General features: G+C 33.1%; 3 protein-coding genes and 1 non-coding gene across 4 annotated transcripts; all 4 read right to left on the minus strand.

The window, feature by feature from the left end:
• Window positions 1-26,852: 26,852 nt before the first annotated feature.
• Window positions 26,853-27,848, minus strand: LOC124931499 (glycine-rich cell wall structural protein 1-like). The gene has a single exon (XM_047471981.1). It carries the CDS (start codon window positions 27,846-27,848, stop codon window positions 26,853-26,855), a length of 996 nt encoding a protein of 331 aa, XP_047327937.1.
• A 1,647-nt stretch (window positions 27,849-29,495) lies between these two features.
• On the minus strand, window positions 29,496-32,100 carry LOC124921505 (protein FMP32, mitochondrial-like). Its single transcript, XM_047462176.1, has 7 exons — window positions 31,715-32,100; window positions 31,517-31,648; window positions 31,368-31,427; window positions 30,044-30,120; window positions 29,907-29,963; window positions 29,762-29,828; window positions 29,496-29,677 (listed from the first exon to the last, which is right to left on the minus strand). The coding sequence occupies exons 1-7, from the start codon at window positions 31,886-31,888 to the stop codon at window positions 29,558-29,560; spliced, it is 687 nt and encodes a 228-aa protein (XP_047318132.1). The 5' UTR covers window positions 31,889-32,100; the 3' UTR covers window positions 29,496-29,557.
• Window positions 32,101-32,177: 77 nt separating this feature from the next.
• On the minus strand, window positions 32,178-32,250 carry TRNAK-CUU. The gene has a single exon. It is a non-coding gene; the product is annotated as a tRNA-Lys (tRNA).
• A 1,387-nt stretch (window positions 32,251-33,637) lies between these two features.
• LOC124918840 (zinc finger CCCH domain-containing protein 44-like) lies at window positions 33,638-41,162 on the minus strand. The gene is made up of 11 exons (XM_047458899.1): window positions 40,356-41,162; window positions 40,162-40,241; window positions 39,426-39,607; window positions 36,792-37,686; window positions 36,561-36,694; window positions 35,731-35,790; window positions 35,603-35,653; window positions 35,429-35,499; window positions 35,167-35,321; window positions 33,947-35,104; window positions 33,638-33,849 (listed from the first exon to the last, which is right to left on the minus strand). The coding sequence occupies exons 1-10, from the start codon at window positions 40,718-40,720 to the stop codon at window positions 33,948-33,950; spliced, it is 3,150 nt and encodes a 1,049-aa protein (XP_047314855.1). The 5' UTR covers window positions 40,721-41,162; the 3' UTR covers window positions 33,638-33,849; window position 33,947.
• Between the last annotated feature and the right edge of the window lie 11,961 nt (window positions 41,163-53,123).

The raw sequence follows: 53,123 nt of genomic DNA on the forward strand, positions 1-53,123 counted from the left end.
GTTCATGTTCCGAAAGAAATGAGAAACAAACTTTAAGATAAATGTGAAAAATATGTGTCTATAGAACCAAGTCGAAGGGATATTAGTTTTTTATCTTAAAGAAAAACAAGGTGATTGAGAGTCAGGACGTGATCTTCAATGAAAAAGACAAATGTGATTGGAAAGGGAAAAGTGTTGAGAATGTGCATATACCGGTTTTTGAAGAAGATCATAAGGAGAAATCGAGACGAGTTAATGAAAGTGGATATGAAGAAAGTGAGCATCAATAATCTCCGACAACACAACCCAAGGCAAGTTCATCCTCTCCGAACTCTACTCTAGTAAAAATGAGACATATATGCTAAATGTAATTTTTGTGTTGTAGAACCCTAGAGGTTTAAACAAGCTATTCAAGAGGAGGTTTGGGTGAACGCGATGAAAGAAGAAATAAAAAATGATCGAAAAAATGAAACTTGGGAGTTAGTTGAGAAGCTAGAAGAAAAAGTTGTGATTAAGTTGAAGTGTACAAGACTAAAATGAGTCCCAATAGTTTGGTTAAAAAATGCAAGGCAAGATTGGTTGTAAAAGGGTATTCTCGACAACTCTTAGTCGACTATCATGAGACATTTGCACCAGTTGCGAGACACGAAACGATAGAGATGTTGATAGAATTAGCCGCTCACAAAGGTTGGAAGCTTTACCAACTTGATGTGAAATCTGCTTTCTTGAATGGAGTGTTGAAAGAAAGGTGTATGTGGTACAATATCAAAGATTCAATGCTGAAGGTGAAGAAGAAAAAGTATACAAGTTGAAGAAAGCATTGTACGGATTGAAGCAAACACCTCGCGCATGGTATGGAAATATCAACGAGTACTTCACCGAGAGAGGATTTTTATGAGTCCTAGCAAGCCGACACTCTACATCAAGCACATTGAATCCGATATGCTCATTGTCTCTCTTTATGCTGATTACTTGATTTTTACCGAAAATGATGAAAAATGATTAATGAATTCAAAACTAATATGATGAAAAAATATGAGATGAATGATTTTAACTTGTTACATTACTTTTTGGGTATTGAGATTGATCAAAATGATGAAGATGTTTTTATTGTCCAAAGAAGTATGCCCAAAGTATTCATTCAAAATAGAAAATTGTAATCTCGTGATGACTCCATTGGTAGTAAATGAGAAGTTGGTGAAAGATGATGGTAGTGGCGATGTCGATAAAGTGCAATATAGAAGTTTGGTTGGAAGTTTGTTATACCTTACCACTACGAGACCCGATATCATGTATGCTACGAGATTATTATCTCAGTTTATGCACTGACCAAGCAAAATTCATTTTAGAGTTGCAAAGAGATTGTTGTGATACATAAAAAGGACCATGGAGTATGTTCTCATGTTTGAAAGAAATGATAGTGAGGATGTCGAGTTGTTTGGATTTTGTGATAGCGATTGGGCTGGAAGCATGGATGACATGAAGAGTACGTCTGAGTATTATTTTTCACCTAGTTCGGGTATTTTTTCATAGGCGTCGAAGAAGAAAGAGAGAGTTGCTCATTCCTCCGCCGAAGCCGAATACGTATCGGTAAACGAAGCGACCAAACATGTGGTTTGGTTACGGAAGATTTTAGAATACATGGGGGAGAAACAAAACATGGAAACGGTTCTCTTTTGTGACAACAAATCGACAATTGCTATGTCAAAAAATTCGGTATTTCATAGCCGAACAAAGCACATCAACCTCAAGAATCACTACATTCGTGAAGCGGTGGATGATGAAGAAGTGATGATCAAACACGTAAAGACCGGAGATTAACTTATAAATATCTTTACTAAAGCACTTCATTGAAACAAATTTATCTACTTACGAAATTTTTTAGGCATGACCAACAAAAACATTAAGGGGGAGTGTTGAAATTAATATTTCTTTAATTAATAGTAGTATTGATGAAGATCATATGAAAGATTATGCTACTTAATCATAAGGTATGTGAAGAGTTTATCTTGTTTATATAAATACTTAAGGATGGTATGAATGCCAAATAATAAATAAAATAAAACATTTATTTTCGTATATTCTCTTCCCTATTTTTCTCTTTAAACCCAACAAATGAACAGAGATGCTCGCAAACTATTCGAATCTTGGCTCGACAAAAAGCTCGTTCGTTAGTCTTAACGAGCCGAGCTCAGTCTCGTTTAAAAGCTCGAAAATTTAAATAAACTGAGCTTCTCGATATTTGACTCGTAAGCTTGCGAACATATTCGTTTATAGGCTCACGAACACGTTCGTTTATAATATCGTTTAAATATAATTTATAAATCATTAAAAAAATATTTAAGTAATTTATAAATATATATTTTAAAATAATTAATATAATTACATGATTATATATTTATATATTAATACAATAATAACCTATAATAAAAATTAAAGTTAATAAATAGATAATTTATGAAGTTCTTTTTTGTTCTACAAGAGTAAAATGATCTGATTAGCCAAGCTCTCATATCTCTCTCTTTCGTCTAGCTAAGGTCGTGGGTCTCTAAGGTTGCGGCTCACCAAAATTCTGATGCAAATGATAACTGATCGAAGGGCTAAAAAAGCGACACGTGGATGTTGAAGATGAAACCATGAGAAATAGTTTTTCTGTTTTTAAAATTTGCTAATTCTGTCATTGAACTTTTGTTTAATTTCTATTTGAACACATGTTTTTATTTTGTGCGTAATATGGCCTAGCGTCAAATAACAATTACTGTTGAAGGAATTTTAGGGTATATCCCGAAATTTCCTTTTAGTTAGGAAGGATATGAAATGAATGAGCTAGGCTCAATTTCTAATTTCTAATCTCTCATCTCTTTCTTTGGTATAACTTTTCTTGTCTAAAAATCTTATCTCCTCTCTTTTTACTGTGAATCACATCATTGGTATCAAAGCTAACGATCTACGATGATTGACACTCGCCATCAGTCGAATAACGAAATGTTGCGCGCTACCATGAAAACTTTGAATCAAACCCTATGTGAGATGCAAAACAACTTCAATCAGCGAGTGGATTCACTAGAAGGTAAGTTTAGGAACTTTGAAGAATGCATTGAATCACTCTCTTCCAAACTCAATTGAGACCCTACCTTTGACTCAGAAGTATCAGTGAGAGGACCTCTACTAAGGGAAAGACAATATATCCCTCCAACTCGTCTAACGAATGTGGGCTTTTCAAAATTCGATGAATCAGACGTGGAAGGTTGGCTAATTTCCGCCTAGTAGTTCTTCCGAGTCGATCGCACCTCAGATACTACTAAGGTGGACATAACTTCAATCCACTTTAGTGGTGTTGCAAGAACCTGGTATGGTTCTTACCTACTAACATGGTCATTGACAGTTGCCATTACATGGGACAGGTTCAGGAGTGATTTATTACAGCAATTTGGACCATCAGTTCATGAGATGCCAATGAATCAACTTAAGAACCTGAAACAAACAACTTCTATGCAAGAATATAATTTTAGCTATATGTCTATCTCTTAGAAGTTAATATAAATGCCTAAAGAGTATGTTATTGAATGTTACCTTAGTGGCATGAGAGAAGAAATTGCTAATGCTATAAGACTAATAGTTTCCCAATCCCTGAATGAATCCATGTAAATAGCTAACGTGCAGGAGTTTACGTACCGATCGCTAATGGAATGGTCACCTATACAACCCTAAACCTCCCTTATTTCCTAAACCACTCTACTCTACATCAGCCTGGCCGAGCCCTTCTAAATCAACCTATCCGAGCCAAAAAGTAATCACACCTTATACTCCTATAACCAAAACATTCCCACCAGATCAAATGAAACCATTGGACCACTTGAGTATGGATGAGAAGAGAAGAAGGGGCTTATGTTATACTTGCGGCGAAAAATGGGATAGGACGCATCAATGTAAGGCCAAATTGTTCATTGTCTTGACTAGCGATCTAGAGGCTTAGAATTTAGCCATACTTAAAAACCATGAAACTGGTTCCATTGCCTACCCATCTCAACCAGCTTCAATCGATGAACCATTCATTTTTTTACATGCTTTGACAGGTTCCAAGCATTATCAAACTTTGCAAATTTCAGACCTAGTGGGTCTTATTCCTGTGATCATTCTCATAGACACTAGAAGTACGCACAATGTTATAAATAGCCAAATCTTAAAAAACATTAACCACCCCACACAACCTACTCGAGCCCTTTCCGTGAAGGTTACTGATGGTTCTAACATACTTAGTACATGCTATTGTCACAATCTACAATGGACCATGAATGGAGAAGAATACATTGCAGACATGAAAGTATTGGCTATGACTGATTATGATATTGTTTTGGGAATAAAGTGGTTGATCACTCTAGGTAATCTTGCTGGGATTTTGATAAAGTAACGCTATCCTTCATTAGGAATGACACTTCTACTCTTTTGTAGGGTGTCAGTCATGTTCAGATTGAGGTGATGTAGGGAACACACCTATCTAAATTGTTGAAAAAGGGGAACAATACCGCACTGGTAAAAATGAGGGATTGTAAGTGGTGAAGGGCAATTTTTTTCATTGATGGCAACAACTATAGGAAAATTAAACACTAAACTCCAAAGGATGCTGCAGGATTTTGGAGATCTATTTCTAAATCCAGTGGAACTTCCTCTAGTAAGGGAACAAGATCATCATATTCCTCTTAAGGAGGGTACTGAGCCTATTTGTCTCAGGCCTTACAGATATCCAGCCCTACAAAAGACCAAGATTGAATAGATGGTCGACGAAATATTGTAGAAGGGAATCATCCGCTACAGTCATAGCGCGTTTGCGGCTCCAATTGTCTTAGTCAGAAAAAAGAACTTATCGTGGAGGCTGTGTATTGATTACAGAAAGTTAAATGCAGTCACAATCAATGATAAGTTTCCTATACCCATCAATGAGGAATTATTGGAAGAGTTACATGGCTCGAAGTTTTTTTCGAAGTTGGATTTGAGGTTTGGCTACCATCAAATTCGAATGCATCCCCCAGATTATCATAAAACACTTTTTAGAACTCACGAAGGATTATATGAATTTCTAGTGATGCCTTTTGGACTCACTAACCCCCTTATACCTTTCAGAGCCTTATGAACTCTATTCTCAAACCATTTAAAAGGAAATATGTCATAGTTTTTTGATGTTATCTTGATGTACAACTCAACATTGAGAGACCATCTGACTCATATGAAACAAGTTTTGGAGACATTAAGGAAACACAATCTATTCTTGAATAAGGAAAAGTGTGATTTTGGTTGTGTACAGATTTCATATCTAGGCCACATTATAAACAAGTAAGGAGTTGTAGCAGACCCAGATAAGTTTAAAGCTATGGACACCTGGCCGGTTCCACAATCCATTAAGCAACTGAGGAGATTTTTGGGTCTCACAGGATATTACCGTAGGTTCATCAAGAGGTACAGAATTATGGCTAAGCCTCTAACCAATATGTTAGAAAAATGTAATTTCAGGTGGAATAGTGAATCTGCAGAAGTCTTTCAACAGTTGAAACAGTTAATGATGTCACCACTAGTCTTAGCATTACCTAATTTTAACACACCTTTGTGGTGGAGACTAGGGGTGGCCAAAAAATCCAATCCAAAAGACCCGATCCGATGACCCGGCCGATCCGATCTGATATTTTTACCAGATTTGTGGATCGGATATGGATCGGACAAAAAAATTCGTATACCCGAAGTCGATCTGATGAGTTTTAAAATTTAAAAATATAATAACATATTTATAAAAATTACAAACCCTAAGGGCCTAAACAATAGTTAATCTATTTTTATTATTGGTCTGAAATAGTATTTTGGTAATTTTTAACAAACAACATTCGTCAATTAAAATAATTCTCTATTTACCCAAATAAAAATATTATTAAATAAATAATTATCAAATATGACCTAACTAATCTCCTTTCCCTTTTGATATGCATTGCATTTATGAGTTGAATTCATAACTAAGATACTTAATAGAATAGCTTCTATTTTCTAGCATATGAAAAAAAATTAGAAATATGAAAAAAAATCGGATCATCAGGTATCCGACTAGTAAATCCGATCTGGTGTTTTTGAATCGGATAGTGGTCGGATACCGGGTCGAATATAGATCGTAATTTTTTTAAAAATAGAGACGGATATCCAATCCAAAATACCGGATCGGTAGGTTTGTCCACCCTAGTGGAGACAGACGCTAGTGGTCAAAGAATTGGAGTTGTACTTATGTAGAAAGGGAAACCAATTTCTTTTATCAACAGAACAATTGGTATCGAAAATACTTCATTCTCTATGTATGAAAAAGAATGATGGCTCTCACCTTTGCTGTAGAAAAGTGGAGACCTTACTTACGCTATAAGTTGTTCACTGTAAAGACTGTTCACTATAAAGACTGACCATGAAGCACTTAAGTACTTGTTAGAGCAAAAAGTGCAGACTCCTGCACAAGAGAAATTGTTGTACAATGCTATGACTTCACTATGCAATATAAATGAGGAAATGAAAATGTTGTTGTTAATGTATTGTCTAGAAGAAATGCTGAGGTCCAATGTGTTGGAATTTCTGTATATCATTTTCTAGTTTTGAAACACATTAAGACAACTTGGGAACATGATATCAATATAAAGAAACTGACCAATAAGATCCGAACTGACCCTAAGGCTCATCCTGATTTCACGTTTATTGATGGTGTTCTTCGAAAAAAGGGCAAAATGGTGGTGGTTATGGACCCTGAATTGAGAATCATTCTCATTGAAGCCATGCATTACAGCACAACAGGAGCTCATTCGGGCGTCTTGGTGACTCTTAAGAAAATCCAACAGGTTTATGCGTGGTCTGGAATGACAAGAGAAGTTAGGGAGTTTGTTAGAACGTGTGAAATTTGTCAAAAGAACTAGGGGGTAACTTGGCTTACAAAGGTCTCTTGCAGCCGTTACCCATTCCTAATGGACTTTGGGAATCAATCTCCATGAATTTCATTGAAAGTTTACTTAATTCTAAAGGGAAGACAATTAATTTTGTAGTCGTAGAAAAATTGTCAAAGATAGACTCATTTTATGGGACTGAAACACCCATTCACGACCAAAATAGTGGTTGAGATCTTTATGGCCAACGTCTTCAAGTTCCATGGCATGCCTTTATCCATTATCAATGACAGGGACAAGATCTTCTTAAGTTCTTTTTGGTGAGAGTTTTTAAGGAATCAAGGGGTGCAACAATCACTTTCAACCGCTTACCACCTACAAACAGATGGTCAAACGGAGGTGGTGAACACATGTTTGGGCACTTACTTGAGTTGTATGGCAGGCCAACCTCCACACGGATGGGTCCAATGGCTTCCTTTAGACGAGTGGTGGTCCAATGTCTATGGGCGTAAACCACCGATCTATGTTTCGTACTTAGTAGTGGATTCGAAGGTAGAAGATGTGGACCACCTAATATCGCGAGAAATCACACTATAGTTTCTTAAGTTCCACTTGCAATGAGCTCAAAATCGAATGAAATAATTGCGCAAGACAAGCACAATATGGATGCTACATTGGCCATTATGGACTGGGCCCTAGTGAAACTACAACCTTATCGCCAATTGTCTATGCGTAAACGTTTTCACAAACTTTCACCAAAGTACTTTGGTCCCTTTCAAGTCACAGAACAAGTGAGTATAGTGACTTACCGTTTAGCATTGGGAGAAGGAGCTAAAATACATAATGTTTTTCATATCTCTCAATTGAAACTCTACCAAGGCACACCCAAAGCTATTAAAACTATTCCTCTCATAGACAAGTAGAATCATATACCATCGGCGATACAAGATGAAAGATAATGTGGTGGTTGATGGGTGGCGCCGACACCAGATACTGGTTCAGTGGGCTGACATGACATTGGAGGACAGTTCGTGGAAAGAAGTTGATGCTCTTCAAATCCATTACCCAAAAGTTCTTTCCAATTGGGGCTTACAAAGAAAATGCTCCATTCGAAGAGGACGTCGAATGTTTAAAAGGGGGAATATTGATGCAAATGATAACTGATCGAAGGGCTAGAAAAGCGACACGTGGATGTTGAAGATGAAACCATGAGAAATAGTTTTTTATTTTTAAAATTTTCTAATTCTGTCCTTGAACTTTTTTTCAAATTCTATTTGAACACTTATTTTTCTTTTGTGTGTAATATGCCTAGCGCCAAATAACAATTACTCTTGAAGGAATTTTAGGGTATATCCTGAGATTTCCTTTCAGTTAAGAAAGATATGGAATGAATGAGTTAGGCTCGATTTCTAATCTCTCATCTCTTTCTTTGTTATAAATTTTCTTGTATAAAAATCTTCTCCCCTCTCTTCTTACTGTGAATCACATCAGATTCCAACGCTATTTTTTCTCTCTTTCGCCAAGCTCTCTCGTCTAAGCATCAGTGGAAAGTGAAAATTAGTTGTTACGAATAATCTTAGAGGTGAGATTTCATATTTTATAAAACCAGTTAGGTTTTATGAAAATCAAAAGCTTTAAATATTATTTTAGGTTTTATTTCATAATTAGTATATTTGTTAGGGTTAGCCGGTGAGGTCTCGAAGTGTTTTAGATGCAAGGAGTAATACACAACATCAAAGTTCAAGTAGTGGTTCAATTTTCACTTGAAAAGAACAAGGCAAAATAGGGCACAATTTCTAAATTATATTAAGAATGTTGATAGTGTGGAACATTTAAGGTCTAAACTTGATATTTATTTCAATGGAGTCATTTTATGTGAAAATGATGCTGAATTTGATGCATTATCATGGTGGAAGACAAACAAATTAAAGTTTAAGATTCAAAGATGACATGTGACATATTATCAATTCCAATAACTATTGTCGCTTCTGAATCAACTTTTAGTGCAGGGTAAAGTTATTGATCCACATCTTGTCAATTTAGGAGCAGAGACAATTCAAGTTTTACTTTGTGCAGAAGTTACCAAGTAAAAAACAAAAAAAGTAAGTAAATCAATATCTTATTCTTTATTTATTTAAGTCTTAGTTACTAGATCTAAAATATAATTTTATATGCGAAGAATAGTTCAGGGATAAACGAGATTCATTTGACTTAAAGTCTTTCAGTCAATGGTTGCGACTTCTCTCGCATAATTATAAAAATTGTAAGTTTATATAATATAATTATTGGTTGAATGTTAAATATTTGTTTGCTCGGTAATCATATTATGAAATGAAATAAGTAATGATGATAATGTGATATATATGATGTAGGTATGTTGATTTTGTGATAATAAATGGTAAGATGTGGCTAGATGAGAATTGATAACCCAATATTTTTATCCTTTTCAAAATTTTAAAAAAACGATCGAGGCAAGAGGAGAGAACAAAACTAGCGAGCCAATATTTTTGATAATATGTGAGTGTTATGGCATTTTTCAAAGTATACTACAACTAATGCAAAATGCTTTATAACCAAATCATTTATTTTATTGTCAAGTGTTAAATATTTATTTATTTGGTAATCATATTATGAAATGAAAATAAGGAATGTTGATGATGTGAACAATATACAATGATAAGATGTTTCTAGAGGAGAGCAAAATGTTTTTGATAATATGCAAGTGTTTTTGACCTTTTTTGAAGTATATTGCAACTAAAGAAAAATGCTTTATGTTATTGGATGACAACAAAATACTTTTGATAATATTTGTGTGTTTGACCTTTTTAGAAGTATTCTTAAAATAAAACAAAATGTTTTATGTTATTTTCTAGTGTTGTCGTTTTGAAGGTTTTTACTTCCACTAATTTGTTAATGGGAAGAATGTCAATTTTTTCTACAAAGTTGAACAAATGTGTCAAATTTATTATTAAAGTCATAAAATTTTATCTATGTATATAAACTTGACAAAAAATGTCAAATTTATTTTTCTTAACAAAATTATTTAAGGACGTTAAATTTTTGTTGACATGGCATTGCCATGTCATATTCACATATTATATATATATATATTATAATCTAATTTTATCATTTCAAACATACTTTTACATACAAATAAAATAAAATAAAACTAAATTAAAATGTTAAACCTCTTACAGCTCTGGTCTTTCTGAAACCAAACGACAACTTGACGCCCCTCTGTAAGTGACGCTCCTCTACAAGTTTCACATCGCTTATAGGATTTAGGGTTTCAACTTTTTTTCTCCACTTCGAAACTCTTCTCTAATGCCTTAACTTGTTACTTTTCTATTTCCTTCCTGCCTAATTCCAACATCGACTGAAACTACAATTACCGTCGCCGCCTTATCTTCTACATCATCACTCAGATTGACATTAAGGCATCAATGGTTTACAATGTCATCAAACATTAAGGCATCAATGGTTTACAATGCCATCAAATTAATTAACTTAATTTGATCTGAATAATATAACTAATTCATGTTTAATTAGTTATTGTTTTTATCTGATCTTTAGCTTAATTGGTTCAATTTTATAATCACAAGTAGTAGTAGTGAGGAATGAGAGTATTGTTCAGATCTTTTGCCCAATGAGAGTATTTTGAATCTAAGATCTTCCAATCCACCTCAACTTTCAGAGTCACCATGCCTGACAAGGATACCAAAAGATCTACACATCAATGGCCAAGGATGAGGAGATGTTGGATTATTTCAACGACACAAAATTCAAATGGATCTCGCATGAGGTGAAATCATCGAGTCGAATAGAGGAAGATTCTCAAGATTTTTACTCTCGGCAATCACAAGACTAGAAGATTCTCGAGCGATGGTAGTCCATGACCAACTTTAATCTGGTGCATCCTGCAACTTTTGATACATTGGCGATGGATAAAGATATGAAGAAGATGATAATCGAACATCTGGATATGTTCATCAGGAGGAAGGAGTTTTACAGGATGGTAGAAGAGAGGATACTTGCTATATGGTCCTCCGGGCACCCAAAAATCGAGCTTGATCCCTGCAATTGTGAATTACCTGAATTTTGGTATCTATATATGATCTGGAGCTGACCTCTATTCATGGTAACTCGGATCTGAGGAGACTGTTGATTTCGACGACGAACAAGTCGATTCTAGTTGTGGAAGATATCGATTGCAGCCTTGATCTAGAGGATAGATATTCGAGTAGGACGGTTGATTACGTTGGCGGCTGAGGAAGAGAAAGTCCGGCAGAATAATTGAGAGGATCGAAGGTATGAGTTAGAGATAGAGGATTGTGAGGAGGATCTGGTGACGAGATCGGCGGCAACGGGACAACGATTATTGAAGTCGGAAAGTTGTGAAATTTGGAAGACATGAATATAAGGATAACATCAGTGAATTCATGTTTGAATGATTAAATTGGGTTATAATATATATATATATATATATATATATATATAATATGTGAATATGACATGGCACAACAAAATTTTAAGGTGGTTAAATAATTATGTTAAGAAGAATAAATTTGACATTTTTTTGTCAAGATTATATATATAAATAGAATTTTACGATTTTAATAATAAATTTGACACCTTCATCCAACTTTGTAGATAAAATTGTTATTCTTCCCATTTGTTAATCTTATTATTTGAAAAATATATTTATAATTGTAATGTTTTATTCATTTCACTATTGAATTTATAAATTTAACTTTTATACAACCAGGTAAATAATCTTTCACTAGACGAGTTCTAGAGGAGTTCGAGCTTTCTAAACAAGCTTTCTAAACGAGCTGAGCACGAACAGCTCATGTAGGGATGGCAATGGGTACCCGTATACTCGATACCCATGGGTACCCGATGATCGGGTTCGGGTATTTTAAATCTGGTTCGGGGTCGAGGTCGGGGATGGGGAATGAAAAATGATACCCGATCGGGTTTAGGGTCGGGGATGGGGAGTGTTGGAAACCCAGACCCGATACCCGATACCCGAATATATTAAATATTAATATATATTAATAAAATTTAAGTGACTTATCAAATTCCAACTACTAACTAATTAACTATCATTAAATAAATATATTAATTATTTTATCATTACTCTTGACATCATTTCCTACATACATCATGCACACGCTTAACATAATTTCATTAATTTGTAATAAATGTTTCCTTCTCATATATCTCCATTCAATCTTATTTCAAGAGTTCAAGTCTTCAACTTCTATCTTCTTCAACTTCTTCAACTTCTTCTTCAACATAAGTTACATAGCTACGCAAGTAAGTAATATTTTCAGTCTGTTCTTTAATTTTTATAATCTTATATTTATTTATTTACTTAATCTTCAATATTTATTTTTTAGCTTCTTCTTCCGTTTCAACAGCAACAAAGTTAATTTTTTCTATAAGATCTACATGACTACAAGTCTACAACACAAGTAGGTAAGTAATACTTTCATTATTTATAGACTTTTTATTTAATATGTGGAATCTCTTCAATACTAGACATAACTGATATATACGATAAGAGATTTATGCATACTTTCATTATATATAATATGTCTATCAGTTATTTGACTCAGATTAAATAAACCGCATCAAACATTATATAAATTTATCTTAAGTGTTAGATGGATTTTCACAATTAATAAACTAGGGTTCTAAATTACAATAGAATATTAATATTATTAAATATGTTTTATGAAATAATTTATAATTTAATAAAGTAATACAATAAATAAATTTATTTTTTATAAAGGCAAAAATAAAGGATCAAAAGAGTTTTTTTTTTAAGAAATATTAAAAGTTCTTTATATTTAGTTCAATATATTAGTTTAAAAATAAAAGAGTTTTTTATTTTTAAAATATTATGTTTAACTATATTTAGAGAATAATAGTTTAACATATTAGTTATTTATTTTTATAAATATTTTTGGAAAAATATTAATATATAAGACCAGGTAAAAGAAAATTCGTATTTTTTAAGTAATTAATTGTTTGTCATTTGAGGTATGTTATTACTCTATTTTGTATTTGTTAATGTTGATTGTTTTTTATTGATTTTGTAGGTTGTAATTAAAGGTGTTGAAGAAGTGTATTCAAGAAGGATGTTTTTTTTTTGTGAGAACTAATTTAATGATTTTTGAAGTTTTTGTGTTTAATTAAGAATTATGTTCTATCACTTTTAAGTTTATTTGTATTTTTGTAGTATGGATGAATTTATATTATGTAGTATTAATGAATTTATATTTTATAATGTGAATGATTTTCTGTTTAAGGATATAATATTTATTAATAGTTGTAGGTTAATTATATTTTGTAGTAACATATTATATTTAATTTATATAATTTTAGTTAATTAAAATATAATTTTTTAATATTTAATATCGGGTAATGGGGTACCCGTCGGGGATCGGGTACCCGGTGAATCGGGGATGGGGATATAAATAGAGATATCCGTCGGGTTCGGGGTTGGGGTCGGGTAGTAATTTGAAAATCGGGTTCGGGGATGGGTACTTCACTACCCGGCGGGTAGGGTACCCGTTGCCATCCCTAAGCTCATGAGATCAACTAAATTCATACAATCCGAGCTCGACTATAAAAGCTCGAAACGTGCTCGAGCCGACCTCTAGCCCGAATATATACTAGATGAGCTGAGCTCGAGCCTAACATTGTTTAACTCGGCTTGGCTCAATTACATCCCTAACGGTAGTCGACGAATAACGGTTGTTAAAGAAACATGTTGAAATTGAAATTTCAGCCTAAAACAACTATGGTAAATCAACATTAAAGAGCATAGAACACACCTTATTCATCAAAGTCTCATTCATTCTCTATATACCACACCATTATGTTATGGATTTTTATGCACTGTGTGATATCTCCCGATTTCTTCTGTCATCTATAGAGTATTAATTTTTTTATAGAAAACTCCAAATTATTATGAGTACTGCAAACGTTTTATTAACTTCCTAGTCTGATTTTCAATCATAACCTTCTATTCCTTAAACTTAGAGAACATGTCACTCTTCTACTTATGAAAGAAAAAACTCAAACTTTTCTGGAGAAATTATCGACAATCATCAACATATAATAGACATCTCCCATAGAAGGTACTCTAGACGCCCCTTACAGGTCAGAGTGAATATAACCAAGTCTTCCTTGAGTGTTATGGATGACTTTAGAAAACATAACTCTTTTATGTTCGTCAATGATGCAATACTCACAAAACTTTAATTTTCTAATACTATGCCCATTAAAAATCCATGTTTGTTCAACTTGGTCACGTTATTCTCACTCATATGATCAAATTGCACGTGAAATAACATTATAATATCATAATTAAATAACGAGGATGTGACAACATAGACATCGCCTATAAATTTGAAATTTAAAAAAATATAACATGTCATATTTTCTTTCACCTTCTATCACGACAAAACATATCTACTAACCTTCATCTACAATAGTTAAATGTACCCTTTTGAATCAAGGGTATTAAGAGAAATAAGATTGCTCTTCAAATTAGAAACATGTCTCGCATTATCAAGTAACCGAATAGCTTCATCAAACATATTGATTTTTATTGTCTCTATACCAACGACTTTATATGATGAGTTGTTTCTTATTAATACAACACCTTTGAAAGTTGTATCATATTTTGAAAACCAAACCCAATTGAAACACCAAAATCGAGTATCCATTGATCGATTTAGTGATCTTGCGTCATAAACAAAAGCCATGAGGAGTTCATTGTATTCGAATTTAGCAATTCTTGTTTCGCCGAATTTTTTTTGTTTGTTTTTTAGTTAGAATACTATTCACTTTCTTAAATTTATTTTGTAAATTCCAATACTTAGATTTTATGTGGTCTTCTCTTCGTAATAATTGTATGTCTTCTAAAACTTTCTTGTCTTTGATGTATCTCTTTTATCACTTTATGATCATATTTCTTTGATTCTCCCTCGAACAATAAAGCCCTCTACCAGATTATCATAATGATTAACATGATGTTTCATTTATATTTAGAGAACAATGTATCATAAACGTCATTAGTTGTGAGAGTATCACGACTAAATAAAATAGTATCATGAAACATGATATATGATGAGGGCAACAAACACAATCAAATCAAGACTAAATTTGTATCATTATACTTGACTTTCAAAACCTCCAAATGAGCGATAATTTTTTAAATTTTGATAAATGCTATTGTAAAGACGTACCTTTGGAATACGATGGGAATATAATCGTTGCTTCAGATGCAACTTGTTAGTAAGACTTTTTGTCATACATAAATGTTCTAGCTTTAATCATAACCCAACATCACACATCTCCTTCAGAACATCCTATAGAATATTATTCGACGAATAAAGATGTATATGAGACATAGTCTTACGATCCTCCTCTTTTTCTAATCTACTTTTCATTAACTGGTCATCTTATCAAACAAAGTCGGATCACCTACCTATTTTAGAATAGGTATCAAATGTTGTAACGTTAATAAAACGATGCCATTCTATAAAAAAATATATGTCTAAAAAAATAGGCTTTCTCGATTTGACTCTCTCTCTTTGTACTGTTATAAATTTTACAGTCTTCCATAACAAATTGGAACCAGACATAAACCTAAAAGGTAAGAAATCTACATTTACACGTCTTCATTCCAGGTAAGAAATTAAAGTGACTACTAGGAATTTCTTAGTCTTCGTTCCTACTAGTTTTTTTTTTTTACATTTTTCAATATTAGTAAAATAGTGATTTATTAAATGAATATGGAATAAATAACAACTTATTTTTCACTAATTGCATCTTTCAATAATAATAATTAGGGTATAACATCTTTAATATTTATATTTGATGTGTCTTGAAATATATTTGTCAAAATTATTAAACAAAGATCTCATTAATTTCTTAAATTAAACTATTTTTTTTAACTTACCATAATTAATTACTTCATTAAACTTAACCTGACGAATTATTTGACACTTTTTATCACTGAAACTTTAATATTTAGATCAATTGTTTAATCATATTAGACAGTTTATGTAAGAATATTTTGACAATTTTTTCTTCACAATCTTGTTTAGAAATTATGGAATAGTTGGATATAACATAAATAAAAAAATCAAGATGTCCTTTTAGTAAATCATGTGAAATATTGGATTGGGTGTTATGTTATTAAAAAATGTGAACATAAGGAGGTTAAACACATAGCCTGCAAACACACTTAACCATTTTACTAGGCGCAAAACTTGCCGCCTGACAGGCTCGAAACAAGACCTCTCAAGGAGACTAGAGATATCCACTTCTTGTTAACGCTAGGCTAAAATTGGGGATTGAGTATTATGTTATAGTGCACAAGGTAAAAGTACAATAGATAAACGTCACGATATTTATGTGAAAAACAAGTGTGCTGAAAGCTGAAACAAAATTTAGTTGTGAGGCTAAACTGATGATTAGTCATCGAATTGAGGGCAAATTATGCGTGATCTAATTTGTGAGAGAACATAATCATTATCTCTCAAGTCACAACAAAACACATTTTCTTAGATCCCATATGGCCAATGAAGTTGTAATTCCTCCGAAAGAATTTCATAATTTTATGGTGAGACAAGTGGATGGGAAAGAGTTTTTAGGTTTTATTTATGAAGATTACCAAAATTATTTGTGTTCTACAAGAACTAAAAACATGATGATTGGGGATATATGAAGTGTATTAAAATATTTGCAAAAATAATAGTTGTAAGATCCTAATTTTTTCTATGTTATTCAAGTAGATGAAGATGACCTAATAACTAATAATTTTGGTATAATACCAAGATTAGAGTTGATCGATTATGGTAATTTTGGAGATATTTCTTTTTTTTGACGCAACCTACAGGAAGAACAATGAATGTTGTTCAATTGAATTGTTTGTAGGTGTTAATCATTTTAAGAAAACAATAATTTTTGGTGTAGCTTTATGTATGATGAAACATCTGTGTTATTCAAGTGGTTGTTTGATACATTTAGTAAGCTATGAGTGAGAAAAAATTAACAACTAATCTCACAGATCAAGAAGCAATGACAAATGTTTTAGCTTTGAGATGACCTCAAACATATAATTGTTTGTACATTTGGCACATTTATTAAAATGTTGCCATACATTTCAAAAAGTTTGTTAATATTTTGCATTTTGTATATATAATTTTGATAAAGAGGAATATTTTATTGTAGCCAAAATCCAGATGTTGACTCAATATTCATTACAAGAAAATGATTGGCTGCGGCATACGTTTCAAATAAGGGGAAAATGGGTTTTGGTGTATGGCCGACACATTCTTTTTTTTTTGCGCGGACATGACTACGACCCAAAGAATTGAGAACATAAACGACATTATGAAAAAGATATGCCACGTACAAACATAAGTTTTTAGACTTCTGTAATCATTTCGTAAGACTACTCGAGGATCGTCGATACGAGGAGTTAAGAGCTGAAACACTGTCTAAACTAAGTGCTCCAGTTTTGGAAATTCCAATTGAAATTTTGAAACAATCAAATAGTACTCATACCCCGAGACATATAAATGTTTTCAAATTGAGTGGTGTAAATCTCATGATACTGTCAGAATAATCGAGGATGATGAAATTCTTAAATATGAAGTTATTCATTTTCGAAAGAGTTACCATCATAGGGTTATAGTTGATTCTTCATGTGGAAAATTTGACTACAATTGTAAAAATTGAATTTCCTGGAATCTTATGTTCTCATATTTTGAAAATATTTACGATAAAAGCATCGTAGAGATTCCAAGTAAGTTAATACGGAAAAAATGTGGGCATGAGAAGCTAATGTTGAATATTTTAGAGTTAACGATTCAAGTGGTGACCAAACTAGTTTTCCTGCCAAAGTATTGCAAAGTAAGAAATATCAAGAACGGTGTGAATTGTATTGTATGTTCAGTTGGTTACCAAGGCAGCAGAGAGAGATGTTACTTATAAGATTGTTAAAAATGATATTTTGTGTAGGTTGAAAGTGGTGGATGAGATGTTTACAAGTTGGTGAGTCAGATGGCACAATTATTTTAAATGAGCAGGTATAAATTGGTGTAGGAGACTCTCATGAAATTAAAGAGATTAAAAGGAAGAAGAAAATAACATGAGTAAAATGTTGAAAGGAGTCCTATAGAGGATTCACGAAAAACAAAATTGAGTAAAATCAAACAAACATAACACTTGAGAAGGTTCAATCCACACTCTAGTTAAAATGTTGTGTATTGAAATTTATTTATATTGTTAAATTTGAAAGATATACATGTAAGTCATTCTATTCTATTTCCAAAACAAGGTGTGTAGGGATCATTATAAGATCATTCCAAGTGTACGTGGTAGGTATGAAACTCAATTTCCGCAATCTCAGTCAACACAACATTCACATGTATAACTATATTTTTAATTACCATTTTTTTAACACCACATTTAAGTAATGTGTAAATAATGTGTTCTAATTATTGTGAAAATTGTAGTATGTTTTTACAAGTTCATGGATGGAAGTTCGCAGTCTTCAATATGGTATTTTTTTTTTTGTTGTTAATCTTCAATTTCCTCTAATAAAATTATAGCAGTTTCAACTATTTATATTATTATTGAGTATTTAGTGGATATTTACAAAGTATTATTGTTTATTTGATAAGTGCAAGATACTGTTTATCATCATGCACAAAACTTGCAACTTGCAAGGATGCTGTAATATACAGAATTATCCAACCAATATCTAATCATAGTTGTAATGATAAATCTGATTGTTGACATTGTAAAAATAATTTGAATGAATGATAAATGTATGTTTTGTATATTTAAAAGTTAATGTGGGTGAAAATACAATACTGGTTTTCTTTAAGGCTTATGACATTGGTAGGAGGTATTTTTTTGGATCGTGATTTGGCCAATCTATTTGGATGATGGATGAATATTTGTTTTTTTTTGTGTTATGCTAAGATTACTTCATAAGTAGTTTTGTTTTGGTTGTCTTCTAGAGTTGATATTTTAGTTGGGATGATGGACATTTTGAAATAAAAGTTCGCCTTTAGTTATAACAGTATTTTAATTTATTATTACTTTCACTGTTTTGGAGCGAGTTATGATCTCTTTATCTCTGTTTATCTATTAATAAATCTGTAACAAATAGTACACATTTTAAAGGGTTGTAGCCATTTTGAAGAGAATATCTACAAACACTTTATTTTAAAGGATATTGGAAAGTAAAAATAGTTAGAATTAAACTAATTCTATTAATTAAATAGAAATGATATTTAAGTAAATGAAATTTACACCAAATTCAAATATGAATTAATGGTGAAATTTAATCCAAATGAAATTTACATCAAATTTAAAATGAATTAATTATGAAATTTAACCCAAATGAATTTTACATCAAATTCAAATGTGAATTAAAGTGAAAATAATTCAGATCAAATTCATTGTGAATTAAATTTGTTAATTGTTACAATTAAATTTGTTAATTATTACAATTAACGGTAATGCCTTGAATGAGGCAGTTAACAAATGATTTTAATTGATATTATAACTACAAAATATTTGTTGTTGGATTTAACTTGCAAAGATGATGAAAAAGCAAACAAAAATAATCGTTGCATGAAATGGTTGATGGATTAGTGGCCGTTGAATTAAAGAATTGATTATGAGTTTAATTTTCAACTATAAATATTCATCAACCTGTATTCTTCTCCACACATTATCTTATCACTTCTCACTCTAGAATTCTAGAAGTCTTTCCTTGTTATTGTGAGTGTTCTATGCGAAACTCTCTAGCACAAACGAGAGACGATAAAACTGTTTTAAGAGAACTGTGATTTCACAGGTCTCATTAAATAATCTATTGTATATGTTCTATTTGTTGGTGTTCCTTGCCATTGCGGGCGGGTTTTAAATTTCGGGTAAACGGGTCAGGGTTTTCTTTTATGAAAACGGGTTAGAGTATAAATACTTTTTTTTGGTATTTTTCTCATAACAGAGCAAATAGAGAGAGAGTGAATTACAGATCTAGGGTTTTCTGGTTTTCCTTCTTCTTCTTGTTCTTTGGCTGATCCAGAGTGAGAGATTGGGGGAGCTTTTAATTGTGGAGTAGTCCAATCATTCCTAGTGTAATCACTTCTTTCATTTGAGAGCAGAGCATGTAAGTTTCTACAATTGACATTTGTTTGATTTAGTGAAACTTATCCCTCCCGTGGACGTAGGTCGATTTTGACTGAACCACGTATATTGTGTTGTCGTTTATTGCTTTGTGCTATTTCAATTCTTGGTAATCTGTTTATCGTCATAGACGATTTGGAATCTGATTTGCTACAGGTTTTGATTTCTAAGAAGATCCATAGTTTTGCTGTTGCAAAACCCAACAGTGGTATCAGAGCAGTATTAATTGGTTATCTGTTTTAACATTGAAGCAGAGTGCTCTACTGGTTATTTGGCGAAATTCATAGAAGAGATCAATTGGTTTCTTTGCTGGTGTTTTTGTCAGTTGTTAAGGCGGTAATAATGGGGAAATCTAGACCTGATATGGTGAGTCTGAATGGTACAAACTACAGGCAATGGAAACTGATGATCAGTGATCTGTTAGTTTCAGATGATTTGAATGAAGCAATTGAAAATGAGGGTGTTAGACCTGAGACTACAAAAGAGGCTGATTGGAAAAAGATAGATAGAAAGGCCTGCAGCTTTATTCGTTCCTGGGTTGGTGTAAATGTTGTGCACCATGTTGAGAATGAGACTACAGCGTATGGTGTGTGGAGCAAACTTGAAGCTCTCTATGCTGGGAGGTCAGCAGGGAATAAAGCAGCACTGGTACGAAGGCTGGTGAATCTGAAGTACATTGATAATAAATCAATTGCTGAGCACTTGAATGAATTTCAAAATATTTTGAATCAGCTGAGTAGTATGAAGATAAACTTTGATGATGAGGTGCAAGCACTTTTAGTCCTTGGATCTTTTCCTGCAAGTTGGGAGACACTTATTATCACTCTCAGCAACTCAGCACCAAATGGTAAAGTCAACATTGCATTTGTCACCAGTTCCTTACTTGATGAGGAGAATCGAAAGGGGGATAAACCCTTTAAGTCTGATATGTTGGTGGCTGATAGAGGAAGATCAAAAGATAATAGAAGTGGTTCGAGCAGGGGAAAGTCTAGAAGCAAGTCTAGAGCTCCAAAGAAGGATGGTGCTTGTCATTACTAAGGCAAAATGGGTCACTAGAAAAATGAGTGCTGGAAATTTAAAAATGATAAAGCGAAGGGTACAGTGAAGCCCAGAGAAAAGAAAGAACAGAGTGCAGATACATCTGCTTATGCTTCAGATGGTGAACTGACATATGCTTCTAACTGTCAAGACTCCTGTCTTAGCACATCTTCAAATGAAACAGCATGGATTGTTGACACAGGTGCCTCATTCCATATAACTCCACACAAAGATTACTTTCAGTCCTACAAAGCTGGTGATTATGGTGAGGTTCGCATGGGTAACAGTGGTGTATCCAAGATAGTTGGTCTTGGTGATGTTAAAATCGAGACAAACATGGGTTGTTTCCTGACATTGAGAGATGTAAGACATGTTCCTGATTTAAGAATGAATTTGATTTCAGCAGGTATGCTTGATGATGGAGGCTACCATAATGTTTTCAGTGGTGGAGCATGGAAGCTAAGCAAGGGTTCATTGGTTATTGCACGAGGTAAGAAATGGTGTTCCTTATACAAGACAAATTTGAAAATTGTCTATGATGCGGCATATTCTGTTTTAATGGAGTCATCCTCTGAGTTGTGGCACAAAAGATTATGTCACATTAGTGAAAAAGGGCTGAATGTTTTGATCAAGAGGAATGAGTTGCTGAATCTCAAGGATGCTCATCTTGAAAATTGTGAGCATTGCTTGAAGGGTAAGCAGAACAGAGTCTCCTTCAGTAAGTCAAAAGTTGAACTGAAAAAGAATGTCCTTGAATTGGTCCATACAGATGTTTGTGGTCCTATGAAGATTAAATCCATAGGCGGTGCTTCCTATTTTGTAACTTTCATAGACGATGCATCTAGGAAGGTTTGGGCTTATGCTATAAAGTCCAAGGATGAGGTTGCAGCAAGGTTTGAAGTCTTTCACAAGCTGGTTGAAAGAGAGACAGGAAGAAAACTGATGAGGGTGCGGTCAGATAATAGGGGAGAGTACATAGGCTCATTTGATGATTATTGCAAAGAGCAGGGTATTCGACATGAACAGACTGTGCCCAAGACTCCACAACAAAATGGTGTGGCAGAGAGGATGAACAGAACAATGTTGGAACGGATGAGGAGTATGCTCTCCCATGCCAGGTTGGCTAAGCATTTCTGGGCTGAAGCCATGAGCACTGCAGTGTATGTGATCAACCGTTCTCCCTCCAAGCCATTGAATAATAAGTGTGCAGAAAGCGTCTGGTCAGGTAAAGATGTTAATTATGACTATTTACGTGTTTTTGGTTGCAGAGCTTTTGTGCATGTTCCAAAAGATGAGAGGTCTAAGCTAGATGCAAAAACCAGACAATGCATATTTTTGGGATATGGTGATGAAAAGTGGGGATACAGGTGTTATGACCCAGTTGATAAGAAGGTTTTGAGAAGCCGAGATGTGGTATTTCTTGAAGATCAGACTATTGAGAATTTTGAAGATGGTGAAAAGCTTGATGCATACATACGTGACCTTTCTGGTCTTGAGTTGTATCATGATGTTGAGGAGACAAGGCCACATGTAGCTTCAAACTCAGATAGTGATGATGATGTTCCTCAGGGTCAAGCTGTAGGCCATGGAAATGATACTAATACTGAAACTGATCTTGGTGATAATGTTGAGGTTGATTTTGAAGTTCAACAAGAAGATGGAAATCAACAGAATCAACAAACAGAGGTACTTCGGAGGTCTACTAGGGAGAAAAGACCAAGTTCTAAGTATCCTACTACAGAGTATGTTCTTCTAACTGATTGTGGGGAGCCTATATGCTATAAGGAGGCTCTTTAGGATGCTCATAAGAAAGAATGGCTAGCTGCCATGGATGAAGAGATGAAGTCATTGCTGAAAAATGGCACATATGATCTAGTTGAAAGACCAGAGAACAGAAAAGTATTACAAAATAAATGGGTATACAAGATCAAGCAAGAAGGTGATAATAGCAAGACAAGATACAAGGCTAGGCTGGTTGTCAAAGGTTTTGGCCAGAGGCATGGAATCGATTATGATGAGATTTTTTCACCGGTAGTGAAGATGACTTCTATCCGGGTGGTGTTAAGTCTAGCTGCTTGTATGGATCTTGAGGTTGAACAACTTGATGTCAAGACTGCATTTCTCCATGGTGATTTGGATGAAGATGTTTATATGGAGCAACCTGAAGGTTATAATAAGAAAGGTGAGGAAAGCAAGGTGTGCAAACTTGTCAAAAGTCTGTACAGTTTGAAGCAAGCACCAAGGCAATGGTATCTTAAGTTTGAGTCGTTCATGACCAACCATGGGTACATGAAGACGTCTACAGATCACTGTGTCTTTGTGCAAAAGTTTGCTTCTAATGATTTTATTATACTTCTCCTATATGTTGATGACATGCTGATTGTTGGGAGAGACAAGCTCAAGATTGCCAAGTTGAAAAAGGATTTGGCTAAGTCTTTTGAGATGAAAGACTTGGGTCAAGCAAGACAAATTCTTGGAATGCAGGTCATTCGTGATCGGGTGAAGAAAAAGCTATGGTTATCTCAAGAGAGATATATTGAGAAGATTCTAAAACGATTCTGTATGGACAAGGCAAAGCCAGTTGTTTGTCCATTGGCTACACACTTGAAAATAAACAAGACAATGTCTCCCAAGGATGAAGAAGAAAGACAAGAAATGTGCAGTGTTCCATATGCTTCAGCAATAGGCAGTCTGATGTATGCAATGGTCTGTACAAGACCGGATATAGCTCATGCGGTTGGAGTACTTATTCGTTTTCTTTCAAATCCTGGTAAGACACACTGGGAAGCGGTTAAGTGGCTAATGAGATATCTTCGAGGGACCTCCAAATACGCTTTGTGTTATGGTACTGGAAAGTCACATGTTGAAGGGTTTTCTGATTCAGATATGAGTGGTGATATTAACACAATGAGATCAACTTCAGGGTATTTGTTTACTTTTGGAGGAGGAGCTGTATCATGGCAGTCTCGTCTACAGAAATGTGTTGCTTTGTCTACTATAGAAGCTGAATATATTGTCATTACTGAATGTTGTAAAGAAATGAGATGGATGAAAGAATTGTTGAAAGAAATTGGCATTGCACAAGACAGGTTTGTGGTGTTTAGTGACTCACAGAGTGCTATACATGTGAGCAAGAATCCAAGTTTCCATTCACGTTCAAAACACATCCAAAGAAGGTACCATTGGATCCGTGAAGTGCTCGAGAAGAAGGAGTTATACTTGGAGAAAGTGCACACAGATGAGAACGGGTCAGATATGATGACAAAGGGCTTGCCAAGAGGAAAGCATGAGATATGTTGTGCCAAAGCCGGAATGGTTCTGGCAGAAGCGTCACGATGATGATGAATGTTTATAGCAACATTCTCCCATGGCTCGGAAGGGGGAGAATTGTTGGTGTTCCTTGCCATTGCGGGCGGGTTTTAAATTCCGGGTAAACGGGTCAGGGTTTTCTTTTATGAAAACGGGTTAGAGTATAAATACTTTTTTTTTGGGTATTTTTCTCATAACAGAGCAAATAGAGAGAGATAGTGAATTACAGATCTAGGGTTTTCTGGTTTTCCTTCTTCTTGTTGTTCTTTGGCTGATCCAGAGTGAGAGATTGGGGGAGCTTTTGATTGTGGAGTAGTCCAATCATTCCTAGTGTAATCACTTCTTTCATTTGAGAGCAGGGCATGTAAGTTTCTACTATTGACATTTGTTTGATTTAGTGAAACTTATCCCTCCCGTGGACGTAGGTCGATTTTGACCGAACCACGTATATTGTGTTGTCGTTTATTGCTTTGTACTATTTCAGTTCTTGGTAATCTGTTTATCGTCATAGACGATTTGGAATCTGATTTGCTACAGGTTTTGATTTCTAAGAAGATCCATAGTTTTGCTGTTGCAAAACCCAACACTATTATCATTGTATTTTATTCATATATTATTTACGTGTAATTGTTACGAGAAAAGATTATCAAAAAAAAATTGTTCAAATTATTTGGAGAATAAAACAACATTACTATCAGCATACAATACCAACACAAACTACACACTATTAACACAAATAATTATTTTTCGAAAAAAATAAATAAAAATAAAACATAAATCACCATCACAAAACCTTTGAAGCTTTTTTTCATTATCAAAATCCAACAAACACATTATTGATCAGCCACAAATACAAATTTTCTTCATAATCTTTCACGCTGGGTAACAACACTATTATCTTCACCTTTTTTAAACTAAATTTGTCTGTAGACTAAATTAGGTGGTCGTTAACAATTTTTTGTTCTAATGGAATAACAATTTATTTGTTACGTAATAAAACGAAGACGAATAAATCTTAAGTAACGAAGAGAGAGTCAAATCGGGAGAGTCTAATTTTTTTAGGACATATAATTTTTATAAAACGTCTTTTTATTAACGGTACACCATTTGGTACATATTATGAAACAACTGTCCGAACTCGTTATCAAACCCTAACAATATTTCGTCCAAATCAATATGAACGAGCACAACTTGTATATTTATTTTTTATAGAGAAAATCTAGTGGTGCGAACTTACGATTCAACAACGAAATATCGTATTTCATACTCGACATCTTCGCAATCAAATATAGTCTTAGATTAAAAAAACTCAATCGCTATGATACCATTTGTTAAATGTAAGATATGAATTTGAGACTAATCGATATAAAGTAAAGATGCAAATAATAATGAAAAAAATACGTAACTAACACAAAATATATGTGAAAATCTAAAACAGAAAAACCACGGTAGAGAATGAAACTTTTCAGTAAAATTATCAATAATATATTATAATTTAAAGAGATGGAAGAATAACGCATAATTTTTTGTGTAATAAACTCTAACTGTATTAATATATATTTATAAGTTACAAGTATATCATTACAAATCTCAAATAGTTAATCATAACTAATCAAATACATTAAGTTATTTTGATTAATTTTAATGTTAAAATATTATATATTTTTATATTGTTTTTAATAAATGTTATAAATAAATAAAATTTAATACATAAACTCCCAATAAAGATTGGACGTGCGACCGTAAATAACAACATTTGTTTACATTTATAGGAGATCTATAAAAAAAAAATTTGCTTTGCTTCATTTTCTTTATATTATTATTCTCGCTTCATGTTAAGATTTGAGTTTGTGTTTTTGAAGAAGTACAATTACTACAAAATAGAAATTAAGTGGAGAACTTAAAATTAGAACTAAATATTACATTAATCTTACTATACATATGTCTCTTCCATTCAGTATACATAACATAGTTTAATCCTCTTAAAAATTATTGTGTTATCAATTAGTTTTTCTCAAGGTTGCATTTACTTTATCAATGGGAAGATGATGCTTGTGCCCATGCATGTCTCACACGGTGAAGCTCAAGGAGCATGACATTCAATATTAATGCATGCCAGTTATAATCTATATAGAAACAAACATACATTTTGTAAATATATTTTTGAATTACAAACAACCCTTTGGAGTATACCAAAACATATCTTGTAAGTAAAAACAATAAAAGACATTAAGATAACAAAGGATATAGATAAGTATTGGGTATTAATTGCTAATTAAACAATTAGCCATGCTGAATCATGCAAAAAGGAATTTTTAGTGAGTTACATTTCATGAACTCATACAAAACCATGTAATTTATTTTATAAGTATTAATGAATTATTATTATTCACCTTAATACTTTGGACCCTTGGTCTTACATCCCCATGCCCAACAACTACCACCTCCACCCCAACTTCCTCCTCCTCCGCCTCCTCCTCCACCGCCACCGCCACCGCCACCACCACCCCCTCCTCCTCCTTTACCACCACCACCGCCCCCTCCTCCTCCTTTACCACCACCGCCGCCGCCGCCACCTCCTTTACCACCGCCGCCGCCACCACCACCACCACCTCCTCCATTTCCTCCTCCACCGCCACCTCCACCATTTCCGCCACCACCCCCACCTCCACTCATTCCTCCATCACGCTTCTTCTTGTGTCCATTGTTTCTTCTTTTCTTGTTACCATTGTCACTGCCACCATCACCTCTCGAGCCACCGCCACTGCCTCCTCCACCACCCGAGCCACTGCCTCCTCCTCCACCTCCTGAGCCACTGCCACCTCCTCCTCCACCACCCGAGCCACTGCCTCCTCCTCCACCTCCTGAGCCACTGCCACCTCCTCCTCCACCACCCGAGCCATTGCCACCTCCTCCTCCACCACCCGAGCCACTGCTACCTCCTCCTCCACCTCCTGAGCCACTGCCACCTCCTCCTCCACCACCCGAGCCACTGCCACCTCCTCCTCCACCACCCGAGCCACTGCCACCTCCTCCTCCTCCACCTGAACCACTGTCACCACCTCCTCCACCACCACCTGAACCACTGCCACCACCTCCTCCACCACCTGAGCCACTGCCACCACCTCCTCCACCACCTGAGCCACTGCCACCGCCTGATCCTCCTCGTCCACCGCCACTTGAACCACCACCTTTGGCTGATCCACTCTTAGTATTATGATCAGGAGTACCAACTACTGCCACATGATCATGAGCCTTTGAAGAAATGGTGGTGTTTTTCAAAGAGGTGCCTTCTTGAATTAGGGTTTTACGAGAAAGTCCATCAACCAAAGAAAGGCCAAAAAATAAAGCCACAACAAAGAAACATAGTCCTCCAGAACTTATCTTCATTGATCTCTGTCTGGTTATTGGCAACAATTAACACCCACAAATTAATATGTCGACTCTTTCTTCTATTATACTTTCCTTATATATGTATGGAAACAATGGCCGATTGATCGATGTCAGCTGTAAGGAACCATATATCGAGATGGGTCCACAATTCCCACTATATCTTCCAACTAATTATAAGTTGGTCCAATATATATGAGCCCCACCACCAATCCAATTCCCAAAATGCAAGAAGAACAATGGCCCCACCTAGCTAGCAATTAATATCATGATCCTCACCAAGAAAAGAAATGCATATTTTTCAAGCATCCCGATCCAATCCAACAAACGTTAATTAGCTAATAAACCTTGGATTTTGATATAAAAAGTAAGTTATGAACAAATTTGTCATAAATTATCCAGTATTAAATCATAAGATGATGTGATTAACTATATATGGACCATTGATCTAAGATAATATACATAGGTTAATGACAATACCATCATTTCTTTGAATTTTGATGTTGCTATAACATTATAACAATATATTTTGTTTAATTATGTTGAATTGGATTTGAACTAGTATAAACTTATTGACAATGAGCTAATTTATTTTTTAAATCGAGCAAAAAATACCTCTATGCAAAAAAATAAATAAATTAATAATCAAGAGTCATCCTTACTCAAGTCAAATGATGAGCAGCCAAATGATCGATTTGCCCACACTCATTAGTAAGTGGAGATTGGGCTGGCTCTAGGCATTCAATCAGTAGTAGCAACCATGTGATGTGATGATCATATCCCATGGATTTCTTCCTGCCTTTCAAGCTACTACTGTTTACTCATTCTACATTATCTTTCCACATATTTTCTACATTAATTAATATCCAATTTATTTATTGGAAATTGCAATGATAACAGACAGACAGAACGTGATTTTCAATCCATTCATGAAACATATGATGTCTTATGAAGAAGAGCTTCGTAATTGTCGTTGATATGAGCCTCGTCATTGCAAAAGGTTTCCATAAGCTTTTCAACGAAATAAAATATCATTCTGAACTTGTCATCACCAAGAAAATTACAATGTCGGTTTAACATGAGGAATGAGTGAACAACATGAAGAATGAAGGGCTCATTGCAAGATCGCTTCAATATTACAAATGAAGATGAACTCAGTCGTGCTATTTGAGATAAACTATCCAAAGAAACGAAAAATATCAAAAAATGAGTTGCTAAATCTAAGCTTAAAAATGAGACATAATATAGTTCATACAACTCCTTTATCTTTGTTCTTCTAATCAAGAGTAATAAGAGCCATATTTATTTATGTTTGTTTTTCTTCTTAGTCTTTTTGAATAACTTGTAACAAATGATGACTAAGTTTCATATTATCGTGATCTAAACGACGTAGTGATAATTCACTTCTTAAAAGTCTTTCTACTCGACTTGTTCCTTGTCATCTTGTCAATAGGGGGCCGATTATGCTCCATCCAAACATGGACCCAATTGAGTTTCCTCCATGTGAAACCGATGGGGATGAAGGTGTGGTCTCATCAAACACTTAATTAAGATGATTCAACAATGGGGGAAACATTAAAGATATAAGATGATTCCGGAATAGGTTTTCGTCGCAACCTTACTTTTCCTTTTCAACAATCAATAACGGAGACAAAGCTTTGCTTTTCCATATAACTAGAGCAATCAACATTTAACGCAACACATTCGTATTACATACAAATACGAAGAAAAGCGATGCCAACAGCAGATATCGATACAAGGCTACCTATACAGTACTTTATCACTTCATACTTTCCAGCTTCTAATTGAGCCCTTAGAGCATGAATTTCCTGAAAAATAACAACAAAAATTTGAAGAAAAATAAAAAAAAAAGTTTCATAACTTGAAATAGAAAAATAAATGCATGCTCTCACTCTATCAAGTTTGTTGGTTAGGTTACTAGTTTCATGATTTTGGCTTGTAAGTTCGTCCTTTATTCTCCTGAGAGTTACATAAATTGTCAATTAAACGCAACTTTTAACAATAATGATAATAATACCGAAAGTTGATCAAACTCACCCTCTTTCCAGGTTTAGATCCAGACGTTGTCCTGCTGTTACTTTATCTACCTCGTACCTGTTTTTTGTTTCCAAAGCTCAAGGAAGAGGCGTACTCAAATGTTCATATCGAAAAGAAACAAAATCAAACCATCAGACCTTAGTTCACTTCGGACCTTTTCTATGTCACCCCGAAGGGTCTCAGTTTCATGTTGCAACAGAGAAAAATGATGCTCCTGTGTAGAAGAAGAAAAGACATTAGTAAGCCAACAAAAATTAAAATTGAAACATTTATTAGGTTGGTTATAGGAACCAAGTTAGACCCTTTGTGTTAAAAATTTGGGGTCTTATCTGGAACTCTATGGGTCTATCTTATAATGGGTAATTGTAAAAGGGCTACAGTTGATAAAAATGGATCAATGTCCTGTCATTGTTGGGTGGAACATATGACTTGAGAAGAACGGTGTATTTGAGAACAAGGCAAGACGAGTTAGAATGATTCTGATGAGCTAATCTATATCATGGTAGCTCAAGAGATAAAAAAAGCTCTTGTTCAATTCTCACTAAAACGTTCTAATTAAAGTTAGAGGGTGTGCTAACTTCATCTAGAGAATAAACATTAATACCAGAAGAAAAAAAATTGATTTTGATGAGCTTCATTCTCATCACTCGTAAACGTGTGATCACAAAACCTAGTCTCGTCTGTATTTTAGACGTTTGTGATCCTTCTTTTGACAAAGTCTTGTTAAAACCTCAATCAGTGGGGTTGTTTATTTTTGTCATTTTACTCAAACGAGATTTTATTGAATGGTCTTGGTTCAAAAGAAATATGACAATTCTACAAGAAGAGGCGTATAAAGTTGATATAGAAGATCCCACCAGGATAGTTCAAGTGGATGTCTTGTTGAAAAGATCAATAGTCTCATGTCTGTTGGAGTCCAACTAAGAAGGCATTGAATTAAATGGGAGGTCTAGAAAAGTAGGGGTAGTGTTAACTTCCACTAGGAAATAAATTTTGGTGGCAAAATAAAAAAAAAGATGCATCATTCCACCGTCATTACCCTCCACTTCAATAAATATCCTTTTAGTGGTAATCGAACTTCAGGCATCAAACTCCAAATAAAAATTAAACTTCTTTTCAATTAACCACTGCCCTTGAAAATCACAAGTACTGTGAGTCAACACCGCAAAAATCAATACAATTCAAGTCGTGTTATGAGCTATCACAAGTTCAACAAAATGAAACTGCGGGTAAAAAACCGATGTTGATCCTAGCTATTTTGATGTTCTTGATCAAGGAAAAGTGTTTGTCAATGAAACAGATTTTATTGACATGACAATTGAAGATGAATTATAGAAGAAGAAGAAGAAGAAGAAGGTTATATATCCTAACTTCATACATTGAAGAAGCTATAACAATGGCTAATCAAATCCAAAGTGAAAACTCATTAACTAAATAAGATAGTTAGATGTGTATAAAAACCTGAGAACTTTTGACTTCGAATTTGAATTTGGACAAAGAACCCTCCTGGGTCATTTCTGTCTGTAAAGAATCACACAAAAAAATGGGCAAGAATCAGGCAAATTATTGTCGAAAACCAAAGTGAATTTCCTAATTCCTATACCACCCACCTTCATCATTTCAGTCTTTGAAACAAATGCATGAGCCACATTTTCAAAGCTATCACTAAGCACTTGGGTAATGGCTGCAGTTATTGCCTCTGCTTGATTCAAGGGAATTCCTTGTGCCTCAAATTTCTTAACCTAAAAGAAACAAATTAAAACCCAACAATATCATAATATAGAGAGAGGGAAAGAGAGATTAATTACAAGAGCTAAAGTGTCAACGAGGAATAAGCGATTTCCATTTCCTTTGATAAAATGGGAAATGCCTCTGCAGTTAGAAGGGACAGTAGTAATCTTGGATTTGAAAAGGGTCCTCAGAATGGCGCCATTGATGTTCCTGATCTGTCGTACCCGATTCGATGCCGCATAAGCGGCCATTAAATTCCGTTTCAAATCTGGGTTTTCTCTATACAAATCGACCTTGATTTCGAAAACAGAGGGAAAATGAAAAGATTAAGGAATGAATTGGAGTTTACTTGTTTTTATAATTAGTTGCTCTCTTGGACTTGTTGATCTTCTTGAGATTGTTTCCATTGAAATCTCGTGAATATCTCGTTACCACCAAACAAAAAAGAAGAGATTTGGAGGGCGAAGAAATATGGGTAAAGACGGCAAATTCCTTCAAACGGTCGAAACTGAAATTTTTAAAAAAAAAAAAAAAAGTCAACGCCCACCGAGGGGCTCGAACCCTCGACCACAAGGTTAAGAGCCTTGCGCTCTACCAACTGAGCTAGACGGGCTAACTGTTGATGGATTATAACTCAATAATAGTAATATTAAATTGATGTATTAGGAATTTAAGATGTTTTAAACAATTATATATATATAAAAATGTCTTAAAGTTTTTTTCAATAATAATGTAATCATAAGTATTCTTTTCATATCATCTTATATAATTTTAGAAGAAAAAAATGTGATCTAAACTATTTGAAGCCAAAATACCCATTAAAAATAAATAAGATTAAAATATGTTGATTGAAAATGTAACAAATAAAATCATTGACATTATAAAAGTTTGACTGAGATTAAACAAACATTGTGTGGTTGTGAGTTTTTTTTCTATTTGAATAAGTTAGACATATCATTATTTTTACTATTTCTTTTTTTTTGAATGATTTTCTCATTACTTGCTATCTTCACCACAAAATAAATAAATTAAATAAATTTTAGTCTTTAATAATAACATTTATCAAAATTATATTTTAAGGATGAAAATGATGATAAATCTTATAATGTATATTTTGTGTTTGAATATAAGAACAGACAAGTTGAAAAACCCAATTGAAAGTACATAAAATGGGATTTATAAAATGGAAAACAAAAAAAATATATGCCCATGAGATGAGCATTATAGGTCAAGATCAACCATGGACATAATAGAATTGAAGGTCAATATCAACCATGCACATAATAGAATTAAAAGTATATTCAATCCTAACCTTAGCTCAATTCATGAAGATGGAACTCGAGACTAAAAGAGCATTCTTTTATTCATCTCAAATTTTCTCTAATATATCCGAGCTTCCCAGCACCCAAAGATGACCCAATAAGATAATAGATTTTATTTCATATTTAGTTAGCAAATTAATCAACCAACACCATTCATATTGTCATAATCCCAATGGTACAACATCACAATTTAGACTTATTGATAGTGTATAAAATCTTTACAAATATCACAACTTTAACTTTGCAATCTATCATTTAATAGGTAGAATAATTAATGACAATATAGCCTAAAAGAAAAATGATGCATCATTTGAGGAAAATGAGAACTTGTTGTATGGATGACACTTAAAAGTAGACATTAAATGAACCCATTTAGAAACACTTTCTAAAGAGGTTGAATCTAGGTCTGAATTTAAAGAAGAAACATAACACAAAGTTATAAATATATGTGAACATTATCTCGTCAACAAACAGATGAGATACTTTTCAGGTAAGAAACATGTTCATTTGAAATAGTGGGTTTTTGTCTCCGAGAAAGAAAAAACATCAAGAGACGGGATTAAATTTAAATATCTAAGTTAGTAAACATTGAAAGGCTTAAATATTGAAAAATCATAACCAATTGAATAAAGAAACAGATGCTTGCATCTATATATGTAAAAAAAAAGTCATATGGTATACCAAAAAAACTGTAATATCTAAAAGAAAAAATGATCTAATCCAGAATTGTATCAATAGTTTGGTCAGTAGACAGATTGATTACAGGGCCAAAAGTTGTTCTTCTATTATAAACATCAGGTAGGTATCATCCTTTCCAACTTATGAAAGGCTCTGGGTAAATCTACTCTATGCTAGCTGCCCTTATTAATAGCTAATAACTCTTTTATCTTCTGTTTCATTCAAACAAAAAATGGAAACAGATTAGCTTTTTTGGAAATTCATGATTCTAAATTAACAGATTAAAAATAATAATGCAATCAATCTAACCTCATTGATGAAGGTATTCACAGAAAGCTCCCTTCATGCATTTCCCACTCGCATAAAATTCACAAACTTTCACCACCACCGACGAGGATGATCTCTGATCATGTCCAACCGATTGAATCCATGGAGGAGGATTCATAAATCCCTCTGCCTTGTTGTTTCTCGATAATTCTGGATCACCTTTCCCAGAATCGGGTTGAGAGCTCAAATCCTCGAACAAGTAATCCACGTTGTTGTTCATGGATGCCGATGGAAAATCCATACCACCCCGAGACTCCATAGCGTCGACTTGATCCAGTAGGTCCGAAACCGACTCTTCGTCCAAAGTGTTGAACTCGATAGGCTCGGTTAACATTTCCAGCCAACTGTTAACGTCGGATGTAGGAACCATGAGTGTATTGTTATCTAGTTCTTCGATATCTGGTTGGTTTCCTGGCGGATTTTGGAATTCAAATTCTTCGATTTGGACTTTGTTTTCAGAATTCGTCGTCGGACTGAATGAAGAGTTCAGGTCTAGTTCACCCGAGAAAACTTCCATGGCTGGAATGATAGTTGCAGTTAATGTTGGGTCGGAATGGATATTAGGTGAACTCGTCTTGTTTATATCAACGCACTTATAAGTGGGCGACTTATCTAACACAGCTGAGGTCAAAGTCAGACCACTATTTTCGGATACACCTTGAGAGGGTAAAGAGATGCTCGACTGTCGAGATGATAGTTTCCGGGATTGTTGTCCTTTTAGGACATCTGTTAGTAGTAACGAGTCGTGTTCATCGTCGTATATACTCCAGGTTTTCATATCTGAAGGGAGTAATCCGCTTGTGTACCATTTACGAAGCTGAGATAAACAGAATGGTCCTTGTAGTTTTCCCTTTGAATCGCGATAACGCCAGAAGTTTTCATTTTCGTTTGTGTTCGAGAGTGGTGGGCTTCCGGTGGAATTCTCTGATGCGACGCCTGAAAAAGATGCTGAACTGATGACAGCTGGACTGTTGCAACCGCCAACTGCTGAACCGGAAGAGTCAACCACCCTTGTAGCATTATCCAATCCTTGAGTGACACTTGTAGGAGTAGACTTGCTTGACCCTTCAGCAATCACTGATGGAATTGTTTCATTCTCATTCTTGTTCGGTACTGAATGCTCTATTTTCAGGTGTTTAACTGCATAAAAAAATGTTTATATTCATGACGAAAGTTCATATTTTTATAAAGTATAAATATACCTTCTCTCTTTTCATCAATTTCTTCAGCATTTTTGAAAGATTTATTGCTCTGATTCAGACTCGGATCAATGTGCACTTCAGGAGCCACTTTTAGTCTGCGTTCGATTTCTTCAGGTGACTTCAGGAGCTCTAGCCTCTCCACATATTCCCTAAGCGTGAGAGACAGTTAAGGTAAACACCACACAACATGTTTGACCTAAGAATTATTCAATACTGAAACAACAATCTAAGAATCATTTTTTCTTCATCAAAAAAAGGATATATATTTTCATGCCCATTCTCATTGGCAACATCCCGGAGACGATTAAGTTGTAGTACTTCTGCTTCCAGACACTATACACATGAAAATGAATATATAAATAAGTTAATTTGTTGGAAAATAGATTAGAACATAAAAGTCTCATTTAATAGCCCGAAATGATAATTTAAAACTTACATCATTCACTATAACTTCTCTAAGTGCTTTCGCTTTCTCCTGGATAAAACCCTACAATAAAATTCAATAAAATTTAGGAATTATTTCAGGAAGATCTTGTGCCTGGTTAAGAAAAAGTTTATACTTACTACAGTCAAGTGCTTGACAAGCCCACATTTTATACTTTCCTTTAAACTTCTGCATTCCTCCTAGAATAAGAAAATATGTTACAGCATATAAATCATGGTTACACGGAAACATTTAATATACATGCAAATAATATTAAAATTCAAAGACTCATAAGTAATGCATAAAAGCACATTAGATTATAGTCAATGCTAGGGGAGAGTATAATCAATGCTATATGCAGGTGTGACCCTAGGATGATGGAAAATATGCATGACTATAGTCACCTATTTTTTTTTTAACAATATACTTTTTTTAAGATTTGAATTCATTCACTTAGGTCACTAAACTTATAAAAAAATAACTAATCAAGTAGGCTAAATAATTTGTGTTAATTTTAATGTTAAAATATTATATATCACTTATTTTCTTTTAAAAGTTAGAAATAATTAAAAAAAAAAAATAATGTTTACCCTTTTGAAAAAAAAAATTATAAACTGCCACAAAATTAAATAAAAAAATCACATTAGTAAAACAATCAGGGTGAAGAACATGAAGAACCAATTATCAGAATGTGCAACCTAAATGATGAAGAACATAATAGCAACATGAATAGAGTATAAATGCAATAAAACCAATTAATAAAGGTAATATCACCCCCATTTAGAGCAAGACAAGGTATGTCAAGTATTCACCACAACCACCTAATACAACTCAAACTTTCCGTTATAGTAATTATAGGCAACAAAATATTGAAAAACAAAGATTAAAATAGAATGTCACCTTGTTAGTTTCAAGAAACATATAGAAAAATGAGGAAATAGAGAAATAGTAGACAGATATGCCCACTTACCTCAGAGAATTTTTCATTTGAAACAGTATCTATTGAAATAGTTTCCTTTTTATCCATATTAAATATCTCAAGGACAACATCTACTGTTTTCTCATTTTCACCAATTTTATATGGTATAGGCACCTTACATGTACCTGCAATCAAAATATTAAATCACTCAAGTCTTAACATTTCTCTTTTCAACTTTTAATCAAAACCCAATAGAATAGAAAGAAATGTGTGGATGAATACCTATCACTTGTACAAGTCCAAACCTCTCTTGTTTCTGATCACCGCATGAAAAACTTATTCGCACAATTGAGCCCACAACCTTCTCATGAAACTTATTAATGTCGTTAACTAGATTTTCCAGCAAATGGCGGCGCAAGTAAATCAAGTTGATGTTATGCACATCAATTGCAGCATATTCACTTAGGTCAGTGCAACTCTTACGTTTTTTATCATTACTCCTTAAATATAAGTCATTATTACCATTACCCTCTGCCTCGCTCACAATTACGGGGGTTATGTTGCACTGAGAAACAACTTTTGGGGAGTCATCCTTCATAGGGAAGTGGAACTCGAGAAGTTTAAGCATCTCGAAGTGTCCCACACGTGGTTTACCAAATAGCTTGGCAAGTCTTGTATCACAAATGATCTGACTTGTCTGGTTTGGATCACATAGGTCGTTTCTCTGCACATAGTCTAGTAAAAGAACTTGTGCATCAGGTGGAGAAATCTCAGACTCATCCCCGTTCTTTACATGAGCAACAAATGCCAAAAGTTCTTTAGATGCCCATTTTGCGCATCCAACTACAGATGCACATAAATCAGTAAAATCAGTACTAATTGGCTTACTTATGACAGGGGAACTAGTGCAATGGGATAACTTCATTTTCTGGCCCCGTTTACTTCTCAAACGATTTACTACTAGGTCCTTGCACTCGTAATGAGCATCCAAAATATCGTTACTTCCGTTAACAGCAACCAAATCTTTTCCTTTACGAGCAGAACTCCCAGATGCTTTTAGAAGATTTTTAGCTTTTGTTATCTCATCCATAGATAGAGATACCTTCCCCTTTATATAAAGCCAATACATCTTGAACAAATACTCCCAACTAGTCTTATCATCAAAATCTATTTTATCCTGCACAATTAAGATAATCAATTTATATACAGAACTAGTAAACGACAAAAAAAAGACTGAACAATTAAACTTATATACGGAACTAGTAAACGACAAAAAAAAGACTGAACAATTAAACGGATTTTATTATTATTGCTAATAAAGCAACATGATTTAGTTATTAAAAAAATGTTCCACATGACAACGCAATTAGCCAATAGGTAGAATGCAAATACAAACCTACTGAAACAAAAAATTTAGATAACTTCGGGTTTTAATAGGGGATGATTCTAAAGTTAAAGAATTCCCATATCCTATTCTATCAACCATTATCACGTGACAGTGCATTTAACCACTATATATATATAAGGTAGAATGCAAATATGAAACTACTAAAACAAACATTTTAGATAACTTCGGATTTTAATAAGGGATGATTCTAACCCCTATTATATCCTTCCAACCATTATCTTTCAAAAACTATCAATTAAAGTACAAATGATATCTATTCATAAAAGTCTAAAGTATAAGCAATTAAAACTTCTACTACACTGGGATGTCTCGTACTGTATTATAGTAAACATTACCTGTATTAATAACTAATACCTAAATTTAGAATCAACATTTATAGATAACTCTCATGAATAAATAAGGTACAATCAGATTTCACCCTTTGTATGATAGATGAGGACGAATTTTTAAAAATTCCGTAATCTTATAGGATAAGGACTAGGGTTAGCCTCAACATGAACCTTGATAAGGTAGTTTCTTTATTTGTGTTCAACCATAATCACTTACGTTTGAGGTGATACCTTATTGTTTGCAAACCTATTTTATGGTTTCTCCAGCCAAATTAACTTTGTTGAAAAGATGAAGACTTACTAATTTATTTTAAATTAGATTATAAAATACAACATCAAGGTTTACCAAAATAATAGATATGAAGATATTGTTTTCAATGCATAACCTAAATGCCATAATAATGTTAAAAAAATCACCTCATCATTTCTATAGTTGTAAAACTAAACAGATTGACCTAAATCGATATGACCAAATGTCAAATCCTTAGTAAGTTGAGTCATAAAAAATGAATTAAGGCTCGTGTTCACTTTGGAAAACAATGATAAGAACATAATATGGATGAACAAGTTTTGAAATTGTCAAACTTTCTAAGGATTTCTGAATTAAGAAAAAAATAATCACTAACTCATTCTCTGGTGTACCCTAATTTTTTTTATTTCATTTAATTTCAGTTTCAGCAATAATCTTAGTTATTATAACTTTCATGTTGAGGGTGAAATGAGAAAAAATTGAGGAATATAAGATTCTCAAAGGGGAACCATAATGACAAGGAACTAGCCTTAAGACTGTATATAAGAATCAAAGCCAAAAAAATATGTAATATTCGGCTAAAGTTTCAACAGTTCATGGATATCCCAAGTTAATGTGACTAGTTAAAGAAAATATAAATGAAAAGTGACACAAATTCAATTTTATTATGATATAAACAAAGATCGAGTTAAGGCAAAAGAACCAATATTATATGCACACATAAATTCTTTTCAATGTTGACAGTATAATATGAAATATAGACCATTTCAATATATGGTAGTTTAGAAAACATGAATACTAAAAATTAGTAAATAGAGAAAAAAAGACAAAATAGGCTTTGAACCTAAAAAAAGAATCAAAACCTTAATCAGACAGAGTAATGATATTCAAGATTTAAGTTTACATGTACACAGATAGAATCTGCCTACCATTTCTCTTTGATCCTTGTTTTCTATGAGCATTATCGTTCTAATGCACAATGAACAAAAACCTTTGTTTTCTCGTACACACAAAAAATCAACACCTTTAGAGCAGTTCTTGCACAGTGAATAAGTGCAAGTGTAGCACATATAATGGGCAGGCTTTTCACAGGTACTACATATGTGCCAACCTGAAATTTATAATGAAGACAATTAAACAAAATGTAAGGCTTCATACTATAAATTTGGAAAAAAAATGTAAGTGAACAATATCAACAAGTATAAAGTATAATTAGAGAAAATTAAGGACATCAATAAACTATGACTTCAAAATTGCACCAGGACAAAATTAAAGACAACAATAAATTATGGTTTATAAATGAAACAAGAACCCAACCCCATCATGATTTTACAGGATTATTTCCCTAATTTCCACAGTAAATAATCTGAAACTTATTCATTTCCCATATGCTAACTCCAAAATGTTGTCTATCTATGAGCAACTTCATCAGTTTTCCCCCTAAAGGGAACATATGAAATTAACAGTTGAGATTTATAACCCTAAAGGGGAGACAGTAGAGACAGCTAATAAGGTTTAGCTTTTCCATGACACAGCCTTTGATTTTTGAGCTTCAAACCTCAAAATATGCATATCAATACACAAGAAAGGCATGCAGATCATGAAACAAATAATGAGAATTGTTAAGCCAACACATTGATAGGGGGGAAGTGGATAGAAGCATACCACAGTTCCATTTAGACTTTGCTCTAAAGTAGGTGTCATCATGCTTAACGCATACCGGATGATATGCCTTTGGACATCCTCTGCCATTTGCATTACCACAATTGAGTACAGTCGACTTCAGAGGTCTCTTTAGCAAAGAATCAAACAAAAAAAATGGAGAGTAATGGCATTGAATAAAATCAAACTTCACTAACCTGCGATCGCACAACACTAAGCTCCCTCCATCATAGCATATGAAACAAACATCTTCTTCATCTTTTACCTTCTTCACCTGCGGCATTCTTGGCTGATCCCTCCGCGGACGACCCCGCCTCTTCCCTCCACCGATTTCCATGGTTTTTTCCTGTTCCAACACAGGTTTCGAACCAGAACCCTCTTCCCCTCCTCCGTTAACCACACCATCTGCCTCCCCCGCCGCAGCCGGAGGGTCCATAAGAACTGTATTGTCAACTTTCTGAATCGGCTCGTGTCCGTTGATGTCCGAATGGTTCAAGCTCGTATCTTTCAGCCCTGAACTAGGCATGCATGAACCAGAAAGGGAGAATTCTCTACCTTCCATTAAATAATTGAAGCTGAACCCAACAAGTTAAAAACCCTAACTTTCCTAATTCCAGTGAAGCTTTCTCCGTCGATCATACACTGTTCTCTCTTCTATCATTGACCCACCGACGACAACGATGACGGCAACACCGGAGAGAGAAATAGAGAGAAAGATGATAGATTGATAGGTATTTAGATAGATAGATAGTCACAGAGAGGATAAATTAATGAAAGCGACGTCTCACAGACACAGTTCCAATTGAAGTTGAACCAGGGGGCCGCTGATGAGCTGTTTTAAGCTTTCGGCGACACGACTCGCACACAATAGGGGGCACCGTCAAACGCGGCTCGTTTCGGTCCTCTCTCTTCTCTCTCTCTCTCTCTCTTTTCTTCTTCTTCTCTCTTTCCGGTCTCTGTTCTTACTTTCTTAGCAACACGTGATTGGCATTTGGTAGTGCGAGTCAGCCCGCCATGGGAAAGCCAACCCAAGCTCTCTTTCTCTCTCTATTACTTCTGTCTATCTGGACCAATCAGATTCATCCACGTATACCATTCTTTCTTTTTCTCTCTCCATCATAAACTCTTTCAAATCTCAACTTTCTTTCCAAAATATAAAAATCAAATCTCATTTTCAAATAATTCACTTTTTCTTCAAAGTTAAATTAATTTTGCATTATTAAAATAAAATCCAAATTTTATGTAACTTAAATAGAAATAATTTGAATAAAATAATAATATTCAAAAACTCAGTCCCCTGTAAAAAGAAGCTTTTTTAAATAAACACACAATCCGCGGGCCCCATCACCAACCACATTTTAACATAAATTGCAAATACCCATTAATTCTCTTACCTTTGGGATAATAAAAAGATAGATTTTTTTATTTTTTTCAGATTTTGGTTATCTGTACATTACAACGATCTGTTTTTCTTATTTGATGAATCCAGCATTTAAATGGTAAAAAATATTAAAATATTGTTTGGAAACTTTTGAATTCAAAAAATTTCTAATTAAAATGAAATGATATTTTAGAATAACTCTTAATTATATATATTAGTAAATTTAATATTTTTTTAAAATATATTCCATCTTCCATTAAGGATTTAAATTTTCAAAATAAGTAGCCAAGTAGGTATAGTAAAATATTTAGAAATAAATGTAATTCTCATTAAATATTGTTAATGGGATAACACTAATTCCAAAGTGATCTTACTCAATAAATATGAATTAGGTTTATGTACTTAGAAGCTTTAATTTAGAGTTTAGACAAAATTATATTATGCAATCATAAATAGGCATCATATATTTATGTCCCTGATTTTTTTTATTCATGTTAAAATTTAGGAGCAAGTTTTAAATAAATGCATATTACCTTAAATTTCATTTATTAATATTTTCCAAATTTTTACTATTTTGTTTAACAAAGTCAGTTCATTAAAATATGCCTGTAAATTTCACTTAAAAATAAGCAAGAAAATAAATAAAAAGTTCACAAACATAAAAATTAGTCACTCTAAAGTGACCCACAAAAGAAAATAATATTAAACATTCAATATATTCATAAGATATTACACTTCCCACACATCAATTGAATAAAGATGATGAACCTTATACAATTTAAAATTATACCTACAAACTCTAATTATATGATCCAATTAATATATGATCATTAAGAAAGAAAAAATCAATATATTATTATATTTTCAACGCATTAAATGTTGTAAAAACTAGAAGGTGTGGATATTCGAGATCTTGTTTCTTTTTCTAATAAGATTCTTCTATCAAAATTGTGTAGTAGATTTGCAACGGAGCCGAATAATTTTTGGGCATCGATCGTCAATTGTAGGTATGATCATGATTTGTCTGGTTGGTTCTTCAAAATGTCAAAATTATTCAGCGGGTGTAGCCTTTGAAGGGAAATTTATTCTATGTGGAAAAAATTTCGTGAGAAGTCTAGATTTATTGTGAGAGATGATTCTTCGATTAATTTTTGAAACGACATTTGGTGTAGTGTCAAAAATCTAACAACGACGTATCATGAACTTGCTTCCATTATTATATATATAAATGTCATAGTCAAGGACATGTTTTATCATCGATCCAGTGGTTTTGTTAGCGAAATTAAATATAGAAGAAGATTAAACATTATAGAGAGTTCGTCCCATAATAAAAAAAAGTTGTTTTTGGTAGGATGCAAACAATTGTCTCCATTTGAACAAGACGTTATGCGTTGACAATATATTGAATAATTTTTATGTAATTTTTTCGTTAAGATGATTTCATATAATTTTTGTTGAGAGAAACATTGGGAGTCAAATATTTTATCTAAGATCTCATTCTTTGAATGAAGCGTTATTCATGGTGGAATTCTTACGGATGATATGTGCATAAAAATTATTGTATTATCGTTAGTCGTTGTTGTATGTGTTATGAGGAGGTTGGATCGACACCTCACTTACTTTTGCATTATCGAGGGATGACTAGTATTTGAAGTATTTTGTGAAGTATTAATGTGATTCATTTGGTGATGTCCGAGTATTTGGATAGTTGCTGAGAAGTTTGAATTGATGCGGATAATATATTAGACTTATATATTTTTGTTACTATCCCAATTATTTTATAGTGGACTACCTGATTAGAGAAAAATCGTCGAACTTTCAATAATCGTAGTCGTCTGATTGTACTATTCATAATATTATTATTATGACGTTTTATGAGATTCATTCTGAAAAACTGGTAGAGTCAGTCGCCGAGTTAATCGTTCTTCTCGAAAATATACGAGCTCGATAACCTATAGAGTAACATTTTTTTCATGATAATTTATTGTCGTGCTTAAATAAATTTTTTTTTTATTCATATTAAAATTTAGGAGCAAGTTTTAAATAAATGCATATTACCTTAAATTTCATTTATTAATATTTTCCAAATTTTTACTATTTTATTTAACAAAGTCAGTTCATTAAAATATGCCTGTAAATTTCACTTAAACATGAGCAAGAAAATAAATAAAAAGTTCACAAACATAAAAATTAGTCACACTAAAGTAACCCACAAAAGAAAATAATATTAAACATTCAATATATTCATAAGATATTACACTTCCCACACATCAATTGAATAAAGATGATGAACCTTATACAATTTAAAGTTATACCTACAAACTCTAATTATATGATCCAATTAATATATGATCATTAAGAAAGTAAAAATCAATGTATTATTATATTTTCAACACATTAAATATTGTAAAAATTAGAAGGTGTGAATATTCGAGATCTTGTTTCCTTTTCTAATAAGGTTCTTCTATCAAAATTGTGTAGTAGATTTGCAACGGAGTCGAATAGTTTTTGGGCATCGATCGTCAGTTATAAGTATGATCATGAATAGTTTGGTTGGTTCTTCAAAATGTCAAAATTATTCAGCGAGGTGTAGCATTTGAAGGGAAATTTATTCTATGTGGAAAAAATTTCGTGAGAAGTCTAGATTTATTGTGAGAGATGATTGTTCGATTAATTTTTGGAACGACATTTGGTGTAGTGTCAAAAATCTAACAACAACGTATCATGAGCTTGCTTCCATTGTTATATATATATATATATATATAAATGTCACAGTTAAGGACATGTTTTATCATCGATCTAGTGGTTTTGTTAACCAAATTAGATATAGAAAAAGATTAAACATTAGAGAGAGTTCGTCCCATAATAAAAAAAAGTTGTTTTTGGTAGGATGCAAACAAGTGTCTCCGTTTGAACAAGACGTTATGTGTTGGCAATATATTGAATAATTTCTATGTAATTTTTCCGTTAAGATGATTCCATATAATTTTTGTTGAGAGAAACATTGGGAATCAAAGATTTTATTTAAGATCTCATTCTTTGAATGAATCGTTATTCATGGTGGAATTCTTACGGATAATATGTGCATGAAAAATGTTGTATTATCGTTAGTCGTTGTTGTATGTGTCATGAGGAGGTTGAATCGAAATTTCACTTACTTTTGCATTATCGAGGGATGACTAGTATTTGGAGTATTTTGTGAAGTATTAATTCGATTCATTTGGTGATGTCCGAGTATTTGAATAGTTGTTAAGAAGTTTGAATTGATGTGGCTGATACATTAGACTTATATATTTGTGCTACCATCCCAATTATTTTTTTAGTGGACTACTGATTAGAGAGAAATCGTCGAACTTTTAATAATCGTAGTCGTCTGATTATACTATTCATAATATTATTATTATTATGACGTTTTATGAGATTCATTCTGAAAAGCTGATAGAGTCGGTCGGGAAGTTAATCGTTCTTTTCGAAAATATACGAACTCGATAACCTATTGAGTAACATTTTTTTCATGATAATTTATTGTCGTGCTTAAATAATTTTTTTATTATTTTTAATATATATTCATCATTTAAAAAAATATATATCTTATTCAATAAGATTTATATGTTAATCATCTATGGACTAAGAATTTAATTAATAAAATAACTTTTTAATGTAGAAGTGTGCACAAAACTGTATATTAATTTTATTTGAGATACGAGGTCCATGATATACTTAGATCAGTTCGGCTGTTCCCAACCCAACCCCTGTACCTATGTTGCCAACTAATCAAAATGTTTTTGAATATTTTATTATTAAAACTGAGTTGGGTTTAAAAAATAAAATTTAAAACCCATCCTGCTCCATTCCTTTTCTCCTGTTTGTCTTCCTCCATTTCATTAGTATTCCAAATTATCTTTTTCCGTTCAGTCACTTCATAATAATATTATAATTAATTAAATTCATAATAAATATATTAAATTTGAATTCATAAATTATCTTGTCTAATACCATTTCCAACCGAAAATATATTTTCAAATTTATTTTGGTGTAAATATCACATCAAACGGTAATTCTTAAACCGAAAAACTCATTCTCAAATTCAAAAGAATATTCTTATAATATTTTCTTACATCAACTTTTATAACTTTTTAATATCACCCATATATTTTACAATGTTACAAATTACACCACAATATTATTTTAAATTTGATTGTAAATTAATTATAAAACAGTAAATTGTACATAAAAAATTTATAAATAAAAATCATTAAAAAATAAAAAATTACAATACACGAGCTAAAAAAATACATCTAAGATTGAAATAAAAAATTATTCGTACAAATAAAAAGGAGTTAATTTTTCAAATGTTGGAATTGGTGTATTCCTTCCACAAATGATCAATCAATGCATTTCAATGTGCAATGTGATCATCTTTATTTCTAATTTTTTATATCGAGATATGAATTCTTCAAATCGAGTATTTTTATCTACTACCATTTCAACCTCCAGTAGTAGTATTTCCAACTCAATCTCAATTGGTACACTTAGATCACGTTCATCCTCCACAATCATGTTATGCAAGATTATGCATGTAATTATTATATCATGAAGCACTTCTTTTTCCAATAATGCATTGGTCCTACTATAATGCAAAAACGTGCCCGAAGAACTCTGAATGCACGTTTAACATCTTTTCTACAAGCTTCTTGTTTTATTGCGAAATATATTTTTATCTGACCACGTGGCTCATGAATTGTTTACACAATGGTAGACCATTTTGGATATATGTTATCAACTAAATAATTACTCAAGTTATATTCTTTTCCTTAAATTACATAATGAGCTGGAGGCGCGATACATTGAGTTAGATCCGAGAAAAGATGAGATGATTCTAATACGTTGATATCATTGTTGGAGTCGGGCAAGCCAAAATAAGCATGCCATATCCGAAGATCATAATCTACTACGACTTCAAGAATAATTGTAGGCTTTCCACTACGGCCTGCATATTTCCTCGACCACGCTGTAGGACAATTTTTCCATCACTAATGGATGCAATATAAACTCCCTAACATTTCAGGAAAACCACATTTCTGACCAATATAAAGAAGTCTAGAAATATCATTAATGGTGGGTCTCCTCAAATATTGTTCACTAAATACCTTAACTACAGCTTGAAAAATATTTTCATGCTTTCAATAGTAGCAGACTCCCCAATTTTAATATACTCGTCCGTAGCATCTATTAGGACACCATTTGTTAACATACGAAAGATAGTAGTCAATTTTTGTATTGGAAATAATCCAAGTCTCTAGCAGGATCCGCTCGTTGTTGGAAGTAGTGATCATGATCTCTAATTGTATCGACAATCCGAAGGAACAACGATCGAGATATTAAATATCTTCTACGAAATATGGCCTCATTGTATAATGGATTATCTGAAAAATAATCATTGTGCAATCTACTATAAACAACGAACAGCCTCTCAATCACGATTGATAAACATATGACCAGGAACAGATCCTCAATGCGAGGCTTGGTGGTTTTGTTGTTGACAAAGTTGTTGAATGATCATGTTGTTATTAGCAATAACATGACATATCATTTCTTTTTTTAAGAGTATTTATAATTAAAATGTATGATCAGAAAAATTGAGAGATGTATGAATAGTTTGAGCATATGATGTGTATTTATAATAGTGTATTTGAAAGATGTGAGAATTTTAAAGTGAATGGTCATTTAATTCAGAAAATTGAGAGATGTGGGAATCTTTGTAATGAATGGTCATTTCAATTCAAAAAATTGAGAGATGTGAAAATCTTTATAGTGAATGATAATTTCAATTTAGAAAATTGAGAGATGTGAGAATCTTTGTGATGAATGGTCATTTCAATTCATAAAATTGAGAGATGTGAGAATTTTTATAGTGAATGGTCATTTCAATTCATAAAATTGAGAGATGTGAGAATTTTTGTGATGAATAGTCATTTTAATTCAGAAAATTGAGAGATGTGAGAATCTTTGTAGTGAATGGTTATTTTAATTCAGAAAATTGAGAGATGTGAGAATATTTGTGTTGAATGGTCATTTCAATTAAGAAAATTGAGAGATGTGAGAATTTTTGTAGTGAATGGTCGTTTCAATTTAGAAAATTGAGAGGTATGAAAGTGGAAGATTTTTCACTATAAAACAAGATATGATGTTGTAAATAAGATTTACAACATCCTTTATTCTTTATAATAAATCTCTATCATATCTAATTTGTTGTAAGAATGTCGATCTGATCAGCTTCAAATAACCACGATGAAGATATTCTTTTATGTCAGGTTTATATGGAGATTTCTCAAGACCCAATTGCTGGGGTGTACCAATCATCTGATCGATTTTGGTCACGTATAGAACAATCGTTCAATGAAGAAAAACTTGAGCACTGGGAGGTTCGCACAAAAAGATCTATGCAAGCACGAATTCAAACAATCGAGAAAACAACTAAAATCATACAAGCAGTAGAAAATATGCACTAAAGCGGTGCTTCAAATAAAGATTTAGTAAGTATTTATATTTTTATATAATGTAATTTTTGTTTCTCACTTTATTATTTATATTAAATTATATTAATCTTTTTATAACTTGTAGATGCATAGATAAAAAATATTGTTTACACAAGATACAAATTCAAGTCCAGATCAAAATACAATCATAACACGGCACGATCGACACAAAGGCACGATAGGCACATCCACGACACGATCGGAATATGCGACATGATATTGTCTTGAGTCGGAAGTCATAAAATTGGCGTTGAAATCAACATTGATCAAAGGAAGCACAATCGGCACATGCGGTACGACACGATCGACACTAGTAGTACAATAGGCACAGGCGGCACGACCCGATCTGCACGGACGACACGATATTATCTAGCGCTGTTTTGTTGTGCAGTTGGATTTGCCTATTGTTTCTAGGTTTTTGGATACTTTTTGGGGATCTGTTGGTTTCCGTCTGTTGTGCAGTTTGCTCCTCAATCAGGTTGGTCTGGGTTAGGTGGCTTTTGCTGGCTCCTCTATTGTCATCTACTACTATAGATTACTATTGTTGATTTCTGCTACAAGTCTGAATTGTTGTTGGTTGCTAAGGCATTTGACTATCTTCTGCGCAGGTTGAGCCTACGCTCGACCAACCTCCTCAACCGAACTAAAAGCACAAGGAAAAATAAAGGGACTCTAGAGAAATTGACTGAAAGGGCTGCTACTTCTTCTAGTTGTCCGATCGGTCACAACGTTGTTGATTCATATGATGCTTCCTTCAATCCAACTGTTGCATCGGCTAGTCACATGATCGGTCTATCAACTGGTTGTGCTTGTCTCTTGACTCATCTCCCAACCGGCCATAATGCCCCTCCCCTAATTGGTCATGTGGCCTTCACCCCGACCGACCTGACTGCTGTCAACCAAACCAGCAACGCTACTCCTTTGACAGGCCATGTCGCTGCCACCCTAACTAGTCACAATGCTGTTTTTCCAGTCGCGCTCACCTCAGCCACTATGGTATGTCATGACATCCCACCCCGATCGCTCAAATCCTCGATAAGTCGTGAACCATGGGACGAAATGAAATCGCAAATATGGCGGACATTTGGAAGCAAATTCTCAAGTCTCTCGCCCAGTTCCAAAGGCATGAACTTTTCATGACTAATAAAAGGAGCGAGCAAATCATTTGCCAATTAAAAATCTGATTCGAGCAAGATTGGAACTCATTCGACAAAGCCGAATACGAGGAAATCGTTCTGTAGTCGGTTAATGTCATGAGGGAGTTCTACAAGTGCCCCAAAACCTATGCTTACACTATAAAAACAAACGCAAACCAAACATGGAAAACCGACAAAGTTTGGGGCAAAAACGGGACAACTAATGTAGGCAAGCTCAATGTGGATCCTAGCCTAAAAATTAAAATGCTCGAACACCCGCTCCAAATCAAACTCCCCTTGGAAATTGAAGAGGGACGTGTCAACAATTGGAAGCGAGTTGTCGTCGGTCACTTCATGAGCACCCACAAGGCCCCATTCCGAGCAATCAAGGCCGCCCTTTTCGACAATGGAGCGAAAAAGGACTCTAAAAAGTCAAAGTCAACAACTTTGGCTATTTCTTCCTCACTTTTGGCACGGAGCCCGAAGCCCAAGCCATTGCCAAGTTAGATTTCACCTTCATGTTCAACTTATGTTTCAAGCCCTCCAAATGGAATGAAGAAATGGACATCAATAGCAAACCGCCACAATCTGAACAAGTGTGGGTTAGACTAAGAAACATCTCACCGCACATTTGTAATGCCAAAGCACTTGCCTACCTCACGGACTCATTGGAAAGCCACTTAAGCTCGATCCTAACTTTAACTCGTTTGAACGGTTCACATTTGCCCGTATTTGCATTGAGATCGACTCAACGAGTACAAAATTAGAAAAATTTAAGCTAAGATACCAGAATGGAAACATGGCCACCATTGAGGTCATTTACGAGTAGTTGAAAAAAGTGGACGGGGAAAAGTAAAAGAAGCCCTTGGCCACCCTAGAATAAGAGAATGTCAAGGTGGTCAAAAAATCATATATTGAAATTCTCAAAGAAAATGAAAGTCATAACGTGGATGATAGCGAAAGCTAAAGCATCTCGAAAACCACGAGCTTCGAAACCAAAGAAAGCCGCAACGTTGTCAAAGAAACTACCTTAAAGGAAACAACTCATACGCTCAACTCCAAACTCAAGCTCAAAAGGAAAAAAAGTGACAAGAGAAGCTAGCAAAAACGAAGGAGCCGGAACTCTATCCGGAAATATATCCCAAAAAGACCTAAGGGTGACAAGAAAGAAGGAAAGAAAGAACAAGGGCAAAGACAAAAGAGACGAGTCCAAGGAAATCAACCCCTATCGTCTTGTTTTAGTTGATTGATAGCTAGTTTCATTCTTTATTCACTTATGTACTTTGGTTTCATGTCCGTGTGCGTTTCTTAGACCAACTGTGGATTCTTCATGGCCATCGTGTGTTGACTTTAAACAAATTGTTGTAAACTCAATTTCAGCTCTTGTACTCCTTTTATCATTTTCGGGTCTTTTTAATTAATGGCGTAAGCCATTTCTTAAAAAAAATACGATCATGTTTGGGATATTATTAAGAATTTTGAGAAATTTAAATATTATAATACGAAGGCCAAGAAAAAATAATTATTTGGTCAATATCCCTCATCGGAGTTAGAAAACCCAACTCCCGAGTTAGTGAGACAAGCATCCCCATGTATTTCTTCATTTTCTTTAAACTTTGACAGCTCAATAATGTTGTTGGTGATTCTCCATCAAAGAGACATGTTAGAGTGAAGAAAAAGCCAAACTGAAAAGAAAGATGATCGATGATTCATCATCGACCATCAACACCACGCAAGAACAAAACAATAAACTTCTTACTGAGTTGAAAAATAATAATGACCAATTGCAATTCCATCTAGAAATGCAAAACTAATGGAAAAAAATAGAATTTTGTTTCATATAAAAATCTCAGGGTTCGTGCATATGTTGAAGCCAAAAAAGACTCGCATTTTGGAGAAAAGAGCTCAACAAGTCCAATTGAATGCATTTTAAAATGATACATTTGGTCAATATTTCAATAATATTGGAGGAAGCAATGCTGATTTTCTGAATTATTAAATATTGGTTGTTTGTTTCATAATTTGTAGTTTATTTTTATTTTGTATTATTTTAGTTTGTGAAGTATTTTATTTCAGTGGTATGTTATGCTATTTTAAAGGGAAGAATGTCAATTTTATCATTGAACTATAACGAAATATTCACGTATATCACTGAACTAATTTTTGTTTGTTCATACCACTGTAGTTGAGTTTAATGTTCATCAATGTCACTGCTGGACAAAAACATTCAATTCCGTTAAGTTTTCCGGTTAGATGATGACACGTGTGATTGATATGTTATTTTAAAATAAAATAATATATATTATATTTTTATTTTTATTTTTATTCATAATTTCTAAATAATAAAAATTTTATATTTTTAGAGGCATTAACCAAACAATATAGACATTTTGAGAGACACTAACAATAATTTTTTTTTTAAATTAATATATTTTTAACATTTATTTTTATTAGCGTTATTATTTAGAAATGTTAATAAAAATAAATGTTGAAAATATATTAATTAAAATAAAGTGAATTATTGTTAATGCTTCTCAAAATATATAATTTATTTGATTAATACCTTTGAAAATGTAAATTAAATTTTATTATTTAAAACTAAATACAAATACAAATAAAAATAAAAATATAATATATATTAATTTTTAAAAAATGACATGTCAATCACATTTGTCATCATTTAACGGAAAACTTAATGGATTTGTATGTTTTTGTCCAGCAGTGACATAGATGAACATTAAACTCAACTACAGACGAACAAAAATTAGTTCAGTGATATACTTGACATTATTCCCCTATTTTAAAGTGTAATTACTAATTTAATAATAGTTTTAATGTTTTTTAATGAGATAATTTATAATTTTTTTTAACGTGAATGTATTTTTTATTTTTTTATTTTTAAAATTATATTTATAATTACAATTATATATATATTAAAGTAAAATAAAATTATAAAAAATATTTATTATTAATAAAATTATTTATATTCTTATAAAAATATCAATTTGTAAAATTATTATATGTATTAAAATATAATAAAATAATGAAATTTAAAATAATTATATAATATTTATATAGTTTATAAATTAAAGGACTTAAATATAAATTTGAAAATGGAATAAAGACCTAAATATATTTAGGTCCTATTTTTGCGTTTCTTTTTTCGGCAAACACAAATATAAGTGATTTGGAGATAGAATATCAAAAACTTAAAATGCATTGGTTGGAGTTAATATTACTGCATTTTGCAGTTTGGTTGTTGTTACTCTAATAGTAGGTACTTGAAAACTAATATAAAGTTTGAATTCTCATAAATTTATGAATTCGATTTACTAAATTTGAAATTTAAATATAAAAAAAATATTTATATAATTAATCATACAAAGTTCTAGATAACTTATATTTTATTAAATAATACATATGTATCAAAAGAGAAATGATTGAGAAAGGGAAATTGGGAGAAAGAATTTTAAAGAAATGACGTGGCGCATTCTAATTGACAAAAAAATAAAAAAATTTATTTTTCTTCTCTCTCCACCCTTTATCATACTCTCCCTCTTTCTCTCTCTTAAATCCCCTCTCCTATCACTCATCGTATCAAAAATATATAATTACTATAATTAATATTTTTAAAATAATAATACAGAAATATAATAATTTGTTTCACAAAAATAATAATAACATAATAATTTGTTTTAAATAATATACAATTATTATAATTATTAATTTTAAAATAACAATACGAAAATATAATAATTTTATTTTAAATAATATACAATTATTATAATTAATAATTTAAAATAATAATACAAAAATCTAATAATTTTCTTTCTCCTATGAAGTGTGTTTTACAAGCGCTTTACAACAGCTATCGTGTAAAACGAGTTTTATAGCATTTTAAATTAACTT

The sequence above is a fragment of the Impatiens glandulifera genome, chromosome 1 (assembly GCF_907164915.1).
Source record: "Impatiens glandulifera chromosome 1, dImpGla2.1, whole genome shotgun sequence".
NCBI lineage: Eukaryota > Viridiplantae > Streptophyta > Magnoliopsida > Ericales > Balsaminaceae > Impatiens > Impatiens glandulifera.

Excerpts from the sequence above, each read along its gene's own strand:
- LOC124931499 (XM_047471981.1), bottom strand. The coding sequence starts at position 27,848 with ATGAAGATAAGTTCTGGAGGACTATGTTTCTTTGTTGTGGCTTTATTT.
- LOC124921505 (XM_047462176.1), bottom strand. The coding sequence starts at position 31,888 with ATGGCCGCTTATGCGGCATCGAATCGGGTACGACAGATCAGGAACATC. Across the intron at positions 29,964-30,043 it reads AAGGTCCGAAGTGAACTAAG|GTACGAGGTAGATAAAGTAA; the intron begins GTCTGATGGTTT and ends AACAAAAAACAG. Across the intron at positions 29,678-29,761 it reads TAACCAACAAACTTGATAGA|GAAATTCATGCTCTAAGGGC; the intron begins GTGAGAGCATGC and ends GTTATTTTTCAG.
- LOC124918840 (XM_047458899.1), bottom strand. The coding sequence starts at position 40,720 with ATGGAAGGTAGAGAATTCTCCCTTTCTGGTTCATGCATGCCTAGTTCA. Across the intron at positions 40,242-40,355 it reads TTAGTGTTGTGCGATCGCAG|AGGATGTCCAAAGGCATATC; the intron begins GTTAGTGAAGTT and ends TGCAAATGGCAG. Across the intron at positions 35,654-35,730 it reads TTGTCAAGCACTTGACTGTA|GGTTTTATCCAGGAGAAAGC; the intron begins GTAAGTATAAAC and ends ATTTTATTGTAG.